Source organism: Corvus hawaiiensis, chromosome Z (assembly GCF_020740725.1).
Source record: "Corvus hawaiiensis isolate bCorHaw1 chromosome Z, bCorHaw1.pri.cur, whole genome shotgun sequence".
Classification (NCBI taxonomy): Eukaryota; Metazoa; Chordata; class Aves; order Passeriformes; family Corvidae; genus Corvus; species Corvus hawaiiensis.
Window position 1 is genome coordinate 6,969,051 of NC_063255.1, and position 62,169 is coordinate 7,031,219.

A 62,169-nucleotide genomic window follows, 5' to 3' on the forward strand; every position below is an offset into this window, starting at 1 on the left:
TCCGCAGCCCTGCTCCGTCCCCGCAGCCCTGCTCCGTCCGCAGCCCTGCTCCGTCCGCAGCCCTGCTCCGTCCCCGCAGCCCTGCTCCGTCCGCAGCCCTGCTCCGTGCCCGCAGCCCTGCTCCGTGCCCGCAGCCCTGCTCCGTGCCCGCAGCCCTGCTCCATCCGCAGCCCTGCTCCATCCGCAGCCCTGCTCCGTGCCCGCAGCCCTGCTCCGTGCCCGCAGCCCTGCTCCGTCCGCAGCCCTGCTCCGTCCGCAGCCCTGCTCCATCCGCAGCCCTGCTCCGTGACGGCGGCCCCACGGCGAGGCTCGGCCAGGCCGCCATGTGACCAAGAGCGAGAGGCGAATTCCAGCTGCAAGGCCCGGGTGAGATTAACTCTCTTAGTGCTGTAAGATTCTCCAGAACAGACGAAGCCTGCAGACATCAATCCTCTCCCAAGTCAGAGGAAGAGGAAAGGTGAAGGCACATGAAGGAAACACCATAAAGACACCAAAGTCAGTGAAGAAGGAAGGGCTGAAACCCCGAAGAGAGGGGAAAGAGGAGATGCTTCAAGCCCAGAAGCTGAAATTCTGTTGTAAAGCTATGGTGATGGACTATGATACATCAGAGTACCCGCTGTAATTTCATGAAAGCATGGGGGGTTGGAGCGTTCAAATTGCAATTGTGAGCAAAAGTATCTGTGCTGAAATGAGCAAATGTTGAAGTTATCTCTGATTTGATGAGAAGCTTGAACAGAGAGAGATGAAAGTGATGAGGACCCTTGCTCCCAGGGAAGAAGAAGACCTCTGTTCCTAGAGATGAAGATGCTCCCAGAGATAGGTGAAGAGAACCTTTGTTTCTGAACAGCTCAACCTTAAAATGGTACCCCAGTAGCTCAAGATTGAACCCTGGAAAGCAGTTGTGGGGAAAGCTGTAAGTCAGGGGAGGGGACCTTCACATGCAAGCAGAGAACCAACCCAGGCGGCTGTCTCGCTGTGACATTGAAGCCATGAGAGAACTGTTTCTTGTGGAGATGTCTCCATAGCATGAGCAAGAGAAACTCCTCTCCCTAAGTGAACTGAGAAAGATTATTATAGAGGTGGTAAACTGACTGAAGAAATCTCAAGGGTTGTCTTTTTATGTTGTCAGTGGGAGAAGGGAGAAAGGTGGGGGGAAGAGAAGTGTTCTGAAGGTTTAGTCTGACTTTTTTTCTTTTAGATCTGTTAATAAATTTCTTTATATTCTTTTAAGTTTTGTGCCTGCTTTGCTTTCTCCTAATTCTTATCTCACAGAAGAAAAATAAGTAAGTAATGGATATTTTGAACCAAACCACTGCATATAGAAACCTCTCCGCCAATTTTCAGCAGCTGCTGTACATGCTCTGCCCCAGCTCTACATTGACAATGAGGTCCTTAGAAAATGCTCACAGAAATATCTCCATCCCATTCACTCTGCCACATGGGTATTTATTCCAGGAAAGTTTTTCATTATTTCATTCCGTTTATTTCATTTTACAGTGCTCAGTTGCACAGATCTGAGAGAGAAAATGCATTTGTTTCTACTGGAAGAAATCACCACTTTTCTTTCTTCGCTATGGCAGATACCCACCAAACTCAAAACATCTGCACTAGCTACTGGCTTCAGTAACATCTGCATAAACGGAGCCAGAGACAGAACCCCAGAGGAATGCAGGTTCCTGAGCACCACTGATAGAGTTCCTACACTTGAAAACACTTGCCGCTCATGGTGGAGAAGACACTATAGCAGATTCCTATTTGTCCCATAAATATTGGAGATCCTGTAGTACCTTTGAAGATAAATGTCCCCAGTGCCTCTGTCATCATGTAGCCTTGTTGTAGAGTTTTGAAGTCATTTGATGTGGCCCCACCTGGGCTGAGTTATAAATTTGCCATGAATTATGCAGAGATCAGTACAGCCATGGAGTGGACTGGGGAGGCTGCACAGCTGCTCTCCTTGCATGTGACATGAAGTAGGTGCCACTTAGGAGAAGCAGGGACAGTCTCCTGCCTCCCTCCCCACCATCCGCCTGCAAATCCCCTCCTGGATTAAGCAAGTTCAGTAAGAGGTTGTCTGTTATCTGGCTTTATTTCATACAGATTTCCTTTTTTTTTTTTTCTGCATCTGAGCCCTCTGCAATGTCTTTTTGGTGAACTTTTATAATCTGTCTTGGCTTCCTGTTAAAGACTGGCAAAGGCCCTTCAGTGTGTTTGTGTGAAAATACAATGTGTTTGTGTGTGTCTGTGTCTGTGTGTGGGGGCTTTTGTAAATTTCAGTAGGCAAGTGACTGTAAACAATTTATTGTTCATCTTGTTTGAATGATCATCTACGGGCATTATGTATAACAAAATTTACATGCTAAAATGCTTTCTGGAGATTGTAAATCTCCAGCCTTGCTTGCATAAACTTAAATCCCTGCACAGTCAGAATTGCATGAAAAGATTTATGCATACTTATCTCATCTGGGTGGAAAAGAAAGCAGAAAAAATCTCAAAAAAGGATATGATAGTGGATATAATTTTATAAGAACAGAAAAATAAAGACCAGCTAAAATTTCTCATTCATCCATAGAGACTCATGACATTTTCATGGTTTGCAGACACAACAATTTCATAGCCATGCAGCTGCCAAGACAGTCGTGGATTATAATCAACTTCACAAGTCCCAGTAAAGCAGCTGTGAAATAGAAAAAATTATTTGCAAAGGATTTCTTTACTAATAAGCCAACTTGAATGTTAGCACAAACAAATCAAGCATGCTTTTTCATATACTTAAAAATATCTTGGCCTATTCCATAGCACTCACTTTTTCTAAAAATGAAAGTGCTTGTTATATTTACTTCTATGCAGCCCTATCCACTCCTGGTAATATTATAACAACAAGCTTAGGATTTAGAGTCTGCCAAACTGATTCCAGCTACTTTGAAAAAGAACAAAGCTTTAGAACAGGTAAAAGTGCTATAATTTAAAATAAGAACAGAAACATGCTCAAGGAACTTCAAAACACTTCTGTCTTAAATCAGTCACACAGCAAATCGCAAAGCCATTTTTAGAGTCTCGCATGTTTTTGCCAAGGTTGTTCAAGTTGCTTTGCAAAGTGCCCACACAGGATGAAGCGATCGGTCTGTAGGTTGTTAAGTTTATGGGCTGAGGCTAGTGCAAAGTCAGCCATCACCACCCTTGAGCACTTCCTACTACACTTGCCTTCCTGCTGCTGGGAGGCTTGCTGAGTGAGACCTGGCTGCACCAGGCTGCTGCTCCCAATGGTGAGGGCAGAGCAAGGTACGGAGACCCGAGGCAGGATGGGGACATCCTCTCATCCGTGTATCCCACCCACCAGACAGCAGCAAGCACAGCCAGCAGTCAGAGGAGTGAGTGAGAGCCCAAATCAAAAGGTACACAGTCTGATAGCAAAAACAGAGTTAATAAGGGCATAAGCAATACTTGCTTTCCTGTATATTCTTCTCTCCTGAGCTTGCTGTAGACACCTCATCTAGGTAAAGAGCTTGGGCAGGCATATAAACACAGGTGATTCCATAGCCCCTTTGTTCAAAAATTACACTTCAGCACAGCCCCAGGCTGATACTCAGGATGACGGTAGGCACAGAGACATGGAAGTTTGCTGGGAGCTGGTGGGGAGTTTGCTGGGAACCCTGGCCAGCTGAGAAGCCATGCTGGCCTCAGGGTGCTGTACAGAAATGAAGCTGCTGCACAGAAATGCAGCTGCTGCAGGCACAGACCCTCCCCGACACCAGACAGCTTCTGGTCTGCCTGCGGCCACTGATGTACCCCAGCCAGGCTGGACATGCAATGGCCTTGTCACTGCCAACAGCTTCTGCCATGAAAGCTGTCTTCTCAACCAGCTGAGACAAAGCAATGTAATTTTCCCACAAGCTATGTCTTCAAAGAAGCTGTGCATGTTCCCTTAGCCTGCCTAACCAGACTGAAAAACATTTCCCTCTCTCTGGAAAACATCTGAAGTGGAGCAATTTTGCCAGGAAGATCTGTGCTTATTTAACCTACTGTGCCACAGAAAACCTGGCATGAATCACAGCACTGTGCTGCACACCAGGCCATGTGGCAAAGCAACCTGCATGGGTGCTGCATCCCTTTCAGCTGCAGCACCTCCTCTTGTTGTCCTGTTCCTGCATCACATCTATGTGTGTAATCCATTAATTACTTCTGACCAATATATATGGAGGGTTTGGTTACATTTGTAGTGTAAAAGTTCCTCTTTGCAATTATTTTTCCCATGGATATATGTGGTGTATAGTAGACAGACACACCAAGCTGAAAAATGTGAGATTGCATGAGTACGAAGCTAGGCTTGAGCTAAAAAAATTAGGCTTATCTTTTTGTCAGAGCACAACTCAAGGGAGTTCGTGCCTGTCCATCAAATGCAGAATAAACACACACAGAGTATTCAAGTGGTCCCAAAGAGCTTTCAGTTTCTTTTGCCAGTTAAAGCATCCACATATTTTAAGGCCGTGCTTTGACCCACTTAGATGGTTGTGTAATCTCAGGAAAGGTCCCCTAAAGTTCAAAAATTATTTCATATAAAAGCCACTTGTCAGCACCAAAATATACTTTCTAAATTTCTGTTGCACACTCATTCTAGATACCACAGTGAGAAATAAGCAAACTTTACAACAGCCCTCCTGCAAACATCCACTCAACTATTTAAAACTACATCAGTTCTGTGTATAAGCCTTTTGCTTTCTATGAATAACCAATGAGTATTATTACAATATTATTTCCAGTAAACTGGAACAGCAGAGCCTGTGCAAGCAGACTGCAGAAAAGCAGAACAGTCTCCCAGTTCAGTGTTTAACCAGTAATGCCACCTTGCTCCCACAGCTAGGATATCAAGGGACCGAGCACTCACCTGGCACAGCCATTTGGAAGACCTCTGCTAGTCCCAGAACTGCTAGTCAGGTGTGTGACCCTGCTATGGCTTTCCAAGTGACCTCTATATTGTACTTGACCTTGGCCACTTTTCCAGACCTCTGTATGTCTTCTCTAGGTGGACTGGAAAATCTTGGAACCTCAAGAGTTTCAGGCTGGGTTTCAGTCCTGCATGTCACCACACAGGAGCAGAATGCCTGCTTGGGCCTCCCAGTACCACCAAAATTTCACCATAACTATAGAAGTAATTGTTCAGGTGAGGGGGGGTGTCCATAAAGAGGTCTTGTAAGTCTCAGAATTATCATGACCACCTCAAAGCAATAAATGCTTCTGCAATCTAGATTCCTAACGGGTTGCAAATCTGATGCCCCTTGGTCATAGTATGAGTCTTCTAAAGGATCAGGTTGTTTAGCCCAGTGTACTTGGCTTTCTCTGGAACCTGCCTTTGCCTCCTGAGCTGCTTGACTTCAGCTTCTGACAGTGAGTGCACTACATATAGCAAGATACCAGTTAAGTGCTGGCGTTTTTGTTTGAGTTTCATTGGCACATGATTAAATTGCCACTTCTGTGTAAGTGCAACAATGCCAAACCACAGACTTGCATGCTAACGCACTTGTCACCTTGCAAGCCTGAAGTAAAGCTCATGATCTTGGGTAAGGTATCACTAGGAGTCCCAGGTATGCAGGGAATGCAGGACTAAATACTTTGTGTCATAATTTACAGTTTGCATGTTACGGACACCTTTTTTCTGTTTGTTTCTCGTATCTTGGGCTCTGGCATAACTTGACAGTGAAATGTAAAATATTCCTAATCAAATACTTTAATGGACACATACCTTTAATTATCCCAAACACAAAGAAGTAAAAACACGTTAAGCTTTTCCTGTATTTTACCAGTGCAAATCTGCTATCACAATTTTCAGCAAGGCTCTCAAAGCTTACCATTCATAGATGATTAGTCATGCTCTATGCTGTTATTTGATACCTGAAATGGGACTTCATTAATTTTCAGGCATTCTTAATGCACTGCATAATGTCAGAGATTACTGGTTCCTCATACATGAACTTTTCTTCCTCCATTTATTTAATGGATTTAATGGATTTAATGGAAAGTAATATAAATGTTTCTACTTAAGAGCTGCTCCTACTGGTTCGTGAAGCCAAGTGCTGATGCCAGCCCACCACCTTCTGGAACTCTGCAGAATCACAGCATTGCCTCAGAAACTGCTCTGCAGGAGTCTGAAAAGGACTGGAGACCAGGGGAAATGCTCAAACGAAATGTCATTCACTGCACACTCGTCCTGCAGATTGCCAGACAGCTGCTGGTGAGTGCCATTCAGACACTGGTTACCGGACTAGGAGAACCTTTGATCTGACCTGGAACAGACACTGAATTTTTTCCTTATGTTATCTTGTAGAATAAACAATAAGAGAATTTAAAAATAAATAAATATAAAAGTGAGGATTTGCACAGAAATTTCTCTTTGTCAGTGTAACACCACGAAAGTGATATGCCCCATCTCCAGCTCCCTGGTGTCACAGACATGGTGTGTACCCGGGAGAGACACACCAGCACCCTGACTCAAGGTCGCCACACCCACCCCATCTGCTCCTCCACAGGCATGTCTGGCTCAAGCACTCTGACAGGCTCATTAAACCAGCCTCACACCATGCCAGAGGCACTGAAGGCAGCTTTACACCTGGAATATCACGAGGAAGTTTTTGGAGGGTAAGAAGACAAAGCTAGAGTATGGTTAAGAGTATGATAAGCTCAGTGAGAGACTCCCCACTCCTTCTGAAGTGGGCACAAAAATCACTCTTAGATAAAAGCTTTAATTTGGTTTAGTTAATTATAAGCAGATTATCATTTGGGAAAACAATACCCGTCAACCCAGTTACTGTTTAACAGTCCATAGAGTAGATTTTCAAGTGTACTGGCTTGTTAGTAAATTTGTTTTACAGGGTGCTACTGATATGCCAATAAGTCACACCATAAGAGATGCCCTGATCCCACCGAAGTCAAGGGCAAAAAGTCATATTGACTGAGCAGAGGATGTATTTGGCCTTATAAAACCAGGAGCAAAGCAGAGTAGGTCCTCACTCTGTCTTCCATTCCATGTGGGTACCTCTAAGACAGCGCTGTGACTTTATGCTTCTTTCTCTAGTCTCTGTTTATGTGCTGACATTTCAAGGGAGGTTTTGTTCATTTAGAGCATCCCAGTACTGTTCCCACCAGTGAGCACAGCTGACTCCTTCTCCCTGGTTAGTGGTCTGACTTCTCCACACGTCTGAGCCTGGTGCTAACCTTCCAGACCTTGCAGATGGAGTCCAAAATTATATGAGGAGTTAGTATTGTACTTTAAATAGTACATAGTACTTAAAAGCTTAATAATCAAATTATTACTAGTGGATTTCAAATAGAAACTGGAAATGAAGGTTGCTGGTATCCCTGTGTTAATTTTGGCTTCCATTCCCTGGATTGCATGCTTACCAAGCAATACTGAGGGTGTGAACATTCAGGTTTGTGATACACCCGTGAAGAAAGCAGGGAAGAACAATTTACAGCAGGAGCTGCTGCCTCTGCAGTGCTGGCTGCTGGCAGAGCTCCTTACAGCCGGGGGCACTGCTGCTCCAGGCACTTTGCAAGAGGAGAGGCTCGTCCTTCCTCCAAAGCACACAAAGTGTGATTGCATCAAATTGCAACAAAACCCCTGCCCACTTGCCAGTGTCCTCTCCAGGGGCAAGAGAAGAGAAGATCTGCAAGCTGAGTGAATGTCTGCTCGTGATGGCAGTGTGGCACAGAACAGGAGCTGCCAGCTGTAAGCACCGATGAGCTGTCAACCCCTGCGCTGTCAGTTTTCAGCCCTGCTCTGCACCCCAGTAAATACCATTTACATAGCACTTGAATATATGTTTCAGCCACTCTGTGGTTTCACCACAACTTTTGCATTCACCTAATGAACAACAATTAGAAGGAGGCAAGTTAACTACCCTACATACAGCAAAACGCTGATGCACAGGCAAATGTGGGCAAACAAACATGCAAAAAAAAAGCGCCTGTGTTTCTGATACTCTCTCTTCCTCACTTTTCTGTACCACTAAAATTTTTTCCAAAAAACCTAACTACTTCTGACAGAATAAAAAGTCAGGGATACTTTGTTTAAATTAAATATTAAAGCTACAATCTTTATCTGCCGCCTATACTAGCCTCTAACTCTTTTGTGGCTTTGTTGTCCTTAGGCGGAGCTGCTTTCATAGCCTCTGCGCACAGGAGGCCCTGAGGAATTCTGAGATATTTATTTCTTCTAAAGAAGCAATACAGAAAGTCAGTGACTCAAGTCCAGCTCCCATGTCTCAGCTTTTCTGGCAGCATCTGAGCTATGATATATCTTCCACAGCTGAGGCACAGAGCTGTGTTCTCCTGGTGCTCAGATCTACATGGGGAAAGGTGTTTTGCTAAAACATTGGCCTTACTTCCCTTCTGATGCAAGTAAAGGGGAGAAGATGCCAGCTCTCAAAACACAAGAGACACCATGGTTTTCAATGCATGACACCACAGGAGTTGTGGACACCAGTCTCAGATGAGATGCCTGGCTTTCATGTTGCTGGAGGCAAGCTAAGCCCCAGGCAAATGTACACAATGCTATAGGGAATATTATGCCACATGTGGGACCCAGAAGGAATCAGCTGCCTTGTGTTTCTCCCCCAAATTCCCTGGCTGCATCCCTGCAATGCACCTCATTCCCAGGCTAATGTGCTGCAAGAGTGAGACTGAACCAGTAATCCCCAAAGCCCATCCACCTTCATCTCAGGAGCAGAATGAAAGGACAGGGACCCACTAACAGAAAACAGGCAGGTAGAACTGTGAGTATTTAATTGACTGAATTAGGTAGAGGGGGGTGGAGGATCCAGCTAGCTGAGTAACCTGCACTGCAGCAGCGCCAGGGTCAGAAATCCTGGGTACACAGAGGACAAAGGGCCTCTTGCCACATGCAGAACGCAAAGGTCACTTTTGTGGTCTTTCAGAGATCACTAGGGGTGACTATTTGCAGGCCAAAATTCCTGACCAGAGACACATCTCCAGTGCCTCTTCCATGAAGTCAGCAGCCATGGCAGTTGTTTGAACACAGTCAGGGTATTAGACTGGATTAGACTGGACTTCACCTGCTGGTGCCACCCCTGGAGGCACCCTCCCACCAAGAATGTGCCAGTTAGCAGCTGACTGTCTGCATGAGCAATACTCTGCTCCCAGATTGCACGCACAGCACTTGCCACACGGTGGATCCCTCCTCAGTATAAAAAGGCTGGCCTGAGACAAAGCAAACCACAAAACAGTCAGCAGGAGAAAAAAGGGAAACAGCCTGTCGCTTGATCCTCTGTCCTACCCCATGCCTCTCCACAATTAATCAGATCAGCAGGTCACACTGCCACATATTGGAGAATTTCAGTTCTGGTGTTTCATTTCAAGCTGTTGAGGCTGTGTTGCTTCCTGGACCATGCAATCCTTTCCCAAATACATAGTTTGAATTTATGTTTAGAAGCAGGTGCTTGGGATGTGAATGAGCTCCAGATACTACTCATATAGTGTCCATGTGTAGGATGTGCTGTAGTCACAGGGATTAATCAAAACACCAGAGCAGAATAAATACAGTGAATAAAGAGTAGGGGCTTCTTAGGCTGACCAAACATAGGCACAGCTTTAGTGTAGGCCCTGCCTGCATTTTTGGATCCAAAATATCTTGCCTTTCCTAATTGTCATATATTACATTGCCTTATTTAGCAGCAATGATGTGTCTCTCTCAGTGCACCAGTGCTAAGTAAACTTATTATACCCCTCCCATCCACCAGTCAGTGCTGGAATCTACTGTTCCAGGTCAATTCCAAGTCAGTACATTCATTATTATTTCTTTCACAGAAATAACGTAGCGAAAAGCAAAGCTCTTCTTTAAGGGAAGGGTGCCCTTCCCTTAAAGTACAAGGTCTGGATTCTCAGCTTAGGAAGGCAGAGGCCTGGTCAAAAACAAAGTCTGAAGACAGTTTGGCAGATACTGGGTTTGAAGTTATGGACCCTGGGTCTGACAACATCCCCTGTTGCCACGGTTTAATCTAAGACAGCAGCTCAGCCTCATGCAGCCCACAGTGTGATGGGGGAGAGAATTGGAGAAGTAAAAGCAAGTGAACTCATGGGCTGAGATAGAGACAGTTTAATAGCAAAAGCTGCAGGCACAAGCAAAGCAAAACAAGGGATTGATTCACCACTTTCCATGGGCAGGCAGGTGTTCAGCCATCCCCAGGACAACAAGGCTTCAACACACACAGCTGTGACTTGTGTGTGACTCTAAACATCCCTCCTTCCTCCTTCTTCCCCTGGCTTTATATGCTGAGCATGCCACTATATGGAATGGGATACCCATGTAGTCATTTGTGGGCAGCTGTCCTGGCTGTGTCCCCTCCCAACTCCTTGTGCCCCCTCAGCCTCCTTGCTGGTGGGGTGGGGTGAGGAGCAGAAAAGGCCTTGACACTGCATGAGCACTGCTCAGGGAGAGCTAAAACATCCTGGTGTTATAAGCACTGTTTCCAGCAAATCCAAAACACGGCCCCATACCAATGCTTTGAAGAAAATAAATGCTGCCCCAGCCCAAACCAGCACAGCTGTGCACTGTGTGTCTGCTGCACTGTGCTGTTGTAGCTGACACTGTCCACTTCAGCCGCAGTAGTTTGCTGTCCGTTATTGTCCCGTCATTGTACCTTAACTAAGTGTAATTGGGTAATACCAAACTGAGGTGGGAAGGCCCTACGAATTTGTGTTCTCTGCGCTGGTGCTCACTCAGGTGGTGCCTGAATGCATCATTTCACGAGCCGGGCTCAGGCACGTGCAGAGCGGACAGCGTGGCCGCAAGGCTGTGGTCAAGCACGGGGCGCCGGCGGCCCGCAGCACGGCGAGCTTGGGTGGCCGCGGGGCCCCTGGAGCTCTGCACATGCTCCGTGTGCCAGCCCGGGCCGCTCGCGGAGCCCCGCTGGGCTGCGGGAGCTGCGGCATCCCCGAGCCGCGCGCAGGCACTTCCACTCGCTGCAGCCATGGCATTTTTCAGAATCTCAGATAAGCTTCCAGGGGCACGTTTTTAAGAGAGTCCATAACAGAATATAATGTTTCCGTCAGGCTCTTGCCTTGCCTACAACCTGCAGCCCTAAAGCGAGTTTAATTCTCTAAGAGGAAGACTGGTGACAGCTGTCGTTTCACTGTGTACTGTAATATATGAGATTCTGCCCTTAAAACCTGGAGCTGGCATTTGTCTGGTCTGGTTGTAAATAATGACATAGATCACAATGGATTTCAGTTCCTCATCGGTGTTTGATCAGCACAAAGGTAAGTCACCTGCTACTAATTTCAAAATCCTGTGGTCCTCCAATGCGTCCCATGCAAATATACTGAGATTACTTGACAGAATGAGTAACATAAATTTTTGGGAAAGATCAGGTTTATTTTGATTTCATGTAAAGGAATTTCTTCCATCAGTTTTAGACTGGATGGATATTTCAGTCTATTGCTACAGTGATTTCTAAAATTTAATTTTCAGCAGAATAGCAACAGTGTCTGGCTACTCTTATGCTTAGCACTGAGAGATGTATTCTATATACTTATTTTTAGATTGTATATTGGTCTTCTTATGGTTATAGACATTAAAAAGAGTTGTAGTAGTACCAAACAGAGCAGTTTAAAATGGAGTAAAAAATTTAAGAACAGCTGGTTTTCATAAGTCTACACTAAAAAGACTAGAAGCTGACAAGTGAAATACTTTGCTTTAGGAATTTAGCTGTATAGGGGAGTATTGCCATAATTGTAAATTTAAGATATCACTAAAATCCCCAACATAAAGATTTTCTACATTGTAAGGTTGGTATGGAAATAAAAATGTCTCTTTGTTGTCTATTTTGAAGTTAAATGTTAAATGTCACATCTTTATTTGCCAATACAATCTTCTATGTCTTATGGCTTAATCCACTGCAAGTGTAGCAGCATTCCTTTTATGTTCCCAAAGCAGGACACTGTCGTTTCCTGATTATGCATGTTGCAACAAATTTCTCCTTAAGCTGGTTTACCAAACAGTATGTGTGCAGTGGCCACAGTTTGCAGTACAGACCTGAAAAATATCCGAGCTGACTTGGCCACGCTGGCCCCACAGTAAAGGGGGCTGAGTGTGGAAAAAAGATGAAAGCAGGAGGAAGACAAGATACTGCCCTTTAGGCAGCCGGGTGCCACAGGTTGTATTTCATGCTTGCCTACACTTCTCTGGTGAACCCAAAGTGAATACAGCCCCTATAAAGTGGTGGGTTTATGGCTGCCTTTCAGCCACAGTAGCACTCAAAGCCTGAGCAAGTCTTGGGAGCACTGCTTTACACCAACCCAGCTGGGACCCCCATGTAGTGGGGAACTAGTGGGAAGTAAAACTCAGGGACAAGAGAGAAAAAACTACTACCAGCAAGTATAAAGGAGAAAGGGAAGTGCAGTGGTAGAAGGGGAATCTGTACTGCAGGAATAGAGACAGGTACTCCTAGATCATGTGTGAATGATGAAAGGAGCACTTTTCCCAACAGGACAGACTTGTGGGGCTGACTGAGCTTCTGCAGCTCCAAACAGCCATTCCAACCTCTGCTTCTGCTGCACTATGAGTATGCTCTATGCCACATGCCAACCCAGTAGGGCTCAGAGTGGGGAGGCAGAGGGGAAACCCTGCATGCTCAGTGCCATCGGGATGGCTGCCAGGGAGCCAATGGAAGTGGTGCCAAGAATGAGGCTGGAATATCACCAGGGCTGGGGAAGGCAAAGCCAAGTCTTCAGATGGTTTAGGGGGCAGAAAGCAATGCAGGAGACTGCAGACCCTAACCAGTTTATCCAGATAGAATGGAGAGAGTTGGGAGGCAACATCTGCCTGTCACTCCCCTTGCCCCTAATCTGCACCCCTTCCTGCTGCCAGGCCACTCTCCACATTGACCCATCCTAATTCCTATCCAGCATCATCTGCACCCCATGTCAGTCTCCACCTACATCAACTCCCCAGCCAAAAGGTCTCTTCAGTGTAAATTCATCATCTCTCCTTCACCAGCGCTGCAGGAATGCTTGCTCATTAGGTGATTTGTGACTTACTGCTTGCCTTCCCTGCTAGCTGCGTGGGAGGTGGATGGGGAGCAGGAGCACAAAACTCACAGTAATGGGATACTGAGCTCATTGGTTACCATGCAAAGAACGGTCTGTTCAAAACTTACAGTATATAGTGGATTTTGTCTAAATACCATCTTAATGTCTGTTATTGATTTAAGCAGGCATAATTTTTTCAGCAAGGAAAAGGGGAATGTCTTTCATTACAGCAACTTATAACAATGGCATAATACAAACTATCTTTCAAATACACTAAATTACTCTCTGTTGGTCTGAAAAAATAATTCCGCTCTCCTCCCAAACCTTTTTTGCTCCATCCCACACATCAGAAGACTCTCCCAACTACAAATGAAAATAAAACCCCAGCATTCCAAACTTGAAAATCACACAGTCTCTTTGCAAGATGTCTTATGGTACTGCTCAATAATATCTTATAATACTTACAATAGTAACAGCAATATGGGTGGGACTTACAGAAGGCAAGCAGCACCAGAAACCCCTTCCCTCCTAAATGCTTGGTGCCGTTTAAATAAAAGTGTGCTGTTCCTGGCTTCAAATGTTTACCAGTTAAACAGAGAAGCTAGACAAAGGCCTGGTGCATGCACAGCCAGGCACACACAGGGATTACTGCTTTGTTAAGTGCTCAATAAAAACACAATAGTAGGGAGTAAGTTACAGTTTTCAAAAACTGCACTCATCCACCTCCCGCTGACCCTTGACACTGACATGCTGAAAACAAATAAACTACCCAGTATTGTATCCTGACAACAAGGTGTAGAAAATCACGTATGGCCTTTGGCTAGTGGCGGAGACAAGAGGGATTATGAGAGAGAGGGTTACATGCCTAAATATTTCTTCTTCCCAGTGAACGTGAATTATCCTATATTCCCATCTTCAGTTTTTAATATCTTGTGGTTTAGCAAGTCCTAAATCAGCCATTGTCAAGAGCATGTACACCAAGCTCCAGCAAATTCATTTAGAACTTAAAAATCCAATGCTCTAGAAAGCATGCACTTATGTGCCTCTGTTGTACACTTTGCAAAACAACACATCAGGCAACATCACAAATTGTGTAAAACATGCATTCTCCATAGTACAGTCAGAGGAGAATTAATGTCATGAGAAGCACAATTTCATTGCTCTGAATCCTGTGATCATTCTGTATCTCTCTTTATATACCCCTTTTTCTGACCAAAAGAAAACTACTTTGCCTTGAAGAAATGATGCATTCTTAAAACACTGCAGCTTATTTCAGATAGATTGGTGTTTAACTTTGATTGTTTCTGAGGATTTTAGTACCACCCTGTATGTCATTTAGTCTTTTCTTCCAGACCTTTCTATACCGCTACTGTCAGCCTGCAGTTTCTCCCCTGCCTTTCTCTATACACAAGCTCCTAAATGGAACTTCTGCCTTTCTGAATCTGACAGCTTCCCCAGTAGCATAGCAATTCTCCAAAATAAAATGTAAAATGTATTTGAAATGGGACTAGTATCTACTGGCATTTATAGAACAGCAAGATAATGATGGAATAACTCTACCACATTAGAAGGTGAAGAGTCAGGCATTTGGCTGTTCACAATCCTTTTATGCCACATGGTGCTTGTGCCCCAGCCACAGCCAAGCTCCCAGCAGGGTAAGCTCACAGCAGGGGACACAAGTACTCAGTACTTCACTGTTGCCTTCTCTGAACCATTCCTCTTCTGCCCAGGAAGGTGTCTTCAAAAATAAATGTCCTACTAGCTTTGCGCCCATACTTCTTCATTCCTTGACAGGGTAAGCTGGAGGAAGATGAAGTGGTCTTGTTGTTCACCTGGAGCCAAGTGCATCCAGCACAAACGACATCCAAGCTCTCCCAGCATTTTCTGCTTCCTGTCATGTGAAGCATCAGAAGACCATTTATTTATCTGTCTTCCTTCTCACTCCCCATCCACAGTCATACAGGCCATGTTAAAGACACCCCACTTGAAGTTGTGTCACCCTACAGAAATGGAATTTGTGTCAGTCTTCTTTATTCAGATGCACAACATGGGCACTCATCCATTCCTCCTGGCCCAGGCTCCCTCACCAGCAGGGTGACAGCCTGCTCCACCTGCATCTCCTTGCTCTGGCAGCTAGGACTCATGGGTGGGGAAGTGTGAATCTTTGTGGCCTTCATGCCACCATCGTTTCACAGGAAGGGAGCCTGTGTTCTGCAAGAAGGGGCAGGGGCAAAACTCCATTCATCCATCACTCCATCCATCCATCCATCCATCCATCCATCCATCCATCCATCCATCCATCCATCCATCCATCCATCCATGTTTTACTTCCTCTCCTCATACAAAAGGACAATTGCTCTGGGGAAAGCAGACGGAGCCCAGCACAAGCAAAGGGGAGGTGTCTTGGTTTTATCTAGGGGAAGAAGGGCAGAGATACTCAGAGACCCACATGAAGGAGCGCACCCTTGTCCTCATCTTCCTGCCACAGCGCCCTCCAGGTAAGCAACTGCTCTGCTCAGGAGATGGAGATTTTCCTTTTGTGGCTGGATTTCTCTGCTCTTGACTCACAATAGGAATACTTTACAATACTTAAAAGGCAAAAAAAGAGTACAAAATTTACACATGTAATACATCAAAGGAGGTGAGGGCCCCTTTGATTCACTGTCTGCCTCAGCCCATCTAAAGATTTCTTTCCCACTGCCAGCAGCATCTTCTCTGTACCATACCCACTCAAAACCTGCACAGCTGTACACAACAGCAGCCGTGAGAGGAGCTGTGCCAGTGCTCAGGGCTGGCACACCCTGGTACCTCCAGAGACTGGACAAGAGGCGCAACACAAGCAATCAACCACTCAGACCTGAGCTTGTCATTAATATGTTTTTGTTGAGTGTACCAATTGTGAGAGGCATCTTCAGGTCTGACATAATAAGGAAATATATTAACTGGACTGGTGGTAAAGTCACTTCTTTTTTTCATGTACTGGTCACTGATGATGACTCTCCAGAGGCAATGACTCCTCATCTCTCTGCATCTCCCAGGCCCACAGGACAAACCTTCTGAGCCAAATGAACAGTTGCCTTAGCAATAGATCCATCAACAGAATAAAAATCAAGTTAACATTTTTGTTCACAAATTTAATGAGGTGTGTAATTTAAAATACCAGTTAGAAGAAAGAAAATAAATTAGATTCTCTTTAGTTGAAGAGCAACGGAGAGGAAATCTGTGACAAAGGCAGATTTAACATCAGCTTTTTAATTCTCCCAAGCCCACAAATAGAGTTCCAGCTTTGACAGACTAACCTATTGCAGGGTAAGAGCCGATTGTGTTTCCATGGCAGCCAAATTTTGAAGTCCAGAGTGCTGATTGCACCCAGTGAGAGAAGGTCATGTGGAGAATTAGGCTAGGCTGTAAAGCCCAGCATAGAGCTCATGCAGGTTCATCTGAGACAACATCTGATCACAACGTGAGTAGTGTGGCTAATATTTAAAGATCTTTTTTCACTAAAAAATATAATGACAATGTTTAAAATATAATTTCTACCAATGTGTTACAAATATAATTGATTATGGTTAATAGCTTTATACTAACTTTTCAAATGCTCTTTAAACTATCTCACCTTTTTTGCACAGCTTACAGAGTCATGCTATCTGCAGAAGTACAGATTTGTACAGTACAATTTGACAGTACAGATAAGTCAACAGTCACTTAATCTGTCTTTCCTTTGATCAACTCCCTAGTGTGATTTAGGCATTTTCTCCAGCTAACAAGGTAGTGCAGTGGCTGGACAAGTAATATGTTCTAAAGCTCTGACCCTGTCCTGGTGTAGCCTGGAATACAGTTAATTTTCTTCTTAGCAGCCAATACAGTGCTGTATTTTGCATTTAGTAAGAGACTAATGTTGACAACACAGTGCAGTTTTAGTTGTTCCTAATTAGTGCTCACCCTAAATCCAGGACATTTCAGTGTCCTGTGCTCTGCAGCAATCAGGTGCTCAAGAGGCTGGGGGAGCATGGCCAGGAGAGCTGACCTGAACTGGCCAAACGGATATTCCATACACAGACCAACATGGCCAGGGTGTGAAATGGGGGGAGCTGCAGGAAGACAGGCTGGGAGTTGGTCAGCAGGTGGCAAGCAACTGTATTGTGCATCACTTGCCTTTCTTCGGTTTTATTCATCTCTCTCTCTCCTTTTATTGGAATTATTAATGATTATGTTGTTGTTGTGATGATGATGATGATGTGTTATTTCAATTATTAAACTGTTCTTATATCAACCCACCAATTTTACCATTTTCTGGTTCTCCTTCCCACCTGTGTTGGGTTGACCCTGAGTTGATGGACAGTCTTTAAGACCAATTACGCTTCTCACAATTTACATATTTAAACCGCACGGAAAGGCGGGACTTCCCCTTTTTGGTCGGAGCTCGCCTGCTGGAAGGTGGGGGGGCTCCGAGCCTCCCGGCCCCGCTGGGCCGGGCCGGGGCCACTGCCCCTTTCCCCCTTTCCCAACGCTGCGGCACGGACCCTGGGTCACTGAGGGGGACTGTCCCAGAGCCGCAGGCAGCTAAAACCAGCCATGGACTGCTCACAGCTAAACCCATCCAGCGCGGCTTCTGGGGACAGGCGGGTCCCTCTCCTCTCCATGCGGAGCCGGCGGAGCCAGCGGGAGCCGGCAGAGCCTCCTGTCTGCAGCCAGCACACTTCGTGCTGAACTGAAGAGGACACCACGCAGCCAGCAGCACAGAGGGAGCGAGGCTTTCCCCACCGTAAAGCCCGAACAAGAACACTCTTCAACATGGCGGCTTCAGAGTCAGAGAGAAAGAGAAGTGAGTCCCGTGGGACGGAGCTGAGCATGGCGACAGGAGAAAAGAGGGCGGTGCCGCGATTCTGGCGCGCAGCTTAAAAGAAACCTTCTTGCATGCCGTGGTAAGAAACTGTAATACCACAAACTGTTTGTCTCTTTAATCCATTTGAAGAACATGGGGGGGTGGAGAATCAACGTGTGCCTATGAAGTTTGTGAAGAGTGCCTATGCCAGGCTATATAGAAGCAGTGAGAGGCTGTTAGAGACTTGTGGCGAAGAAAAGCCTCTGTGTGCAGGCCAAAATAACTTATCCTTAAAAAGATGAATAACCCCATGTGATGGCCCATGTTCTGTAGTGTGAAAGAACTGTGAAATTCTTCATGGGAGAGATGTTCTACACATAGCAGACTGTTTGTTTCCGGGCGGGTCTGCTATTGGTGGCAGTTTGGGAACCACGTGCAACTGAAGGAAAACCCTTTTTTCCTTAAGCATAAGAGAGAGACTTTTCAAGAACTGCAACACTGACTAACATCCCATGTTCTGTTATCCCTTGTGTGAGCTGGATAAAAGGAGAGAAGTGCTGGAAAGGGGGGGGGGGGGGGGGGGGGAATTTACTTTAATTTTGTTTTGTTGTTTTCTCTTTACTTTTAATTCTGTTAGTAATAAAGCTCTTTCATTGTACTGCAACTGTTTAAGGTTTGTGGCCTGCTTTGCTTTTCTCCTTATTCTTATCTCACAGAAGGAAAATAAGTAAATAATGAATATTTTGAATCAAAACCTCTACATTTAATTGGTGTTTCTGCCTGGTTTCAAACTCAACCCGCTACATTTATGGTGGAGAATGCGGGCAATTAATGAGCGCTGTGAGATGAAGATTAATTAGGAGAAAATAATAAGCAAAGCAAGTAGAAAGTTATAAAATTAAGTAGAATAATAGAAGAAATTTGCTTTGTAGTAGTGGTAAAAATTCTAGGGGTGGAGGTTTATGTAATTTGTTTTCTTTTAGCTCTGGTTTTGCTATTTTAAGTAACTTTTGGATATGTAAATTTTAAGAAGCGAGGGGTGGAATGTGTTGGGTTGACCCTGAGTTGATGGACAGTCTTTAAGACCAATTACGCTTCTCACAATTTACATATTTAAACCGCACGGAAAGGCGGGACTTCCCCTTTTTGGTCGGAGCTCGCCTGCTGGAAGGTGGGGGGGCTCCGAGCCTCCCGGCCCCGCTGGGCCGGGCCGGGGCCACTGCCCCTTTCCCCCTTTCCCATCGCCGCGGCACGGACCCTGGGTCACTGAGGGGGACTGTCCCAGAGCCACAGGCAGCTAAAACCAGCCATGGACTGCTCACAGCTAAACCCATCCAGCGCGGCTTCTGGAGACAGGCGGGTCCCTCTCCTCTCCATGCGGAGCCGGCGGAGCCAGCGGGAGCCGGCAGAGCCTCCTGTCTGCAGCCAGCACACTCCGTGCTGAACTGAAGAGGACACCACGCAGCCAGCAGCACAGAGGGAGCGAGGTTTTCCCCACCGTAAAGCCCGAACAAGAACACTCTTCAACATGGCGGCTTCAGAGTCAGAGAGAAAGAGAAGTGAGTCCCGTGGGACGGAGCTGAGCATGGCGACAGGAGAAAAGAGGGCGGTGCCGCGATTCTGGCGCGCAGCTTAAAAGAAACCTTCTTGCATGCCGTGGTAAGAAACTGTAATACCACAAACTGTTTGTCTCTTTAATCCATTTGAAGAACATGGGGGGGTGGAGAATCAACGTGTGCCTATGAAGTTTGTGAAGAGTGCCTATGCCAGGCTATATAGAAGCAGTGAGAGGCTGTTAGAGACTTGTGGCGAAGAAAAGCCTCTGTGTGCAGGCCAAAATAACTTATCCTTAAAAAGATGAATAACCCCATGTGATGGCCCATGTTCTGTAGTGTGAAAGAACTGTGAAATTCTTCATGGGAGAGATGTTCTACACATAGCAGACTGTTTGTTTCCGGGCGGGTCTGCTATTGGTGGCAGTTTGGGAACCACGTGCAACTGAAGGAAAACCCTTTTTTCCTTAAGCATAAGAGAGAGACTTTTCAAGAACTGCAACACTGACTAACATCCCATGTTCTGTTATCCCTTGTGTGAGCTGGATAAAAGGAGAGAAGTGCTGGAAAGGGGGGGGGGGGGGGGGGGAATTTACTTTAATTTTGTTTTGTTGTTTTCTCTTTACTTTTAATTCTGTTAGTAATAAAGCTCTTTCATTGTACTGCAACTGTTTAAGGTTTGTGGCCTGCTTTGCTTTTCTCCTTATTCTTATCTCACAGAAGGAAAATAAGTAAATAATGAATATTTTGAATCAAAACCTCTACATTTAATTGGTGTTTCTGCCTGGTTTCAAACTCAACCCGCTACACCACCCCACAAGGGTCAGGACAGTGACTGAGCATTGGAGGCATCTGGGGTTAGACCTGAACAGACCCTCAGCCATTGTGAACAGTACAGCTCACTGCAGCTGTACTTCTTTTCGAGTTAATAGGGATCAGAAACATAAGACTGTTTCTGACCAACAATACATATCTAGAGCATTTTACCATAACATCAGATTTGACCCCGCACCAAAAAATCCACTTTTTGACTCCTAGAGTTAAGAGGTCCACTTGAAGCATGTGGAGCATGGGATGACCAGTCCGAAAGGAAGTGAAAAGCAAAGAAGCAAAGAGAACATCGCTATTATTTCCTTAGAAAGAAAAGTCTGAGGAATGTTCCAGAACAGGTCCTGCAAGGCATCTGCTTTAAATAATAACTTACACTGTAGCTGCCAGACAAAATAAACCTCTCCTGGGTTCAAAGCAATAGTCCACTTTTCCTTTTTGCAGGAATTATCAACACAAACCACTGCTGCCAGAAGCTTACTCTCCCAAGAAGAGAATTTCCTTGGACATTGCAGGGAAGTGAAAAGCCTCAGTCTTCTGACTGGTGCAAGAATAACACTGAAACTGAAAACACCTAGGTCCTGATTTCGTCCTATCTCATAAAAGTGCAGCCAGAAATACTAAGAGCTAGTTCAGTTATTACATTTTTTTCTCAAGTCACGTTACATTAGTATGATTTCTTACAAGAAGTGGAAACTTTCCAGAATTTTTCTTAAGTCCTTTGAGTGTCTATGTTGGAAAGTTTTTGGAAGAAGTTATGATGAAAAGCAAGTTTCAGATGACTAACAAAAACCACAGTGCTGTTTAGATACACTTTGTTCCACTCCAAGTTACTCAGCCATTTAAACAAGTGTCATAATTTTCACTATTTATCGCTTGTACTTGCTCTCTGCTTACTCATGGACGTGCTCCTTCTCTGCAGCTGATGCAGCAGAAGAGATCGACTTGGCTGTGGTTTACCAAGCAGCAGCTAATGGGGATGTGAACACCCTGACTGCAGTGATCCGAGAGGATCCTTCCCTCCTGGAGTCTTGTGACAGAGAGGGTAAATAAAAGCCGAACTTGTTCTCAGGAGATCTGTTGCTTCAGCTTGCAATTAAACTTTCCGTTTTTTTATTATGATTTTTGTGTTCAACAAATTATATTTAGTAGCAGAATATGGGAAATTTGAGTTATTCGTTGGAACATCCACTGGAAATGCACAGTTTGGATAATTCCTTCCCCCTATAATTGTAAGATATTTTTATATGATTACAAATAAGCTGTTTTGCTATAATTAGAGAGTACTTTACCATTAATTTAGTTTATCTTATTTAGGGAGATGCTGAGAAACTGTTGGCATTTCAGGGGAGGAAAAAGAATGTTTTTACCAATGCCAAATGACATACATTCTGCACATCTCTAAAGCAAAGGTTACAGTAGGTGTACAGTCACAGTATGAATGGTTTTGTCAAGTATGAATCATTTTGCCAAATGATTGGTTATACAGTCTGCAATGATCTAAATGATCTGTTTTATCTGTCAGGCTGTGCTCATTTTGTGTTCAAGTTACTATTTAATGTTATTACAAATTATTGTACATTGGCTGGGTTTTCTATGCATCTGTTTCCTAAGTGAATAAGAACCACAGACCTCTGGAGGCTGTTCTCAAGAATAACCTTTTTTTTGTCAGAAGTATTTTTTTAATTGCAGTTTCTTACAAAGGCCTTTCTAAATTCTTAAAAAATTCTTTTTAATTGCAGTGTTCTTCTATGAACACTGTCTTTTCTAATCTTTAACAGCTTCTACCAAGCTACCAATTTTTCTTACACTTTAAACAAGCCATTCTAACTGTTACCTTTAAAACATCTGCTGGTTAGTAGGGAAAATTTACTCAAGACAAAATGCTCCCAGTCCAGTTTGTTAATGGGAGAGACTAGGTATAAAAGGTGGGTGGAGTAGGTGGAGATGGATTGGTCAGCAAACAGAAGTATTCAGCTCCAGAATTAACTTGTTTCCTAGGTTGTCCATGCAAATGTAACTAAAGACCAGTTTTGCAACACAAAACATACAGCTCATATCTTGCACTTCTGTCAGGCTCTGCATGACCTCAGGTTGAGTAGCACATTTCCTCAGCAATCTCATTGAGTCCAGTAAGAATAATTATACTTCAACTATATATGAAGTTTCTAATAGTCTTATAGTTTCTAATAATCATGTTTATTCCCAGCTTAGTAATTTTAAATTGCTTTTTCAGATTCTGCAGGAAAATCTCTTGCCGTTTTTCAGCAGTTAACAGAATGGAAGGAAAAGGAAGTAATTAAATACTATACTTCGTGAAGAAATTTGATTATTAGGTTTAAATGTAGATTTCAGGGGTTTTACAAAACTGAAAATTTTTGCAGGATATTAAAAAAAGTTCTTATCAAAACAGGAAATAAAATGTCCTAGACCAAATCCAGACTTCAAATTAAGTTTTCTCTGCATAAAGGGCAACTCACACTTTTATACCTTTGCAAGGGACACCGCTTGATTTCGTAAGTCTTTTGAATACACAGACAGAATGAAGCTGGGTTTTGAGAAAATTAGACAAGTACCATCTGTCTACTAGTCATTCTGAAGAATATTAGCCTCCAGAATGGTGTACAAAACCAAAAGTTCATTTTGGGAACAGAAAAGCACTTTTCCCTCCAAAAGCACAGTTAATGAGGCAAAGCTTTTGCTAATATAGTCATGCTCTTTTTAAAATCAGTGGTCAGTGACTGGCATAGCAGTTACTTCCTGTCTAAAAAAAGCTGAGTACAACTATTGGACAGTTGTCAGAGAAAGGATTTGTTAACTTGCCAGTGTTAACATTAGAAAATAAGAAACTGTATCTTATAAACATGACAAAACAAAATTGTAAAATAAATTTGGCTCTCTTCCCCAGGTTGCACACCTTTGATGCATGCTGTGTCAGGACGCCAGGTTGATACAGTGAAGCTTCTGTTGAAGATGGGAGCCAATATTAATACTCAAGATGCTTGTGGACGTACCAGTCTGTCTCTGGCAACATATTTGGTACCAAGACTTGGGGGACAAAGATGGAGGAAAGGAGTAAATGTGCAGACCAAATAAGATTTCTGCTTATACTACAGAAAAAAAAAAGTGCAAGACATTTAGTTCTAGACAACAGTGGAATTGGTTTTGAAACTTTACTACGATGCAAACCTGGAGCAATGATTGTTACAAGAGGATGAGGACTCCTGTCAGATACTCCTGTCAGAGTGTCCTTTCTCTTTTGGGTTGTAAAATCAGTGCATGATATGAGGATGTCACAAGAAAAAATTTTTTCTATGCACTGGGAATTTCCCTCTTAATAGGCAGATTGACTTCTCCCCTTTGCATAGTCAGCATTAGATATTTATGCTCAGGTGAGGGCTTTCCTGTCTCAAATTCTGGTGATCAGCAGGCATGTGTTCCTGCACACCACATGAACCAGGGCATTGCTTCTTTTCGCTGTGGTCCTGGACTTTGGATGGCCAGGCTGAGAACTGAAGTTCAGGGTGTTGCAGGTGCTGGGGCACTTGTTCAGATCATAAACAATCCAGTCCCCTGATCAACCTACATGCAAGTGGCAGGAGGGGCAGACATCCCACCGAGACATTTGGGAAGGGAATTGTACTTCAGAATCTATCTGAAGCAACAAGGATGGTCCTCTTCTCCTTAGTCTTCTACTCCTTGCGGGAGGTAATTCAGGTTTCAGAGAGAGAGTGGGGACCAAGTTAGCCGAGCAGATTGGGCTTCCGTTATTAATCGGACAGAAAGGAAGGAGTGTCCAGCCATGCTGCATAGTATGAGTTAAGCTGGATGACTGCCAGCCCATTTAAACAGACACTGTGGCAGCCTAATTAAATGACATACCTTGCACCTAGTTTCTTCCTGAAAATTCAAGACAAAAACAATGTTCCTGCTTAGCTATGCAATATTCAGCCAGAAAATAAATGTAGAAAATAACAAAACAGGCAGTCCCATCCAGTGCAAGGATCATGCCCCACTTACTTGAGAACAAACATTTCCTCTGCGAGATATTTTTAAAAAATCCCATAATAAGTGTCATGCTCCTTTTTTCCTTCCTCTTTTCCCGGAGGGGAAAAAATGTTCTTTGGAAAAAAAGAAAAGGCTGGAAAAGATTTAAACCACCCAGGCTTCTAAATTTCCATTTCTCTTTCTCTGAGGGATGTAACCAGAGGTCCAGAGAGAATTCAGCTGTGATGTCTGTCCAAACAAATGAGTTCAGGAGAGTTGCACAGTCAAGACTGCGTGTGGGACTTGGTGGCCTTGTACTTCCACCAAGAACTCCAACAGGGATGTTCTGATTCCACCATTCCCCACATTTGCCCCAGAAATGCTCATAATGCCAATCCAAAATAGTTCATATGGGAGGGAATGATCTTTATCAATTGCCTGCTGAGGTTTTAACAAAACACTTAAACTCATGCTTGATTTTGTTTAGACTTAAGTATATGCTGAAAGATTCATGCAGTCACAACCAGACTGTTTACTTGCTTTTATGTGGAGGTGATCAATAGAAGGTTTTAGTCCAAGAACTGATTCATCCCAGATGTTTTGGTGCTATTTTCAGTCTAGCATTGCCACTAATACAAACTTCTGCAACAACATTTATAAGACCACACTCTAAGGCTTTTTATCATTGATTTGCCATCCCTGCTAAAATCTCACAAATGAAATGAGATTGAGTGCTCATGTTCTTGGTTTGATCTAGCATGATTGAATTCACATGTAAGAATATGTGTAGTATTTGCTAGCGATACAGGAATTACCAGATTTTTACACACCGTTAGTGCTTGCCACAGCTGCAGGGAAAAAAAAAACCAAAACAAAAGCAAACAAACAAAATACTGTGTAAATGAAACACCTTTTCAGAGAAATGAACAACCAACATAGTTTGAGACCCAGACTACAAAGGGGAACTACTCTCAGTGCTGAGAACCCTCTACTGAGGAAAAAAAGTCCAGTTCCTCTGCTGCCAGAAATGGCTACAGTCACATGCGAATGCCAGTACCAACAAGAAAAGATCTGGCCTTACACATTTCACTTTCCTCTTTGATATGCTCTAATTTCTTTTTTAGGGCTGGCTAGAAGGCTGTGTCAGCCTGCTCAGGAATGGTGCTAAGCAGAACATACCTGACAAGAACGGGAGGTTGCCACTGCACGCTGCCACCGCAGAGCCTGATGTGAGGTATGTGCCTGGCTCCCACACCTTTTGCTGGCTGAATCTCACAGGTAGCCAGCAACCCAAGGAGACCCCACATTAGGAATAATAGTTGTGGCAGCTACACTTGTGACCTGCATCTTTGTTTAGTGGTTACCATGAAGCAGGTAGAGAGGAGGAAAAACATTGCACAATATTTGTGTACCAGAGGTCGATGTCCAGGTAAAGTGAGGAGCCTGGTTTAAGATTGCAATAGCTGGAGGAGTAAAAATAATTATAACAGAGGTTGAACCCCTCTGTTTCCCCTGCCCAACTACCTTTCTGTCACCTACCCACATGAAATATTTCAAGACTTCTTCTCTGGACTTCTCCTCTGAGTAGCATGGTAAATGTAAGAAAAGTTTTCCACAAGACAATCTCTCTGAAAACCCCTCCCATAAAGGGGAAGTTAAGGATTGGTGGTCTGGCTCATTTTTAACTACTGTTACTGAAGGTAGAGTAACAGCTACAGAGTGTCTTCACAAGAACTCTTAAGAAATATTCTCTTTGTCTGATTCCAGCCTGTGACAATAGGAAGGTTTAATAAATTTGGTTTGTACATTTGAACAAATTCACTCAAAAATCTCCCCTAAGTAAATCATGCCTGAAGGTATAGGAACATTAAAATGCCCTAGGGTATATTACTGTGTCCCGCAGCCATAGGGAGAAGGAGAGAAGATCCAGCAGGCAGGAACTGTGCAGCAAGGTTGATTTCTTTAATTATGTTACAAACTCTTTCATAGACTTTTTTCTTCATAATCTAATTGGACAAGGATCAGCCACTCCTTGGGGGTGATTGGCTAAAATCCTAAAACATCCATTGTCAAAATATTTTTCTACTGTACCATAAACAAGGCTTCTCAGGGTTGCAGGAGTTTGGTTGTTTACAGAACTCTGCTACTATCTCCTGTGAGAGAGAAAAGTCTCTCATGGACTTAGAAAACAGCAAGAAAATCCTTGCTAGCAGCATTTTTGTATCCACAAAGGAAGACATTAGAAATAGGTAAAACTTTCAGTACATGCAATATGTTCATGTGACTTAATCACTGAGTCTACAATTTTGTTGCTGTAACCATATCGGACCAGCCCAGACATCTGGCCATTTCTGCTGATCTTGTTCTCCAGCCTATTTTTATAGTTTTCTTCATTTTCCACATTATCTTTGCTTTTCATGCATCACTTGAAGGGAATAATTTGAGATTTCTGCAAAAAAAAAGGTCACTATCATTAAACAAAGCCAACACAGAAAGAAGAGAATGTTTATACAACACCACACATGCTGCTACTTGAAAGGGAACACTACATTAATCTACTCTACCAGGAGCACCCTGGCTCCCCTGAATGTTTTTCATGTTCTCCATGGATACAGGTAGACCTTTCTTTGCTTTACACAGTTTTGCTTTTCCTCTCTATTCCCACTGGGTTTGCCCCATGCCCAGACACAGGCCTGGAGCGCTGACGGGGGGAGGCTTTTCCATGGTTGTTGTCACTCCCTTGAATCCTATGTCATTGCCTAAAGAGAATATCCAATGGCCAGTTATGAAATGCTTTTGCAGCTATATTTGAAAGCTGGCAGTCCACTGCTGCAACCTCACATGCTAGATGCAGCATGGAAAGACAGAGACAGTTCATGTATCGATTTGATAATTGATTTATGTGCTCCAGTGCTTTCTATGGAGCCTAACAGGCAAGGTGGAAGGAGAATCAATTGCTGATCTATGCCTTTAAGAGTAGATATCAGAGAAACCTCAGCTGCATGGTTGGATATCTACATATTTAAATGGTAGCACTTAAGTTGCCATAATGGTCTAATGATGTAACGGAATCAAAGTTTATCAGTGATAAAGATTCTAGTCAAATAATTAGATTTGTTTCACACACAGTGGTTTCATTGATCATATCTGGAGCTGAACCACAGAGCCCTGTATCAGATTATAAAACTATGTGATAAATGGGCTTTACAAGCATGATATCTCACTTTCGTTTTCCTCGCTAGTTGATATTTACCAAGACCTGTTTTCAGACACTGAATTTCTGAGATTCTGAGTAATTTTGCTAAATGACCACAGAATCTTTCTTCACTTCTACAAACTTTTATGAAACCAATCACAACAATTCTAGTGTCATCCTTTTCAGAGTTCCTATAATATGACTCAATTTAGAAAAGGAGGTGTAACACCTCTTTTCTAGAAGAATTTGTATCCATACGCAAATGGATTTGAAATCAAAGCAAAATCCCTATCCTGGGATCTGCCCAATCATCACCCTCTTCATTCTGCTTTATAAAAACCCTAAATTTGGACTCTGAACACCTGAGGAAGATGTTGCCTATAGATAAAATTTTCACCTGCAGAATTACCAAAATCATCCCTAAGCAACTGTAAATATCTTCTTTTGAATAATTTACATATCTAGTTCTTTGTTACCTGTAGGGAAGAACAAATTTGACATGCAGCATTCTCAACTTCATCTAATGCACACACCTGAGCACGGTTCAATCCAGAAAATACACTGGAAGTGGTTGAAGATAAAAAGCAGCAAAAGATTTTCATTCAGTCTCCTCTGCATGGGAATAAATGCAGGATTTTATACATTCGTTTCTGCATTACCTTTACATTTATCAGCTTTCCTTCCTTTATTCTTCATCATCTTTTACTTTCCTTGCTAAACAGCATGTGTTCTTAATGTCCAGGTTGTGAAGGTTTATAGCAAATTCACACTTTCAGGTGAGCCACAGGTTTGCACAATGATCCACTGAGGATACATCCTTCCTTTTGCTGGAATCATAAGAACTGTACATTCATGTTAGGATTGGCTTTGTTACAGCATGTGACTGGATAGTGTTTTTCATTTCCATCGTCCAGCCACATCCATCATCCAAACACTTCGCATCCTACTATAAAATACAGCCATCTTTGCCAAACCTATAGTGATTTCAGAACATCTTCACAAGATACCAAAAGGAAAAGAAAATCAAAATCCATGAAGTGTTAAAAATATTGTGCTTGAATAATATTTCGTTCATACTTTATTGTTCCCTCCACCAGAGGGGAGTGTTTGTAGTCCAATATTCTGTAAAATGTGAACACATGCATTTCTATGTTTTATGCCATAATAATGGCCCTATTCCAGCAGACATACTGTAAGGCCTTGTAAAATATTGGGGTTTGTGTGTGTAAACATCCAGCAAGCATGCTTATATACATATACACCCACACACCCACAATTGTGTACACTACATCACATTATTCTGAGATTTAAACAGAGTGAAAAATCCTTACAGAAGCTGGCATTTCTGTTATTTTAGGACATTATAAAATAGGTTGACAGTGAATTGCTAAGCTACCAAAAACTACACACACGTATAGTATTATACATTCTGATTCTAGCCTGGCAATCAGCATAGGAGTTATTCCGAGTGGATCTTCTTTTGATTCCAAGCTCCAAACTTCTCTTGTTACCATAAGCCATAAAGTCCTATTTGTTTTTCTCATATGACAAAGCTCAAAAGTAAGATACTGACCTGTGCCCGTCACTAATACTGATTTTTCATGAAATTGCACATTTTGGTTTTTAAAAAACTGTCAGTTTTTCAGGTTTAGTCAGGAGTACAGCACACTGATTATATCATTGCTTCCACAGGCTTCTGAGCGTGCTTCTGCAGCAGTCAAATCTTAGTGAAATTAATCATCAGGACAATGAGGTGAGTGAGCTTGTGCTTCAAGTCACAATCCCTTGAATTGAGGGCATAGAAGCCATTCAATTTTACAATGGGACTTCACACTACCAAAAATTTCTATAACGCTTTTGCTGAACTCTGCAAAGTACTATCTCATTTTTCTTTCTATACACTATGTACCTGTAGGCTAATAAACCTTCTCTGTATTCAGCCATCTATGAGGTGCCTTGAATCCATCTCTTAAATCATTTGTCAAGACAATAATTGCCCTTGATTCTTCTGAAGTTAGACACTGGACCAACTCTTCACCTTTACCAATCATAAGTGTTCAAGGCCCAGCTGGATGGAGCTCTGAGCACCCTGGTCTAGTGGAAGGTGTCTCTGCCCATGGCAGGCAGGTTGGAACCAGATAATCTTTAAGGTCCCTTCCCACCCAAGCCAGTCTATGATTCCTTGATCCTTGATCAGAGAGCCAGCATTACACAGAACAGTCATGGAAGCACAAAAATTTGTGCTGTTGTCTTCCATATGAAATCGTGTCCTGCATGTATATATAGCGTACATAGGAGAGTGTTAACTTCCCATGTTTTTCTCCAAAGAGAGAAGCCAAGACACAAGAGAGATTCTGAGTGTCTTTTCATATGTTTCTCTTCATTCTAACAGTTGCTCAAGAATGTGTATCTTTTCCACAGCGCCAGAATGGCCAGAGGGCTGTTAATTTGTCCTCTTTCTTATCCACTGAAAAGTTGTAGAACCTGCTCACAACACCCTAAACCAGATATATATGCTTTGTCTTGCTGTAGAAATATGTTGCTAATGAATTGCGTGGAACTGTGGATCATCGTTTCATAATATTTTGCTGTAATGCACTGCTACATGCAATTTGGAACTTTTAGTCCATCTCATTGTCATTTGGCGCTGACAATATATTTGTTCAAGTGTCAGTACTAAGCCCTGAATACTCATGTTTTCCGAAAAATGTGGATCCTCATAAACGTTTGAAACTAATAGAGCTGTTCTCTTGGCATAAGTAAAACACTTCTGTTTTCTCATCTGACACTTGAGAAAAACACCCTGAGGAATGCATGAACACGTAAACAGTAAGAAATACACCTGGAGGTTTCATAGCTTCCACAACTGTGTCTTTCTGTGGGTTTATTAGTTAAGCCTGTGAGATGACAATGTGAAGAAACATTCCCTGTAAAAGCCTTGAATCTGAACAAAACAAGTGTCACACTATACTTCTCACATTCCCATTTCTTGGGTTTTGTCCTTTTATGTCCCCTACTGCTCCTTATTTTGTATGAATGTGCAATTGTTTGGCTGTCTCGCCTCTTGTATTCTGCTGGACCTTCAGCTTAGACAGTTCTGATATCACTCTCATGCTTCCACTTACAAGCAGTAGTGTATCTACCAACGGATGCCACTCCAGGGTGGTAGCACTACGCACAAATGCTGTGGGCTAGGCAGTCATTGCCTGCTGCAGAAAGCCTACAAACGTGAGCTGCTGCTACAAACAGCTCAATGCTCTTTGCTCAATTGGGCGCTCCGAAAGGACATGTGGAATGTACCAATTATCAGACAGGAAATGGAGAAGAAAACAGGAAGCTCTCTCTGAATCCTTGGTGCAGCCACATGGCTACAAGAGTAAACTGAAAAAAGATATACAAGAAAAGGACTACAAAGATGATAATAGTTTTAGAGCAACTTCCTTACATGGGCAAGCTAACTAAAACTAACTAACTATAATAGGACTTTCAGCTTGGTAACTACTACAGAGGGATGATATAAACCCATGGTATCATAAATTGCATGGAAATGAAAAGAGAATTATTATTAACTGATCTGGGATTCTTGCATATGAAAATATGGGGACATCTATAAAAATTATCAGGCAATAGTTTCAAAGAAAATGAAAATAAATACTTTTTCAGAAAATGCATCATTACCCTCTGAAGCGCTGATTGTCATAGGAATTCTTTAGTCTAATTACCAAATATTAGGTGGCAGTATATTGTCAAGCCTTGTTTCTTGTATTTTTACACTAAGCACCTGCTACTGACCTCGCTGAGTTTTATCACTGTACTATAGAGATCTTTGAAAACTATCAGCAGTTTTACATTCTGTGTTATAGCTCATTCTGCTGGCTACCGCAGTAGAAACAGAGAGAAAGTTGATTTTTCAAGGATTTTTTCTTTGGCCATACCAACAGACTGAGAAAGGATGACAGAAAGAAACCGTAGTTTCTCCTTCTTCAGGGATTTTTCTGCTCTCCAGGACTAGTGACAAGTACTCATTTCCCAGCTGGAAATCACTGAAGCCTTGTAGATAATGGCACTCACAGATAATGTGTGTCCATCAACAGTACTAAGTCACCCATGTCTACTGACATCAATGTCAGAGCTCCCATTAATTTCATTGGTGCAGGAGTTTACCCTCAATTTTGGTTTCACAAAACTGAAACCCCCATGATTAAGCTTTGCAAACGCTAAGTAAAACCAAAACTGCTCTCATTCAACTGCTCTGTTGTGTTATCACCCATACTTAAGCCACATGGGAACTTAAAAGTCTTACAAGATACGTGATGATTGAGAGAAATGAATGTAAAGGCATTCAAGCTTTTAGTCAGAAAATCACTGCAAATAACTTCCACTTTAATGCACTGATAAGCTGTCTGCATCAATACAGCTCATACTTTGCCTGGGTTGTTACCAGTCAGCTTTATGGTGCTCTACTTCAAGTTTTAATTGCTTTTCCACTCAACCTTTTTTTTTTAATGCTTCTTATCCTTTTGGAAATCAGACAAGATCCTTGAAATGCATTTTTCTGGTAAGAGAGAAAACAACACCTGCCCAAAGTGAAATGTTACCACACCTGAAAAACACCAGCAATTTTTTAGAAGCACAATAAATGACTAAATTTATACAGAGAATCTTAATCCTTATGGATACAGAGTAAAAGATAGGTGTGTGTAACAATGCTGAAGGTGCAAATATAGGCCAAGAATTCTCTGATCTAAGACTGATTGGATGCAGTTAAGATGGAATGAAAATGCAGGTGAATACCTTACCATTTGCTTTGTTTTCTCCCTGAAGAGTAAATATAAAATGTTTATATTGTGACTTTTTTGTGGACATCACTCTGTCAGTTCTTTAGCTTGCTGACTAGTGCCAGCTGCAATACTAGCTTATGATATTTATTTTGGATCAAAGATAAGATAAAACATAAACATCACTCTGTGTAATGCTGAAGCACCAGTCTAAACCAGGCTTTTCTCACAGGATCCAAGCTGAGCAGTGAGGAACTGTCTCCCAGCCATCGTTGCCCTCACCACAGGTTTTTTATAACAGGCTATAGGCATGTATGGAGGTAGCATTTGTGTTTGTATCCATTTTCTATAATAATTCCAAAAAGCTAATTGATTGGTTCCCCCTGATGACTCCACTAATTCAGAAGCTGCTACTATTTCAAATCAAGGTGACGAGGGAAGAGTTTGTCCACCCTGGATGGCTTAAGGGCTGCCTAGCCCTTAAAGACTTGAAGGGTGCTCCTGTGAGTGACAATAATTTGCCCTCTGGGTTTGTGGCTTACAGGGCATGACTTCACTCCACTGGGCTGCATTCCACAACAGACCCCAGCACACACAGACTCTGCTGCACAAGGGAGCAGACCCAACTCTGGTGGACAAGGACTTCAAAACAGCTCTGCACTGGGCAGTACAGGTGAGCCACACCATGGTCCCACTGGGATGTTTATTGAGCTGACTTGGCTATTGTGGTGTCCTAAATACTCCTAAGGATATAGCTGGGGATGTGGAACAAGGAAATTGGATGCTAAGAATGCCCATTAAGCCCCAGCATTTTGCCAGTGGGTATGGATCAAGGATCTAGCATCTTCTTCGGAGACCAAAGCATACTCAATATCGGCTTTGCCCTGTTGCCCTAAAGTTTTCATTCAGCTCAGTGGGACTATGTGTATGCTTCATATTGAACTCACGCCTAATTTTTTTTCACTAAATCAGGGTTTCAGAAACCAGCAGCTTAAATAGTCTTGCCAAAGGCCTTTGGGAATAAAATAATGTAAACACAAGTTAAAACACATTTAAAGAGATACAGCTGTGAAATAATTAGCTGAAGGGTTGAGACCCTACTTCTCTGGAGACTGGGGAAGACATGGAGCAAACACATTTTCTGTTGAGCTGTACGTTCCTATCTCATACGCAAAAAAACATGGTCAAACACTGAGAACATCATTCGAGAAACAAACCATATAGGTTTAATGTGACATTAAAAACTGTATTATGTAATTGTTAGTAAGTGATCTAAAGCACAGCATAATTTACTGGCTTTCCTAGTTTACTGCAGAAAACTGCCCAGATGAAATTGTATGTTTTAACTTGCTCACTTGCCATAGCAGCTTCCAGTATTGATGTTCAAATCACGTGCACAACAGATAAGCCAAAATAGAACTCACACAGAAATCCAGCAACATTTTCGTACAATGACCAAATATTTGCATCCTTATCTTTTGGTCTAAGTTTGCTCTTCTTAAAAGAGGCGTCAACAAAGAAATTTAAAATCTCTGAACTGCCATATACTATATTTGTTATGGGGGGGGTAAGGACATCTGAGCAAATAATCTGTTTCCTTCAACCACAGCCTCACAAAGATGGTTAATATAATAGGCCTTATTTTTTTTTTTCTGAAGTAGAGGTATATTTTGATCTCTGCAACTGGTATTATTTCAAAAGTTTTGTTCTTCTTTAATCCTCATCATTCTTAAATTGGACTTGTTATTTGCCTTTGGAGACTAAAGGTATCTACTCTGCTATCTGTTTTGCATTTTTACCAGGTTTATTCCAGTTCTGGCTGCTTCCAGTGGGAAATCTCTGAAACTCATGCAAACTCCTGCATGATAGCCAGTGGTCTGTATCATAGCTCTAGGGACAAACTGTCTGACAAACAGAAAGACAAAAGTGAATCCTCTTTATAACATTCAGAGTTCCCCTCCTTCCTTAAGCTTTCCCTGATTCTGTATTTTGTACGTTTCATTGTTTAATTCCACTGTTAACTCGGACCTCCACCCTTCTCTCACAAGTGTGCAGAATAACTCTTGAGAAATGGGGAGATGGAAACTGCAAAACTCACTTGGCCTCAGGTGGGGGACAAGTCACAAATACCCTCTTTTCCTTTAAGCTGCTCCTGGAAATGAAGAGGAAGTGTGCAGAATGACACACACCCACACCCACCCCTTTTTCCCTTCTTGTGAGATTTCTGCCATTAAACCTTATAAATTGCTTCTTCCATCCACATGCTTCTCCACACTCTAGGTCCAGAAGGGGCAGTTGAAATACCAGAGCATGAAATAGATCTGTTCACATTTCTCTTACTCAAGAAGAAAACTCTTGGCCAAGAAAAAAAACACTTTCACACAGTGCTCTCTGCTGCCCTTTTAGGCTCAGGAGATTTGGCTACTGTGGACAGGCACAACTTTTTCTGCTGTGACAGAGAACAGAACAACAGCTCTGCTGTATGGGATCATCATTACGTCTAATAGCCTCCTCCATGATTGCTGGAAAGGGAATATTTTTCCTTTAAGAATTGTATAAATATCTTTAGAGAACAAGAGACTCACAGAGCTCAGACAGTACAGCTGCAGGGGTTATTTTTGGCTGAATAGAGCCCTGTGTTTCTTTTTTTTTTTTTTTAATGCGGTACGGGGAAGAGCAGACACTGCACAGAAACTTGTTTCAGAGGTTGCAGGAAGGAGGCAGTTTGTGCACACTGGGCTGAAACACAGAGTAGGACCATAAGAAAACCATTGCCCACCCTTCAAAACCAAATTCTTGGGCATGGGGCATATTTGATATGAAATCATTGTTCCATGCTGGCTCTGTCAAAGACTGCATGTTTCTGGCTTTGTCTTCCATCAGGCATCGTGGGATGATCAGTCCCATCCATGTACCCGGCAGACCTTGCCCACACCAAGGTCTGCCTCTTTTGAAAAGCTCAAACCTCCTGCCATTCAAGTTCACATCTTAAGTGCAAAGGTATCAGTGTCAAAAACACTGATAATTACTGTTTGGCGTGAGACTACCTCATACCACATTTTTCACACATGCAATATTTCTAAGCGCTGGTGCAGACAGGCCTACTAGGAGTGTCTCAGGAGGTATTTCTCTCATTTCACTGCAGCCAGCATTAATTACTGTAGTGAAAAGGAAACACACCTTTGAAATAAAAACCTGTTAACTGATACTGGGACAAAGGGTAAAGTCATTCTAACAACTCTAGATAATGGTATTATTGAAATCCTAGTAAAATATAGTATATACCACACAGCATGCACTATCCTACTGCACAGTACTAGACTATAAAAGTATTAGTAGTACCTTGGAAGCAGCTTGGGAAGATTTGGAATCTTGTTATGTTGCCTTGCCAGTTGTCATCATTTTTACCAGAATTTTCTTTGTCTCTTTCTCAAAGACTCTGGCTCCCAAAGACATACTATTATGTGAAAAAATAAACAAAAAGGACAAACAAAAAACAGTTTGGTTTTTTTTTTAAAGTGAAGAGGTACAAGCCTGTAGGAATAAAAAGAAAGCAACTAGAAAGAAGCTATTAAAAATAATATTCTGCCATGGGGACCTGTGCTTATGATTTTTTAATAGGCTGACTTGGAGTGCAAAGTTTTAAAAAAATAGAAGCCAGCGTATTTGTTCCATAACAACAATGCAGTTGTTTCATTCCCGTTTCCTGAGAAGAGTGTAATACTTGTATATATAAAACACACTGTAAAAGAAATACTTAAGTAATTATTAATTCGTGTTTGGCCAAGCATTGCAGTCTCTCTGTAATTACTTGGAAGGTGAAAGCACACTTAAATGTCAGGATCTGTGGGAAGGAATGTCTCCATTGCTGTAGGAGATCTCAAGGACAGAGCTGGTTATCCGGCCAGAGCAGAGGAAGGGTCCAGGGAAGGCAGTGGTGGCTCAGAATCTCTCCCAAGGGATCACTGCTGTCCTCCTCTCTGCCCTGCACCCCATTGTTTCATGTGGGCTCCATATGGTGGAAGAATTCAGAGAGACTTCCAAAGACATCTTAAAACCCAGTGAGTGTTTCTCTACTGCAGGTATGTCTGTTGTTGGACTGGCCAGAAAAGGTGCATTTGCCAGGAATGGTTCACAGTCTAGTTGGTTTCAGTCAGATTTCTTTCCCTGCAAAATTGTATTTCTTTTCTCCCTATTACATGCAGTTTTCTAGAGATGGCTTGAAAGGAAGAGCAGTGATTTCCTTTTTTATGTCACTAGCTTTAAAGATGATTTTGACTGTTAACAAACAAATCAGAAAGATATTCAATTTTCATTTTTTAAGTATACACTTTAAAAATCTCTTTCTTGTGTAAATATTGTCATTCCAGCAATGGTACAGCTCTTGCTTATGGAGGCTGGAACATTGCATAGCAGCAGGGATCTACAGAGTGAGCTGTCAGGTTGCAAAACAAGACGGAAGAGAATTTGCAAATAGTTTTGAGGAAGAAATAAACTTGCTTTAATACCAAAGAGGATTTTTCCATAAAGTGCCCTAAATATTTGTGACACTGTCTGCAACAGTGAATTAAATGTGCTTGAGTCTTGGCTCTGGCGCTGAGGTGAACTATCATGGGACAACCTGTGTCCCTAGTGCTAAACTCTCTTATTCTCCAAAACAGGATGGCCACACACAGACCACCTACTGGGAATGATCTGGACCCATGCGAGCTCCAGGAACTGCTAGGGAAAGTATTAATTGACCCAGGCCAAGGGAGGATTTTAATAATTACATGGTACAGACAACCAAGTTCCAGTGCTGAAGGATGTTACTGAGTGCTACTTAGTTTTTTATATAACTGCAACCTATCACTTCACTTTTAGTTATCACAGAATCATGGAATAAACTGAGTTGGAAGGGACACACAAGGATCATTGAATCCAACTCCTGGTCCTGCACAGGACACCCCAAGAGTCACACCATGTGCCCAAGAGCATTGTCCAAATACTTCTTGAACTCTGTCAGGCTTGGTGCTGTGACCACTGCCCTGGGGAGCCTGTCCCTGTGCCCAACCACCCTCTGGGTGAAGAACCTTTTCCTAATATCCAACCCAAATCTCTCCTGACACAACTTCAGGCCATTCCCTTGGGTCATGTCACTGGTCACCACAGATCAGAGATCGGTGCCTGCTCCTCCACTTCCCCTCACGAGAAAGTTGCAGACTGCAATGAGGACTCCCCTCAGTCTCCTCCAGGCTGAACAGAACAGGTGACCTCAGTTGCTCCTCATACAACTTCACCTCAAGGCTCTTCACCATCTTTGTTGCCCTCCTTTGGATGCTCTCTAACAGTTTAATAACTTTATTATACTGCAGCACCCAAAGCTGCCCCAGCACTGGAGGTGAGGCCGCCCCAGTGCAGAGCAGAGGGGACAATCCCCTCCCTTGCCCGGCTGGCGATGCTGTGCCTGATGCCCCCCAGGACACGCTTGGCCCTCCTGGCTGCCAGGGCACTGCTGCCTCCTGTTCAACTTGCCACTGAGCAGGACCCCCAGGGCCCTTTCCATGGCACTGCTCTCCAGCCTCTCACTCCCCAGTCTGTCCATACATCCAGGGTTGTCCCATCCCAGGTGCAGAATTCTGAACTTTCCCTTGTTGACTGACCTTCATATGGTTGGTGAATGCCCATCTCTCTAACTTGTACCTGGGAGGGAGTCAACAGCTCCTCCCAGTTTTGTAACATCTGCAAACTTGCAGTATTGTATAAAGTATATTTTGAGTACAAAATCTCACCAGTTCAACCAGATCATGAGAAAAACCGCCTTTACTGAAATAATAGACTGTTAAAAAGACCTTCAAGTATGAACATGCCAAAGATGATGTAATTTTTCATGCCAATCAAATTTCTGAGGTAATCAATTGCAGAACTCCCACTGAGCTTAGCAGGAATTTGTCTTGGGCAAAGACTGTAGGATAACTGCACAGGATAATTGCCAGACCTCTTCCCAGCACACAGTCTATGTGTAACTCCACAGAGGATGCCAGAATATGAGTAATGTACATGCAACACACTTCTTGCATATCTAGGCATGAGTGATCTCCTATGCCTGACAAAAGGCACTTGAAGACAAATGTTTCCATTTCTCTGATAGAATAAATCCTTATTCTACTTCAGATTATAAAAATTACTTCTTTTCCCAAGTATGTAAACAGCTTATTTGGAGAAATCAGTCCTTACAATAAAGCAATAGCAGGGGAAAGTTGCCAAGTGATTTTAGTCATAGTCATAGTCATTTACACAGTAAATCATATGCACTTAGACTCCAAGTGAAAATAAATTCTCAGAGAGACTTGGCCAGTGTTTCATGCAATGTTTTGTTTGAGCAAAGAGTGGGTAAGAGAGGCAGGGACATATTATAGCCAGAGTCATGCCTCCATGACTGCCTTTGTCATTTGGTACCTTTTTCCAACACACGTTAAGGCTGCTAAAAGGATAAATATTTTAAAAACATCACGTCCCCTAGCTGTAGCAGAGACAGAAATGCTCTGAGGACCACAGGACAAAGTTTCCCGTACAACAACACGTTCTCTTTCCAAGAGTACCACAAAGTCAAGCCAAGCTGGTTCACTCTGACTCTGCAGAGATGGTGTCTCTGTGGGTGTGTAAAGCTGCAGCACTCAGGTCAGGTGAAGACAAATGAGCTTCGCTCTGAGCTGAGTCTCACCAACATAACTACAGTGGTGTCAGTGGAGTTGTTACTCATTTGTATTGGTTTGCCATCAGAAACACACCCTGTGAAGAGCCTGGGCTGCATTCAGGGGATCTCTGGCACAGCTTCCTTGGCAGGAGGAAAGATGAAGCTGGTATTATGAATTGTTTCTTTCCTCATCACAGAGACCACTTTTCCATGTACTCTCTAGTGTAAAGAAACCACAGGGTGCTCTGAATTTTTGCTCACTTCTCCACTGCCAATTTCAGCCATCTAGCAGCCAGGAAATGACAGCAGTCAAGGTAGACTGAGTGTGTTTCCATTCCTTAGCTATCCCTAGTCTTGGGTGCAGAGGGGGAGGTGCTGGACGTCACCAGCACCATACATGGCATAAAGCTCCAATGTGTGCAAAACTCTTCAGCAACCCAAACTGCCAATTTAAGGACATTTCTCACTGCACTGTTTGCTGCAGACTAGAAGCCACATTATGTCTCTGCTTTTGAGTTTGGCATTCTCCATCCTTAAAACAGCAGACACTGCACCTACAACAAGATAGGCATATGTTATTCTGATACTGCCTTAATATCTGATTCCAACCTGACTTATCCTCACGGCCGATGCAACGTTTGTCTTGCTCTGATTCTAGGATGAAATTCTAAATTGTATTACAGTAAAAGTAATGATGTGATATAGTCCTACAGTGCTCTGCATGTGAATATGAGGAAAATGGCACTTCAGTGAAATTCATCACATAAGGAAAAAAGTTGTGTTGGAAGAATAGCCAAGTTTTGTCTGTATAGCTGTAACTAAACACAGTTTCTGCCACAATAGCCTTGAGTTAAAGATCAGAGCTTTTCAAGATCCAGTCCAGAGATCCATGTGTTAAAGGATATGGAATGGCTTCTGCTTTTGGTAAATACTGAATTTCAGAATAAAGAAAAAGGTTAAAAATGACTTTGAAGGGAAAGATGTATTTGCCAACATAATAGCTTCAACTAGAGTTATAAAGGAAAAAGTCCACAGACAATTTATTTGTTCAAATTTTGCTTTGGGTTGCTCAAAAAAATACTTTAAATGGTTCATGTTTATTTCAGCAAAGGAGAAAAAGATTATGTTTCGTTTGTCTGGTTTATTTTCCAGTGGTCCTGCTGGTGTTACAGTTGATTTCAGATTATTCTATGTGTGTCTGTTTGTGAAGGATAAGAGGAAAGACAAAAGGGATTGGATTTTCTAACATAAAACTCAAACAGCACCCAATGATGCACATAGATGGTTTGCAAGAGGAAGCTGGAAGTCCTTATGTAAATACAATTTATTTTGCTTTTTTATAAAAGTGAGTTATCTCCCAGAGTAGTGCAATGGTAATAGTATTTGTTTGTTCCTGCAGAAAGGAGTGAAATAATGCTTAAAATCTCAAGCCACTCAGGGGTGGAACAGAAGACATCAAAGAAAAGGTCAAAGCTTTAGGTTCATATTTATGGAACTGAAAGATGAGAGAAGTAAGAGAGGAGGAAACACAGGCAGACTAAAGTGCAATGCTAATGATAAGAACATCAAGAGCTTCTGGTGGAGAATTTCCATCCAGCAAAGCTGGCTACAGATATAGGAAGGCTTTAAACAGCATGCTAATGCAAACAGACCGGAAATATAGGAGAACAAATAAAACCTAACCACATCCAGAGGTATTTACTTGGAAGAAAATTATTTTATTCGGGTTTTGTGAGAACATTTAAGTGGTCCACAGCTTGTTCCTCTCCTCTTCCCACCTCTCCATTACTGGTAGCAGGCTTAGAAAACTCCTTTCATATGACTCCTCTTTGGCACCACCTTATCTAGTTTACTAGAGTATTCTGAAGAGGGAAAAAAGTTAACCCTCTAAACAATGCAATGAACAAAATAAAACTTCTCAATATTTATGATTGAAGACCTGGCAGAATAAAATGCAATGTTATGGTAGAATATAATGTAAGTGACAAGAAACTTTCCAAGTAAAGTTATTGTTCTACTTATCAGTTGGATATAGAGAGGTCTGAAGTATAAGAACCACAGCTGTAGTAACGATGAGATAAATTGAGAAGATATAGCTGAAAGAACTGTCGAAACCAGAAAAGTGTCACAGAGGTTCAGGATTCTCCTCATGGTACTTGATTCAGTAGATACTTCCTGAATAACTGGCTTTTTCTTTGAAAAGCACGGAGAGATGCAACTCTCAGAAGTCTGACTTTTATTAACCAACCTATAGAAACCAGAGTTGTAATCAAGTGTGAGAGCTAGATACCCTGTTAGTGAATTGGCTGTTTGCCACTGTCTGGAGATGACACAAATTTCAGACAAAAATTTGCATAAAGCATTAAGACAGATTTTCTTACAGGGGCTCATGGATCCAGGCTTTAGGACATTTCTTCTTCATAAAGTAAGTTTAATTGAGATGAGTGATCTAAGGAAGAAAATTGCACTGAAGAGAATCAATAATGGGTGGAAGCAGATGAAAGTGTGAGATGACACAAAAGTGTAACAAAAACGGGGGGGGGGCCCTGCAAAACTGTTTAGAAAGACATAGTAAAAATGACTGATAATCTCTGAGAATGTTTGAATCTCTGCTGAAAAGAATTTGAATACAAAAAGGGAAGCTGAAATTTAGTGATGCATACAGTAAGGTTACAAAAACACATGATTTTCCTATGGTAAATTTACCAGAGAACATCCTGGTCTAACAATAGTACTGTGGTAAATTTACCACAGGAACACTACATTTTTGGTGACCACAGCCCAAAGCTGTCAATCTAAGAATAAGGGGAAGTAAGCATTTTAGGAGAATTTTGAGTGCAATTTAGAAGAGCCAAGATGAATATAAAGATAAGAAGGCATTCCTAAGAAGAGAGAACTGGAAAACCACTGAGCAGTTGCCCAGAAATCTCGTTCAGCAGAAGGTTCAAATATGAGGAAATATTCTTCAGTTACTTAGAAAATGGAAGTAACAATTTGATTGAAATGTTAAAACAAGGCAGAATTTTCATAGCCATCTTCAAAGCAATTATTGCTTCCTCAGATGAGAAGCTCTTAGGTATAGCATGTTTGAATGTCAATTAATCAGTTTAATCCCATGTAGTAAACCACAAAAAAAGCTGGAAAAGTGACAACAAGATAAAGTTCATCACATGGCATAGAAGCCTTGCTGAGCAAGTGGCAAATACAGTGATCATTAAAAGTCTAATTCTTTGTTCCTTTCTGGTTTGAGCAGTACATGCAAGTTTAATCACATTGAATGACATCAATAGCACAATTTTTATAAGCACAACCTGCTGTAATAGACCCAGAATTCAGTCCAAGATATCCCAGAGGGGCAGAGTAAGGAGTGATGCCATCAAAATCAACCGGGGACTTCTACCACACATCATATATTCTCTATCAGCCACATTCAAGACAGTTCAATTAATCTTCGGAGGTGAATATCTCATAGACAGTCCAACCAGGGATGTATCATAAGAATGTTTTTATTTGTTGCATAATGAGGTGTCAAAATACATAACCCGCAGTTAGAACCAAATTACAGGGACGCCAAGTATTTAATGGGTGAAGATGAATTTCAGAATTATTTTGATAAATTGTAGGAAATAAATGAAATTAATAAAATAACACTGTATACAGAATAATGAAAAACTAAATGGTTTTGTGCAAAATTAAGAGTAATAAACTAGCAGATTACAAAAGTGAATAGGAGTTAATGTTATGGTGCTGATATAAATCCAACAAACATAATTCTGGGACATATTAACAGAAGTATGGTATATATGGGCTACAGGAAGTAATTTTCAATGTCAGGAGAGAAGCCTCTGCTGGCTAATTATGTTGTTTGGAGTGCCATGGTTGAAAAAAGCTGTAAAAAAACTGGAAACAGGCCAAAAGCAAGCACCAAGTATGATAAGTAGGTTGGAAAACTTGACCTGCACAGGGAGGTTGAAATGGTTTGTTTAGTCTAGAAAACAGAAGGTTGGTGGGAGACAGAACAGTCTATAAAAGTATAAAATGCCAGTAAGAACAGTGGGAAATTCCTTATGTGAGTGGTAAGAGTTGTGCAAGAACATTGAGGGACTGAAACTGTTAGCTGCAGGGTGTGAAATTTCGATTTAGCAAGACAGTGTAAAATTGGAGGAAAAGTAGAGTCAGTAGAACATGAATACAGAAGTAGTAAGGTGCTAATGTTAACTATTTTTTATATCAAAAGTGACTTAGAGAAGGATGGTAACAGATAGGTATTTTTGTGGTAGTACTAGAAGTATGTAGTAGACTTCTAAGTTTAGCTAGCCCTGAATGTGACCAGAGATTTCACTGATACTAATGATGAAAATATGTAACTGGGAATTATACTAGTATGGAGGATGTTGGTATTTGGCATAGGGACTGGACAATAAAAACAACAACAATTCATAGGACCTCAGTATTCCTGAATGTGAAGATCAACACTCTTCTTTTCATTAGATATTCAGACAACTATAAATTAATAACAATTTGAACATGGTTAACTAGGATGTTATAAAATGCCTGGTCACAGCAAATAAGCTTGGATGACACAATCAAGATTACACTCTAAATTAAACAAGTGAGTAAACAAAGAACATGCAAAACAAAATTCCTGATTTCAGGGGGACATATTTTGATAAATTAAGGAAATTCTCAGCTGGACTGAGTAGCTGTGAGATCACAATGTTCCAGGGACCTGGAATGTATCCTCACAATGGTGCAAATTATAGCAGGAAGCTGCATCCCAAGAGCAGAGAGTAAAGTGTATAGAAGAGGCTTGAGATAATGGATGTCTACCCATCTTTAAAAGATATATTTAGAATAAATAGCTATCTTACAAAATAAGATACAAAAGTACAGAGAAGCAAAAGAAATTGTGTCTTAAAATCCAAAAGACAAGAGTATGATTAAATGTTGATTAGAGGCTGGAAGGAAATTACTTTCAGGGATAAGACTTGAAATTACTCTTCTTTAATATTTTCGTAATAACTTGGCACATAATACAGGAGCTTTCTGATAAAGTCTACCAATAATAAAAACTGAAAGACATTGACAGGAAAGAATGGGTATATCATACAGGGATATGGATCACCTTTAAATATTGTGTAATACAAATAGGAAAAAGTTGAATAGGATAAGATGTTTAAGTCATGCTCTTGGGTGCTAGTAACAGAAGGTTCTCCCCAAAACTAGAAACTCTATGCTTGGAAACAACTAAGGAAGAGAAGTACTGAGGTGTAAAGGGTCATTCCAAAATTACTAGGATCTTCTGATGGGACACAGCTGTGACTGAGGCAAATGCTGTTCTATGACATACCAAAAGAGGTATTTCTGACACAAATAAGAGCAGTGTCACTGTACAAGATCTGGCAAAAACATCTTTGTATGACTCGTACAATTTTAATCACCCTTCTTCAAGGAAACACAACTAAAAGGAAAAGGGCTACTAGGTTAATGAGAGAAACAGAAAGCATATTTTACAAGAAAAACTTAAAAGACCATGATTGGTTAGAGCAGTAAGAGAACAATTCAAAAGAGATGTGATGATTGCCTAAAAATACATCTGAAGAACAAGTACCAGTAAGAGGAAAGAAGTATTTAATCTAAATAATAATGCTGGAACAGAAACAGAAGGATATAATCAGCACTGAGTATGAATAGGAATCAGATACAAATCATTAAAACAAAGGAGTTCTTGAACTGTGTTCCTTTGAGAGTAACAGGGGCAAAAAAACCCTAATTGCTTTTAATGGACAAAGTGAGTTTATGAGAGGGATGATGTAACATAGCTGCAAGTGATTGCAGGGATTGAATTTGATAATACAGAAAGACTTTTTCAACCTTGTGTTTCTGTTGCTATAAAAAAGTAATGAATTCTTCTGCTCAGTTTCTACTAAAGTAGTATATAAAATGTTCAATTTCATTTGCAGGTTAGAGAACAATGTTGACTTTCTATTAAGATACCAGACACTGGAGCAAACTAGCTAAGAAAGTTTTCAAGAAGCACTTGAGCAAATATTTGACATTGCTTTTCTAGGTGTACTGAGACAAACTTACAGATATGGGTTGGTTCTCTGAGGTTCTTTTCAGCCCTAAATTTGTATGGGAAAATATAAGTTTGTGTTTCTGGACTCTGGCTTAGCAAAACAGCAAAAAGCACAAGTAATTTCTATCGAGTAATTTACACTCTGCAACTTCTGGAGATATTTGCAGTGCTACATTATTTATTATTTTTCCAGTGTTCAGAGTGTTTTAGAAAATTTCATAAAGTATGCACAGTTCCCAGCTGGAGATGGGAAGCTTTTGGCTTTCATACCTGGAGATTTTGGCATACATACAAAAGAACACCATTACTGTATTTAGCATTCTATAGCAGAGAAGATGCAGCCTGGTGTGAGCTCCATTGTAAAACACTTTCCTTCTCTGAACTTCCTTCCAGAGCGGCAACAGGATTCTATGTTCCATCATTCTGGACCACTGGCAGGGACCATCAATAATAAATTATGATGATGAGAATGGCAAAACATGTATGCACATTGCTGCTGCTGCTGGCTACAGTGATATCATCAGTGAGCTGGCTAAAGTCCCAAAGTGCAACCTGCAGCCCCTTGATGTGGATGACAGGTAACCATGGAAACTCTGAAATTTCTGCTTCCTTTCTAATAACCTGAGACCAGCTCTGTTTACTAAATAATCATGTTTCCTGTTTCACAGGCCATGGCCTGCTTAATACCCTGCACTCCACAGAGAGCAGTACTTGCTCAGAAACACTGCAAACCAGTCCAGCTCACATGTATGCTACTTAATATCATAACTGACTAGAATCTAGGAATGACATTTAGCTTTCTATCTGTAGGAGAAAAAAAAGATTATTTGTGAAAGGACTTTGCCACCACTCACTTTAGTTTCTTTCAATCAAAAGTGAACATTCTTTTCAAAACAATAGAACAGGATCCTGCAACTCGAAGCCAGGATCCTGCTGTTACTTTTATTAAAGAAATGGTAGTGTTCTCTTGTATTTAAGATGAAAATACCATACTCCTATAGGACCAGAGGACCCTCACCTTCCATTCTGAAAAGGCATATGATTCCTTCTGTGATTAAATCTCTATTTCATAAGTAGAGAAGAGTCATCTTTCCTCTTTTTCACCCCACACCCACCTCCCTTGGAACTTTCCTCATAATTTTATTTAATGCAAACAGAACCAGCTGGCTGTTCACATTGATTATTCTTCTCAGTGAAGCAAAAGCCAAGGTTTTCTTGGCTTAGGCCTTCAGGTACTTAAAATAATATCATTCTTCATGGAAAAGTGCAATAAAATGGAACAGAAATAAAATGAACAGGGTTCTGGAGCAGTTCCTAAACATCACTAAAATGTAGTTGAGAAGGCTGTGTTTCTATGGAAAGAAGAGCAAAGGGAGGAAGTTACCTGAATGAACTTCAACGTTCATTAAGACATGGCCACCTATTCCATGTGCCCAGGTATTTCCACAGAATGTATTATACTTGGAGAAGGAAAAGATAAGCTGTTCACTACAAACACATATCTAAGATTTTCATTCTACTGTGTTTCTGACTGTACCCATCTGAAATCACTGGGGCTGAAAAGAAATAGAAAGAAAATGTCCATGTCATTTTTTTATTCTTGAAACACTTTTCTTGTGGTGTTGTCTCTGCTTTCAGGTTTTTCAACAAGAGCAAAATACAATTTGGAAACTGGACAAAAGTTTTCAAATACAAGATGCAAATTTTCTGCCAAGCACAAAATCAGTTTGATTTTCCCACAGAGATTCAAAACAATTATATGTGCTCTGTTCTGTGCCTATCATAGAACTCAGAAACTGGCAAAGTGGCAGTGGCAGTCTGGTAGATGTGTTCAGTCTTTCTCATTCATCTAGGAGGAGCTTCTCTTATTACCTTCATGGAGAGTCCCGTGCCAACCGTTGCTAATTGTGGTTGGTGTAAAGATGAGAAGAGTTTTTCTCTATCCAGTAGACCCCATAAAGGCTTTTTTCAAAGTCTGCTCTGAAAACTTCAGCCACTTCTCCTAGTCTACAGTTCCAGCTGTGGAAAAGATGCTATTATATAGTATGTATAGGCATTCTGCAGCCCCATATCTACTTTACCTGCAGCTAAATAGATGCACCTACAACAGTGTGGAAAAAGTTGCAGGAGAACTTCTTAAAATGTATGTTTTGAATCTGTACAAGTAGCATAACCTGTGCACACGTCACTATGTCATTAATAGTTTCAATTGTAAATCTATTCATCTATTTTAATGATACTTCTCCTTTTCTGTAGGACTCCTTTGCACTGGGCTGCAGCGGCAGGGAAAGCTGACTGTGTGCAGACACTGCTAGAACTGGGGATAGACAGCAGCCCTCGAGACATCAATGAAAACACTCCTCTGACGTACGCAATATACTGTGGGCACACAGCATGCATCAAGCTGCTGTCTCAGGAGAGCAGGTAAAGGTAAAGTTCACATCTTGCTCACATGTTGCCACTGACTAGAAAACAAATTTATTGCTTTTTGAATGCTACTGAAGGGTTTGAGCCCTGGGTGGTGTTCCCTTTATCCATATGCAATACTCAGTTCATTTCCCACCAGTGTTGCAATATTACAATCAGTTACCTACTGAAGACTCTTCACTGAGGTTGCAGTACTACTCTACCAAGCAGCAGAGGGTTCTGAAGAAGATAGGACTATAGCTCTTGCTCAGTCACCTTCATGTAGAAAATTTGTATAACAGAATAATTTCAGCCCTCTTTCAGCCCTCAGATACACATATCTTCCACTTCTTTGAAATCCCTGTGCACTATCTGTGTGCTCATGTAATCAGACAGACAGAGAGACTGAACGCAAAAGCAGGTTTGACAGACAATAAAATAAATCTCAAGTTTTCATCCTCAGTGTAAGGGTTTGGTAGTATTATCCTAGCCTTCCTTAGTTCTCTACCTTGATGTCTTTTTTTATTCTGAGTTCTTGTTTGTTAAAAAGTATCACAGAATAGTTACTGGTTACAGTCTTCTTTTCTTCATATTTTTCCTTTTTCAGCAGCTGTTATGCAATTAGTTTCCATTCTTCGATTTTGAGTATGCACTTACATTTATCTTCCCATTTCTTTGTGCTTTCCCCTCCTTTCTAGTCAGAAGTTAGTATTATGTCCTATGTTCCAAGTGTGAGACATGGGTAATATTACCTCTCCTCCTGCACTCTGTCTATTAAAGGAGGTCAGAGATTAGCCAAAATTTCATCTTAAAACCACAGCCATACCAGTGTAGATAATTATCTTGACCAATCTGAAACTGTGCCAGAGCTCTTTAGCACAAGCAAGACAGGGAAAGGGCAAAAAGGGAAAGGGCAAAGAGGAAAAAGGAAAGGGAAAAGGGATGGTAGGAATGGTGAATTAGTGCCTTTTGTTACAGTGTTAGCAATGACTGTACTGTTGGAAATATCATTTTCCAAATATGACATAATACAAGGACCTCTTGATTTAAAAGATCACAGCATGCTCTTCTCATTGTCATTAGATCTTTACAGCTGGTAGATCCTGAAGCCAGAAAAGTTTGGGGGTTTTTTGCCAGATAGCTGTACTAAGTTACATTGAGATGATTGTAAGGCAATTCACCATAAGAAAGTGAAGTAAGACAGTAGTATTTTCAGTCTTTGTTAATTACAAATTTGGGATCTTAATTTTCTTGAACCACATATGCAAATATATCTGGACAGAATATTGCTTCTTTCATGGAGTAACACAGTTGTTTTCACATTTTGTTTTGTATTTCCAGTAGATCTGAGTCAGTTCATCAGTTGCCCTCCCAGAACAGCAGACTTGTAAAGAAAGAAGAAAGATTCAGTATGCTGAACCAGATCTTCTCTTGCAAAAAGAAGAAAGATGACCAGAAACCCAGCCAGAAGGAGAGAAGCAGGGATCAATATCCTGGAGAAGAGACCTCAGAAGTAGATGATATCATCACCCATTTTGATTGCATTATGAGAAAAAATTTCAAAGACATTCCAGATGAGTGTAAGACCACCCCTGACTTTAAAAGAAAGAGCACAGACACTAAGTACCTCATAGCAGAAAAGAATCAAACAGCAAGTCAGGGACTCCCGCCCATCAGCACCCAGAGCCTCCCCCCAGTCACTGCAGGCAATTCTTTCCTAACTGCTTCCCAGAGCACAATGTCAAGTTTCTCCTCCAGCTCCAGTACCCACCATTTTCCACACAAGTCTCAAAAGAATAGGAGTGAGCACAACTTGCTGGACCACACAAGCAGCTGCCAGTCTTTGCTGGATGATCCCTGGAACACAGACTCTAACCAAAGACTTTCTTACAAAGTCTGTACTAGGACTTCTTCAGACAAACTGATGAATGGCTTAAACTCTGATAGATCTCACCGTGTGCCTTTGTGCCCTCCCTGCCTTCCCTCACTTCCCAGTTCTCCATCAGGTAATTTTTTTTCCTTCTCTATATCCTAAATCCTATAATACCTACTGATGTGGCAAGCTGATTCAGAAAAAAAGTAGGTACCAATAACATTTCTAATTTTTTAATATTTTTTTCAGTTTCTCCTGTATGTAGCTATCACAGAATGTGGGTGGGACATCATTTGAAAGCTGAAGCAAGGTGCTTAGGTGTGGGAAATAAGAGATTTAAGTAGGTCTGATGAGTAAGCAAAAATGCTGGCATACAAGGTACCTGAGCAATAAATGCCTCCTGGTTGTATATATGCTTTGTGAATTGCACATTAACGCCCACTACCACACCTGCTGCTTTGTGTTCACATCTAGTCCTGGAAGTAGACGTGCAAGAAACAGTCCTGCCCTCAAGTCTGTAACTGTGCTGAGAACTGCTTCTGGATCCAGCCAGGTCCAGTGACATGCTGGACAGCTTCATGCCATGCCGCTTTACCCTTGTAGGTGTATTCTGACCCCAGGCTGCAGTGGCACCCCTTCCCAACCTGAATGCCACCCTGAATGCCAGCTTTTTGGTCTGACATACTGTTCTTATGGTTTCTCCAAAGCTGAATTCAGGTTGCTAAATTTACAGAGATGGGGTAAATGCTCTTATTCTGTGGTCTGGAAATTGTAATGCAACAGTAATGAAGCAGAGCATTAGAATTCTAAGGTGAACTTGATACCAGAGTTTGGCTGGATTTGGGATCTAGTATTTTGTTTGACTCACATCCATGTTTAAATGAATCTGGCTGGCTGGCCTGCACTCTGGAGTTTACTTTAACATATCAGTGTCTCCAAATTCATCTCCTTTGGGATTAGTCCCATGCCAAAATTAAACACATCTAGCATGCCTTCCAACCACTGCAATATCTAACTGAAAATGAAGCAAGCAAAAGCAATCCCCAAACTTACCAGTATACCATTAAAAGGAGTAAAAAGCCCAAAAGACATGAGCCATTACCCTTCAGTGGAAAGAGTAGTGAACAGAAAGCCTAAGACCCCTCGGTTAGCTGCATGTTAGTGCAAACTGTATTAAAATCTAAGTGAAGGGAACTATAAAAAAGCAAATCTTTGCACACGTCTGACAAGCAGAGCAGAGACAGCAATTTCAGAATGACAGGCCATTCTACATACATTGTGCAAATAAGGGCTGGAAATAGTTTTTCAGTGTAAAAAGAAACTATTTAAAAAGTTCCACTTCCTGAACATCAGGCCACATTCCTGAAAGCTTAATAGAACTGTTCCGTAGATGTCACTATTTTTTTATTATGCACTCTTCAGCTGCTCACTCAACCATACAAGCCCCAGACTCCACATGCCCAGCAAGGATTGTTTCTGCACAACTCCTTCTACACTAAATTCTGCAATGCTGTGAGGTTCAGCTCACATGTGGAACACAAGAATACCTCCAGGGCTACTTTACAACCTCACTGTAATAGGGTACAGTGAGGTTAAGATATGTGAGATCACTGAACTTGACAGCAGTAGCAGGAATGAATTCAAACTGGATAAACCAAACTGGAGGACAACTATTTCTGGGAAAAGTTTCTTGTTGGAATTTGCTAGACTATTAATACCTTTGATGTGGAAGTAACTAGGTTAAGATATTTGAGATCATTAAACTTGACAGGAGTAGCAGGACTGAACTCAAACTGCATAAATCAAACTGGAGGATAACTATTTCTGGGAAAAGCTTCTTGTTGGAATTTGCTAGACTATTAATGCATTTGATGTGGAAGTTATTTAAAATGTGATTATAGATATTTCTTAATATTGTAGTATACTGCATTCCTAATAAAATGTTTAAATCCTTGTCTGCTCTGGACAGAAGGATAGGTGGTTTTCCTAGGAAAAATATTTCTGTGAACATCCTATGACAAAAATCTAGTCGTTATAATGGGAGCCATTTTGCATGCCCGAAGGAAAAATGAGTAGTCTTATTTCTGACAGTTTATTATCTCTCTCAGAAAATAAAAAGCCTGAGTCTTCTTTAAGCCCCATTCTCTTTGTACCAGCTCCCTTTAAAAAAATTTTCCAACAATAAAATGATTCCTGGGAAAAAATGATAAAATGATAGCTGGGAAAAAGGACCTTCCTCTGAAACATGTGAATTAAAATCCTGTAAGGAGGAAGAGAGTATCTGACAGGAACACATTGCACAACACAGATATTGTCTCACATTTCTTCATGATAAAAAGATCTACTTATCCCTCTTCATGCCTATGTGTGTGGTTAAATCTGTCTGCCCCTGTAATTAAAGCCACCTGACTTTCTGTGAATTGGAACTGCATTTACTGTATGAGCTCCAGGGCTTCCAGGTCTCCAGTGCACTGTGCCTGCAGGACTTACAGGGATCAGAAGAAAAGTAAGTCTCATTCCAGCCTAGCCAGCAATGCTGTGCAGGCAGCCCTCTCTCTGAGGAAAAATGTCTCTTGTTGGCTTTTGTTGGATTTTTTTGTTTGTTTTGATTTGGTTTGATTTTGGGTTTTGGGGTTTTTTAAAATTGATTTTTCTTTCCTTCTGCAGCAGACTTAGCTGAGGGGAAAAAACATCTGATTTTCGAAGACACTGAAGTGTTAATACTTAATTTCTAAATTCATAAATGCGGGGGGGCTACATGTAATCTCCTAATCACTGAATATCTAGGCTGGGATTATAGGTATAATAATCTAAGGGAACTCAATTTTAAAATTATTTTCTCTGTTGACACACAGTGTTGATTGTCTTGCATGACCATGTCTATAGTCAAAGTCAAAGCTAATTTTTGTGCTCACTTGCTACAAAGGCAGCTGGCACATGTGTGTGCCAAAGTCTTTGGAGGTTTTTTGTTCTGTTTTCTATTCTCCTGGGAATGAAAGATGAGTCAATTTACTAGCTGAGCATTAGCACTTACACAAACGGGAGAGGTTACTCTGTGTAGCAATGAGAATTACCTTACTATTATGCCATTGGTTTCTCTCAGAATGACTGCCCTCCACTGAGAAGGGCAAAGACAGTCTATACTAAAAACTGTCAATATTTCAAGAGTGTTTGCCAGCCACAGTACTGAGCTGGCATCAACAATCTGAAGCATTTTGTACTTAGGAGCTTTGCAATCATCTCTTTTTGCAAAATGTACTGCCAACTACATTCTACAGGGAAAAATGGTTTAAGTAGAGAAACTCCAAGTGATATGGGTAACATGGAATCTGTCTTGAGTATAAGGCAGCTCTGAGATGCCTTTCACCCACCCACCTCTTGGATTACTAAACTTCCAGATGTAAGATGATACTTTATTACAGATTTTATTACAGCAGCCCAGTACCTTCTATTTGCTTGAATAGGTAATATGAAAAATGGGCCATTATTAAGTTTATGTTGGTATAAGCGGTATGGTGTAGTTCAACAGGAAGAATTTCTTGGCTAGGAAAGCAGAGAAAAGCTGACTGGTGTGGCTGTCACTTTCTCAAACTGAAGAACAAATTTACAGTGAGACATTCATCATTACATTAACTACTTCTACACAAAACACACCACTATGTGGTTTACCTTCCTAAATGCAAAGGAAAATCAAAAAGAACAAGCTGTAAAAAAATCCAAATGCAGTCTTGCATTTTATAAGAATGAAATTGTTTCCTTTCCATTTCAATCAAAAACAACTGCAATCATAAATGTGCTCTTGGGGACAGCAATGATGATGTCTTAAAGAGAGAAAAACTGTTTTTCGAGATGTTATGTGAAACAGATAGAAAGGAAGAGTAGAAGAATACCTCCACTTAATGCCATAACTTTTAACAAGGATTCTTTTCCAAGCATTCATATTATCCTTTGCAAATAGGATTATGTTTTGTACTGTTGTTTTGCAGACAGATATCTCCAATTATGAAGTGAACATTTCTTATCTCTTGATAGCAACAACTTCCCGTCATCAAAGCCATAATGGTACATACACAATAAGCCATTAATTCTCAGCATAAACATCACAGAAACCAATATAACTTGAATTGCACTAATGAGAGCAACAAACAATTCTCTGCTGTACTGGAATTGATATATTTAGTTCTTTGTGCAAAGTGGATGCAATGTCTACAGAAGAAATTTACCAACTAGACACTAGAGATGTTAAAGAGTAAAACATGGGAAAAGCAAACTGAAGTCTGTTTCTATTAAGCACAGCTCATCCATACAAGATTCTTCATGCTTTAGCTCAATACACATCAGCTTAACCACAGGATCCAGCAGACTGACCCAATGTCTATCAACTGTTGTGGTTTTTGGACCAGGACCTTGCTCCATGCTGAGCTGAAGGCTTCATTGTAACATGGTGGTTTGCCTGACAAACACCACTGTAATTCCTTTCCCACAGAATCTGTTCAGTCAGCAACAGTTACAGCAGTCTTGACAGCTCCTTCAATGCACCTTTAGAAAACTGCTCTACACTATTTTTCTATAGCTTTATCTTGCACAGCCCAACAATATAGGTATTTTCAAGTACCAACTGCAAAGCCACAAAGGCAATTAATATCATTCAATCTCTTCCTCCTGCTTAGGATGTCCTGCTACATCCACCCCATGTCTCCCCTTGTCTCTGTGTGTCGACAGAGCAGATGCCTGCTCCTCAATAAGCTATGTTGCAAAGCCATACTGGATGAGCAGCTGCTTGGCAAGACAACTCATTACACGGCTCATCGCAGATTTGGTGATAACGAGAAAAATAATTTGAAGGACTCAAGCATCACAGAGTAAGATCAGCTCAGGAAAAAGATCTGGGGAAAACATTGACTTGGTGCTTGAATTTCTACTTTTTTCAATATTAGACATGTCCTTTATGTGATGAAATGCATTACATCATCTAACATACTGTCTTTTTTAACAGTATTAGACCTAAGTTAACTTTAATCTTAAACAGTTTCATGCCAGAATTAAGCAATTAACCTTTCCTTTTTCAGTATATATTCTTCTTGGTAAAAATGATACTGCCATAAACATAGTTTAATAAGGATCAGTATCACCTTATATGGGTTCTGATATGCTTTCATCTGCAACAAAACGCTCTCAAAGCTTATTTTTACTACTAATAGACTTCAATCTCCTTTTACAACCAGCAGTTGAACTCTTATTTGTGTTCTAATGCTAACAAAGGCCCTACCAGGGTATTTTGCAAACTAAAGCTTCAAATCTGAAATAAAATAATCTATTTGAATAATATTTTACAGATTTAGAGTCTAAATGTTCTTACAGAGACCTAGCTAATAAACTGTGCCCATTTTAAGACCTATTGCCATATTATGTGAGAAGAAGTCATAAGGGTTTATGTGAAGGTTATACTAAATCAATCAGTCTTTTTTATGAATGTAAAGTAAACTAAGCAACAGCTTCTTTTTTTTTCCTTCAGTGGTTCCTTGCTATTACATATTTCTGAGAAATACTAAGTAAGTTTTCCTTTCTTTTCTGGAAGCCAAAAATGCACAGTGCACCACACTAGTTACAATTATTTCCATATCAATTATTATCTTTTTCTTTCACAGGTAAAAGTTTTCAACAAATGTCCATAGGCCAACACAAACCAAAAAATGTTATTCCTGTACGGAGCAGCCTAGCTCCCGTATCCAACCACAGTGCTCACAAAAGTAAGTACAGACAAGTGCTAGTTACAGTATCATATTGCGTGCCTCCATCACTGGCGTCTGAGGGCTTGAGAGAGGTTTCATGTTTGTTTTTCACAGCATCATAGAATGGCTGAGGTTGGAAGACACCTCTGGAGACTGTCTGTCCAGCCCCCTGACGAAGACGTGACAAAGAAGTCACGTACAGCACATTGCCTAGGATCGCACCCAGTTTTGTTTTAAATCTCTATGAAAGGGGATTGAAATAAGACAGTTTCTCTGGGGCATCCCTTCCAGTGTTTTACCACCCTCAGAGTAAAAAGTTTCTTCTTACTTATTTGTGGCTATTGATTCTTTTCCCTCCGTAGGACTCCACTGAGAAGAGTCTGTCTCCTTCTGCATTACTCCCCACAATCAAACATTCATACTTATTGACAAGATCCTTTGAGCTGCCTTCTCTTCTTGAGGCTGAACACTCCCAGCTCTTTCAGCCTCCCCCTTAAGGCTGACACTTCAATCCTTTAGTCATCTCCATTGCCCTCCATTGGACTTGCATCAATATGTCCCTCTCTCTCTTGTACTGGGAGCCTCAGAACTGGACTCAGAACTCCAGATGTGTTTCACCTGAGCTGAGTAGAGGGGAAGAATCACCTGTCACAATCTGCTAGCAGTGCTCTTCCTGATAGAGCCCCGGACGCTGTTGGCTGTAGTTCTGCACAGGCACCTTGCTGGCTCACGTTCAGCTTGGGGAAGCAGTTGTCCCAAAGAGCAGGAGAGTTTCAACCCACTCCCAGAGCCCCAGCAGAGTGTCAAGACTTAGTGATTGTTCCAGGCTGGATCAAGCCAGAAACTGGGGTGTTCTTCACACATAAACACCAGCCCTGCTCCTAGCAGTGTCTGACCCTCACATTCTTATGCTCCACAAAGAACAAATCTCCATTGTATATTGGATGAGGATTTACAGTTTACTAATTGTAATCCTGCAGATCAGCCAGGTTCTAAAGCATTCACATTTCAGACCTACATTTAAGATTCACCGCCTCTTATAATCTGAATTTCAGAAGCAATTCTGCAGTTACGGCAGTATTACTAGAAATGAAACAGCAGAGGTAGCCTTACAGGGACCATCAGATTGGGTGGGGATATACAGAATCCTGAACTGCTGCTGTTTTGTACATCAGACAGGAAGAAGAAAAGATGTTTGAATTACTGAGGTGGTATTCTCTGTCTGCTCAGAGGGAAGAAGACAATTTAATTGCTTTTAATTGCTTTTAAAACCCCAGGTCCAGGTGTTCTGTATTTTAAGCTTTCTACTAATGTTCTCTGTGTCTTCTAGTTAAATCATAGTTGTAAGGAAAATCCTTTAAAAATCATTTCATAATCATTGTTGTTCTTGCATTAATTCATATAAATGGTCAAGAATTTAGTTCTAGTCTCATGCTAAAAACTGTTTTACAAATAAGATACAATTGTCACAATTAAGAATCATGGTTTAATTAACTAACGCAGCACATTTATCCAGGTACCATTACTGCTTGAACACTAGTTCAAGCCAGTAAGAGAAAAGCAGAATTATTTGCAAAATAGATTGTATTTCTTCTTTGTTCACACAAATGACATATTGGCTCCTGAAGGTTTCTAAAGAACTGTTTCAGAGCCAAGATCTCACTCATCCTTCACCCAGCCCCAAAAATATTACTCTTGTGGACATAGCCTTTATCCAGGCAAAGTGCTCCAGCAACAAAGACTGAGTATAAATATTTGTGTTTGTCTAGTATTTTTAATACATAAGACGTGTGTTAAAAATATGCTAAGGGGAAAAAAAAGTTGCCAAGAAGCTGAAACAATGAAATAAGCACAAACTAGAATGAGAACTGAAACTACTCAGAGACTAACAGAAAGAAGAAGTATCTCCCCCAGAAAAGGAAGGGCAATGAAAAACAAAAGGAAGAAATTATTAAATCTCTCAGTAAAAGGTTTTAAAATACACATTAGAAAGAGGAAAATAGGAATGAAACAGTAGCCTAGGAAGAGTACTTGAATGACTTTAAACCATAAAATCTCACCCTTCAGATATTCCCAGGGCCAGAGATCCTTCACCTGGCTTCTTGAGTAGCCTCAGCACAGACTGCATCTCCTATTCTGCATGCTGCTGCTTCATCCCCAGCACACTCTTTCTATCTCATCATGCAAACGCTTCCAACAACCCTGGAAAACAGGCTGTCACACACTCACAAAATGCCAGAATAATTTTTCAAACAAATATGGGACTTCTAGAGAGCTCTCTGCTGCTCTCACTTCTTCATGTAGTTTAAAAAGCCTGATGGTTCTGGAGATGTCAGAGGAGAAAACATGTGTCTGATGACCAAAAAAGTGACATTATAACTTGCTGGAAAAAAAAGCACAACAACAAATTCAAAAAAAAACTTTTTTATATCTATTTCTACAGGTCATTTAACAATGTTTTCTGGAGATCTGTGGTTGTTTTTTGCCAATATTCATCATGATTTGAAGTTTCTTCTTTCCCAAGTTAACAGCAAAGCATTCCACAAAGCACCCACATCTCTGCAGAAGGCCACTGTGGTCCACTGCTTGCAAAGGAAGGGAGTCTAAGAGCCATCCCTCTGCTGGACTCCATACTCCTTGAGCAATGCCTTTCTGACAGCCTTATTTTTGCCTCTGCAGTTTGTAATAGCAGCCACTCAAGAGTCTCTACCGAGTGGAAAAGGCTTCCTGAACCAGTAGCTCCTATTGTACCACTAGGTCTTCGGTGGCCGACTCTGCCCTCCACATGCGAGTCATTACTGGTGCTTTTGCTGTATGTAGCTCTGGGGGCCTTAAGGGCTCTGCCTCCCACAGATCCCAGCTCTGGGTCCAGGCTCATGTGTTTCAATACATGTACTAGTACTAGTCATTATATGCATTGTTTCAAAGCCATCCATGTACCAGTCCTGAAATCCTAAATCAAATATCCTAAAATAAGCACAGTATGTGGGACTACATGATGGCTGCTCTGTCATGGGGGTGAAGATAAGCTACAGTGCTTTTGGCCTACTTAAACCCATCATTAAAAACTTTTAATGATGTATATAAAGTACATAAAGCTTTATGCATATTTTTCACACAGGTGTGAACTTTGAATATATTAACATACGACTATGTTCCAAAGAGGGAAACAAGTGAACCTCGCAACATTTGGTTTGCACACCAAAATTTCAGCGAACTCAAAGCATTCTACCATACAAATGGACTCATTTATTGTATTTAGCCCTCCCAGATTCACACAAATTCAACACCAACTAAAGCAAAGTATTAATGGTTTGGGGTTTTTCATGGAAAGGAGAAGTGATTTCCTGAATTTCTGAACATGAATGAATCTTAAATATGACCCATGAATTACAGTATACTGCCAGAGGCCAAGCAGTTGTAGTAAACACTGTCTGCTCAGGTAATCACAACTTGAATAGGAATTGAAATCAGCTCAAAATGAAAAAAATCTACCAAGTTTCTAAATCCTCTCTATAAAGATCCTGCTTTGCCCTAAACCCATACCTGATAAGCTTTAGAAAATTACTGCTCCTGATAAACAAATAGTCAATGATTTAATTAGTATAAGGTGTATGCTACAGGGGATTATGACAAGAACTTCAGCCTCTTTTGCACAATATGTATAGTCAAAATAGATAGATATAGATAGACAGATATATGAAGTGAGGGCTCACTGCAGACATAAGAGAGGTAACATTGTTTTCCGAAGGGCAAATTAAATAAAACACAAAATTTCCAGCTAGAACACTTCAGAGGAAAGTGTTAATAGCTTCTCAGATAATTCATCACAAATATGCAGATGGAAGGAAATCACAAGTGCAATGAGAATGCAACCAAGAAAAAACTAATGTAAAAAATTGCAAGGAAGATTCTGTAGCCAAAATGGAGATGGTGTAACTTCAGAAGGAGCTCTTTATATGCTTAAACTGGAAAAAACTAAATTATTTGTATACAAAGAGTTTGTGAATAAAATGGAGATAAAATGAAAAGAAGCTAATGTGATTCACAAAAAATTTACAAGCACAGAAAAGTAGGTGTACAATTAAGTTTTTGAATTCTCCTTTTAAAAGATCAGGAAATTAGTGAGTTGTCCGAATGAAGGAGCCTGAGGATTTCAATTCAGAGAAAATACAGAACTGTATTAGCTTTAAAGCACAAACAGTGCTTTAAACTGATGAATGTGAGGTAGAAATTAAAGATCATCTTAATCCACAGTTTCTTACGAGGCAACAATAGAGATACATAGTGGGTGTGCCTCAGGTGTTTTGCTGTGTGTCTTGGTGTGCTACAGGGTAATGGGCTACTTTTATAGCCTGTGAATAGCAGAGCATGTGTGGACTTACCTTTATGATTGACTGTGCTTAGAGAAACCCAGACACAGCATCTCACATTCTTCCATTTCATCTTCCTTAAGATTTTGATCAGCATTTATCTTCAGCAATAGAATGTTTTTGTTAGAAATAATATATTCCCATGGGACATTTCTGTTACAGTCAGCCTGTGGTTTTGGATGAAAAAATATATTGTGAAAATTCCTCCAAGAAGACCAAGTCTCCTTCAGACAAACTATAGGTTCTCTGCTTATCAAAAACAAATTGTTGAACTTTTCCAGATGTACTGCTCACTAAACAAAAAGTAAATCACTTAGCAGTGGAGCTGTTTTCTTCAGATGAAGATTAGCCTTGCCACGGTTACACTATTTTTTATTAATATTTTGATCACATTTTTCAAATGCAGGCTTGAGTACGCACAATAAGAGACAACAGTTCAAGGAAAGTAGCAAAATCATTTGTAAAAATGCCATGCTTTTCACTTCCTGTGCACTCTTCCTCTTTTTTTCTTTTTCCTCTAGTTCAGCTACCATCTCAGGATGCTAAGAAGTTTAAGACCCTACAAACTGATGTAGTTATTCTCCCACCAGCTCCAATCTCCAGGTCTCAGAAAAAAGGACATTCTCAGAGTCATATTCTCTATTCTCTCTTGCCTGATCTATCAGGAGAGCATCTGAAACCAAGCTGTGTCCTACCTGCTATCCCAAACCAGAAGAAATCTAATCCTGCAGAAGAGCTTGAGAAATCACTCACCAAATCAGATGCTGAATATTAACTCATTACACTGGCCTAAATTAGTTGAAATATGTCTAAGTGGTTGTTAAAAGATAACTGTACAGTTAAATCTCATTATTTGCACTAATGATACTCTTGTGAACTGGAGTGTAACAAAAACCAAGATAAGATAGCACATCACAAAAGCTGCACTCTGTGTGTGTGTGTGTATATATGCATTTGCATTATAGTTTTCATTTATGATGAAATTGCTAAATCAATATTTAATGTGCAGTAAATTTATTTTGTGAATGGAACCCTCATAACGTGTAATTTTGTTGCAGCAATGTGCTGTTAAGCCTTTCATAGAAAAAAGGAACAAAGAGTAAGGTTTTCCATGTGATTTAAAAGTCAGAACTAGGGAAACAAATTGGCAGGGCTTCTCGGTAGTTTGTAAATGCAAAGGTGCTGATTCTGATGCTGTGTGTCATCAAAAAAAATATTTTTAAGATTAAGAAAATAAACTCAAAAGGCAGTTTTAACAATTGAGGTCTTTTGTCTCTTTCTTTTTCACACATTTTCTAAATTGTAAGTTTGTGGGGTTTTGTGAATTCAACAAGCTAAAAAAGTACAACAAAACACTAATCCCTGTGGAACAGACAGGGCTTTAGCATGCACTGTTCAAAACTGTTCATTTCACAGATAGACCAATGTCTTACTTAATTCTTCATACTCCTCAGTGACAAAAAAACAATTGTGTACTGTTATCTTCATAAAGCAAGGATTGCACAGTCCTGAGTTTTTAGGCATTGTTTCACTTTGATCACTGAACTGAAGGAAATTTAACTAGATTGTTGTTCAGTCAAGAACCTTTACAAGTGGTATAAGCCTTTGACTAAACATTGCACAAGACTGTCCTTTCGTAGAGGCTAACAAAGACGCCAGACTCTGCTGCTTTAGGGTTCTTATCTAAATCTTGCTGCAATTGATTTAGAGGCTTCTCCACTTCTGATTATAGAGGGGCTGTTGACTTGGGGAGATAGTCCCCTTTTGCCACTCTTCTGTATCACCACTTCTAGTAAGCCGGTCCAAAATTAGCTCTACATCAGCAGCTCATTCAAAAAGGACATGCCACTTCTGATTATCTCTAGATAAATGTCTTATTAGCTGTACAAACACTTCTTTTGCTGTGTCACTGTAAAAGACAAACCTGACATGAAGACAAAGATAATCATGTTCCAGTAGCTGCAGTTTCCAATTTCCTTGTACTAACAGATGTAAATAGGATGGCTGGTGGCTGTCACAGACAGTCCCAGAAAGAAAAAAGCAGAGCACAACAGCTGCTCTGATGCAACACAGGGAAGAGGGAACTTTTGCATGCAAATAAAAGAATACTTTATTTTTAAACATCTCACCTAAATGTCAGGGTATAAAGCTCAAATTCAACATGTAAACATCTAGCTTCTTGATGAAAAAATGTGAGACTAAAAAGCTCATGTACCTGGACCTCACAGACGACCTACTCCCTGAGGCTAGATGGAAAAAACACTGCATGACAGATGCATGGTCTGGTAAGGAATCAATTCTAGCATGTTCTGTCTTTGCACCTGACCGGTCCTGTTCAGTCCAGCCTCACTGAAAAGTCCAGAATCTTTCCTGCAGTGTAGCAGACTGGTATTTGCTCCATGAGGTCATTGCCTGAGCTACTTTCTCTGCTCTACAGAGCCCCTGAGCTTCTGCGCTTGAAACTCCACCTATTGCAAGTCCCAAAATCTCTATCCTGACTTATGCCACTTTGTACCTCTCCCTGAGGCCTCACACAATAAACAAATGGTTCATAAGTCATTTCCTTGAAACATTAAAGCTTCAGTGCAGACTTTGCCACTATCACTTGGTATAAAGCAAATGGTTTTGGTGCAGACTGCACAGAAGGGAAGAGAAATCTAAATCCTACAGCTCTGGCCATCACAAGAATGAGGTTTGTCTTCACAGAATGAAAGCCTAAAGTAACCATTCTGGAAGAGATTAATTATCTTTAGTTCAACAAACTGCTTGGGAATGGGTACAGCATGTGGAAGAAAGGGAAGACCAAATGGCATAACAAGGAAATC

The 62,169-nt window shown here is 41.1% G+C and overlaps 1 protein-coding gene across 5 annotated transcripts; it reads left to right on the plus strand.

Annotated features, from left to right (window-relative positions):
* Window positions 1-10,914: 10,914 nt before the first annotated feature.
* On the plus strand, window positions 10,915-60,603 carry ANKRD55 (ankyrin repeat domain 55). 5 transcript variants are annotated; one of them, XM_048292650.1, is made up of 12 exons: window positions 10,915-11,268; window positions 21,167-21,289; window positions 23,153-23,283; window positions 25,356-25,465; window positions 29,120-29,180; window positions 32,750-32,878; window positions 45,354-45,538; window positions 47,217-47,384; window positions 48,708-49,372; window positions 54,888-54,989; window positions 57,651-57,758; window positions 59,866-60,603. In XM_048292650.1, the coding sequence occupies exons 1-12, from the start codon at window positions 11,229-11,231 to the stop codon at window positions 60,117-60,119; spliced, it is 2,076 nt and encodes a 691-aa protein (XP_048148607.1). In that variant the 5' UTR covers window positions 10,915-11,228; the 3' UTR covers window positions 60,120-60,603. The 5 variants fall into 5 exon arrangements, with proteins under 5 accessions (XP_048148607.1, XP_048148608.1, XP_048148609.1 ...); XM_048292652.1 differs by lacking the exon at window positions 10,915-11,268 and adding an exon at window positions 16,446-16,501; XM_048292651.1 differs by lacking the exon at window positions 57,651-57,758.
* The last annotated feature ends 1,566 nt before the right edge of the window (window positions 60,604-62,169 follow it).

Bases quoted from the DNA above. Each gene is read 5' to 3' on its own strand.
- ANKRD55 (XM_048292650.1), top strand. From the start codon at position 11,229: ATGGATTTCAGTTCCTCATCGGTGTTTGATCAGCACAAAG. The intron at 11,269-21,166 runs GTAAGTCACCTG...CCTTCTCTGCAG, and splicing joins GGTGTTTGATCAGCACAAAG to CTGATGCAGCAGAAGAGATC. The intron at 32,879-45,353 runs GTGAGCCACACC...ACTTCCTTCCAG, and splicing joins CTCTGCACTGGGCAGTACAG to AGCGGCAACAGGATTCTATG.